The sequence below is a fragment of the Homalodisca vitripennis genome, unplaced genomic scaffold (assembly GCF_021130785.1).
Source record: "Homalodisca vitripennis isolate AUS2020 unplaced genomic scaffold, UT_GWSS_2.1 ScUCBcl_2086;HRSCAF=6485, whole genome shotgun sequence".
Taxonomy (NCBI): domain Eukaryota; kingdom Metazoa; phylum Arthropoda; class Insecta; order Hemiptera; family Cicadellidae; genus Homalodisca; species Homalodisca vitripennis.
Genome location: NW_025778231.1, coordinates 52,387 through 124,475, shown reverse-complemented (window position 1 = coordinate 124,475; position 72,089 = coordinate 52,387). Strand labels below are relative to the sequence as shown.

At 34.9% G+C, this 72,089-nt stretch overlaps 1 long non-coding RNA gene across 1 annotated transcript; it reads right to left on the bottom strand.

The window, feature by feature from the left end:
• Window positions 1-45,966: 45,966 nt before the first annotated feature.
• Window positions 45,967-62,329, bottom strand: LOC124371841. Its single transcript, XR_006923281.1, has 3 exons — window positions 62,189-62,329; window positions 58,264-58,391; window positions 45,967-45,991 (listed from the first exon to the last, which is right to left on the bottom strand). It is a non-coding gene; the product is annotated as an uncharacterized LOC124371841 (long non-coding RNA).
• Between the last annotated feature and the right edge of the window lie 9,760 nt (window positions 62,330-72,089).

Genomic DNA, 72,089 nt, shown 5'->3' with positions numbered 1-72,089 from the left:
CTTAGCTAAAATCCTAGATCAGAATCGGATAAAATTAACTTGCTGACAAAAAAGGTCCAGTCACTTATTCTCGTATCTTTAACGGTTAAGCCGTTAAAACGCCTTTAAAGTAAAAAACTTTAGTTCAATCTTGGACATTTTCTCTGTGCATTTGTGTTCACAGGCCAATTGTGACCGATCTAAAGATTTTAACTCAAATGTAACGTAATATGTGGATTGGTAATTAAGGGGTCTTTAAAAAAGGTCGTTTAGTATTTCCTCGTATCCCTATTTCTCGAACATGAAATCTGGAAACCTCTTGTCCGAATTTAACCAATTGCCAAATCCCTTTATCCCCGAATTTTGTTAACACCTCACTTTACTTACGGGTTAAGAAATAATGTAATCTACAAATTAAGTCCTTTAGATTTTGTCCTATCTTATACTGTTAGGCCACAAAACGTTCTCATACCCGATATTCTATTGAGTTCACGTTAAGATACTGGCATATAATAATTGATATAATTGGCATATAATAATAATAATAATTGATACATTAATACTGGTATGTTTTTTAAACTCTTAGATTAAATCTCCAGATTAATTGTTGTGTCATATGTACAACACTTACATATTATGTAACGTTATACATTATGTATTGTTGTGTGTATTGTACTTGTGGTGGATCTGAAAATAAATATGTTCTATTCTATTCTATTCTATTTATTTTTCCTCACATAAATTTTCTTAATGGTTATACATAACACCTACTCATTAAAATGGACGTTGATAAACTGATCTGGTAATATTCTTCGTCTACAAATTTTTCTGTCCTCAAACAAAAATTAAAATTTTTAATATTTTTAAACATCCTTTAAGTTAACAATTATTAACAAATTTATTGAACTCTCCCTGTAAAATAGGCCTAGTATATGATTTACTAACTGTTTACCTTACTAATTTCTAAAACTTGACTATCTATCACAATGATATACAAAGTTAAAACTTTATAAGTCAATTGGCTAACTACTTACACGTATAATTGTCTTTCGAAACTTGTTTTTGTTTCTAAAGTTTTAGCGCGGCCGGCGAGTGATCTTTTCATCGCTCAGTTCCTTATTTGAATTAGATACAATGCTTTTACTAGATCCATTGAGTTTGCCGCTGCCTTAACCCTTTTACTGCCGACGTGCGCGATTGCGCACGCTGCCGTTTGTGCGAAAATCGCCAACGTGCGCTATAAAAGCCGTCTCGTATTTGTTTTATACTGGTTTTCAATGTTGTCCAAATGCATCGAAATTCAGCTGTGTTATTCATTACTATATGGACAACACACAGAAAACAGGTTTTATAATCTATGGAAGCCATTTTTGTTACTGAACTTCTTTGGTTATAACTCGAGTTTGGTTTGATGAGGTTATGGTCGATCTCATTAGTTGTGAGTTCCACTTGTGTTGTTTCGTGTTTTACACTTTATTTGACATTTATATTTGTAAATCTACATATTTTTACGATTAATAAAATGAGTACTGGAGGGAAGAGGAAGAGAACCAGGACTGTCTGCAAAAACTGTAAAAAAGGTGTTCATCCCACAAGTTTTGGGGAACACAAGTGCTAATCAGCAGGCCTATGAACCTAAAAAATGTATATATATTTTTGTAAATATTGATCAAAGTGTCTTTTAACTTTAATTTTCTATTATGTATTATATTTTCATATCAATGGACAGTGATTTATGTATTATAAAGTGATTTATGTATTATAAAGCGATATAGTGTAAAGTTATGTATCAATAAACGTGTTATCTTGAAATTCGAGGATATTGCACCAATTTCAAAAATTCATCACAGCTTCAGTATTTTTCAAGGTATGTTCCTAAAACTTTTTGGGAATGTTTATATATAATTACTATACAATAAAAAATTATAATTATGGTGGTGGTTTAATATTTAAATATAGTTGTTAAAGTGCAAACTCAAAAAATAATTTTTATTTATTTTAAAATTTTTGTTTCATGACATAATATATATATTTTTTAAGGACAGAAAATGTTTAAATTATTTTTTGTAGCAAATTACAACTTATAAGGAAAAAAACAAGATAAAGTTTATCAATTTATGATAAAAAATAATGAATCCATGATTTTTTAAAAAAATCATTACATTTTAGTCAATTTCAGCCCGGCATTTTTCAACAAACTAAAAAAAAGGTGTCCGGCAGTAAAAGGGTTAAAAGCCCCAGAGATAACAAAGCATACTGCGGCACCTGAAAAGGCGACCCTTGCACACCCTACGCGTGCAGCCCGGCCTACCTGTCATCACTGTGCTGATGACTCACATAGCGGATCTTAGTCTGCAAAACTGATGTTTGCCATCATTGATAGTTAGGTTAATATTTTTATATTTTTTGAAATCTGAAAGTATTTCATGAAAGAAGAGTTCCAACACGAAATGACTACGACATTCCTGACGTATCGTAAAAATAAAGTAGTCAATGATCAATTCAACTGTTATTTGTGTAATATCAGTTACTCATGCTTTATTAAAGTATAATGGTAATAAAGTATAAGATTATATATACCTGTATTATCAGTTACACGCGACTTCGTACGCACTTTTCAAAATCGAAGAAGGTCGCCTTCTTTGTAAAAATATCTATGATAGTAGGCCTATATGATGGTCCCCTAACAGTTTTCAAGTAGAAGTTGGTAAATATCCGTCACTTTTTATTTAAGTGACCAAGGTTGAGTGATCATAGGTTGAATACAATTTTTACCGTTTTAAAGTTGTTCGCGGAGAGGAGCATACATTTTAGGTTCTAATCAACTACATTTCTGACACCACAATAGAGTTTACCTGTATCAATTCCTCGATCAAGAAAATAATATACATATAGACTAACAGTTTCGGAATCCTACTCTAGTCAAAAACTTTTTACCTTCGGCAATTATTATCTACGTCCGGTCTAAGATATCTCCAGTATCATTTTTAGAACTTGGCGTGTCTAAAAAAGAAAATAAATACATACACACATAGGACTAAAAAGCTCTCTGTCCTGTTACATATAAGAATGTAGTCTAGGAAAGAATGTTTCGTTGATGCATTTTTTCCCTTCAAAGACACTAAAAATGCCATACATAACATGAAGGGAACACCCCATTGTTGGAGTCCATCCATTTAAAAATTCACATTTATAGTTTTATTTACCTATAAATAACTGGAAAAGATATTTGGCCTTTCTAGTAACTAATAGTTAAATTTTAATCCTATGCATATTTTTACGTTACTGTTGGTCTAAAAGATGACGTTTTAAATAATGTGTTAATAGCGTACGTCTTCAAAAATAAAATTAAACGCAACCACAAAAGATGCAATGCATGCACGTATGATAACAACGATATTAATACAGAGAACACTATAAGTATTTATGCAACAATAATAGTAGCTAAACCGTCAACAAAGTTATTTTCTTAACCGACTTCTTTCGTTTAATTAATTTTTACTTGATTACATTTAACAAAACTGCACTTAACGTTAACTTGAAACAATTGATATTTGGAATATTAAGTGTGAAAATTCTATAATATGTTAAAATAATACCGTTGTTTTTAATATTGAACAACGAAAGATATGAGCTATCTCTTGTGTATGGCTGATTAGTTTGTGCATTTTTAAAATAAAATATTTTCCACTGATGTTTTATGTACTTTTCTTTTAAAAGGGTGTTTACTCTTTTTATAATATTGTTTATGTATCTTATTATCTATAAAAGACAATATAATTATAAAACTTTGTCATTTATTTATTACAGGTCATAGGATGCTATACTAAACCGAGGTACAATTTAATGTCACCAGTACGTAATAAGAACAAGTATAACATTTTAATTTCAAATTTGTTTTTCTTAAATGACAGTTGAAATATTACCATATTTATATCAATAATCATTAAAAATATTATTACGTACGATTCATTAAAACAATGGCTATAAAATAAATAACGAAGGGAATTTAATCTTTACGCATCCTGTTACGTGGCTAGAAGTAAGTCTTCAACCAGTGCAATCCCGGTAAGTATAACAAGAAACATTGCTAATACAGTTTCCTGCACTCCTGATGCTAGTCTCATTTACAAACGCAAAAGTTCGGTATGGCAGATGTTGGGACAGTTGATCGCCAACATGTGATCTCCAAAGATCTGCTAACAGAACCTCTATCCTTCTCTGCCCTCCTGATACTCAGGTATAAGTGAAACATAGGAAAGGCAGGCCCCGCCCTCGCTGAATTCTATTGGTTTCTTAAATCAATAAAACTCCATTATGGAATGCCAGTTTTTTGTGCGTCGGGATGGCCGCTTCTCGGCCGCTTGGGTGGACCCCGTCTGGGTTTTTACAGGTAACCGCAAACCTCAATCATCGCTTCCGGTATGTTTAACTAAATTCAAAGTATACGAAGCGTGATACGTTTTTGAAAATAGACTATAAATAAGTTAAAGCTCTTTACATCACACTCGGGAGAAAAATTAAAACTTATTACACACCGAATGCAGTACCTATGTATTATTCCGACTGTATTCAGGATGGCAGATATCCCGTGCTGTACTGAAGATGTTATAATAGTTATTAGTTTTAATATTGTTGTAGAGAATGAACTATCAGAGTCCGAGGATGCAGGTAACCGCAAACCGCAAACTGTCCGTTACGAGCAGTGTCATGAGCCGGTGCAATGGGTAAGTCACTGTGGTCGAGATTTCATAAAGTGCTAGTATAGATTATAATATAAACATTAGTATAACGCGGTCTCGAGACGATTGGACTAATACCTCTGTATGCGTCTCTTTATAAATAAATTAAAGTAAGGGAACAGCTAGGAAACCAGAGTGAGGTATGATGGGTCTTTAGATGTCCAAGTATAAGCGACATATATAATTACACACGGTAAAGCTTAAATTGTATGGGGTGGTACTCCGTATTAAGCTACGCTCGCTTGATATTATGAAAATGAGAGCCTGGCCGTTAGAAAGTGATGGTGGATTTAATGTGGTAAAAAGTTGGAGTGCCGTAAAGGGAGGCGTGGGTTAAGTGAAAACAAAATACTTGATTAATATGGAAACTAAATGTCTAAGCAGTAGTTGAAATAAATGTATGGTGCTTTGTTAATAATGAAATACGGTTCTTTTAATTACCGGTTAAGTCTGCTTGAGAGTGGGGTCCCGAGGTGAAGTGATAGACATCCAAGTGAAAGGTAACAGAAATTAGGGTCCCGTGATGGGTTGCGTGGGATAAGAGTATATGAAGTACTTCGTAGACATTAGGTGTCCAGGTATTGAAACATATGCACGGGCATTGATCGGCAAATAGTAGTCGCTCAGAAGGTACGCCTCGTGTTATAAGCTGTTAGCTTGAGACTAGGACCTCGGGATGAGAATATCCTGTTGGGAAAGTACTCGGTAAATATTAGCATTACACTTTCAGGTAATGTATGGATATTTGTCAGTAAAATGAGAGTGCCGTGTTAGGCCTGGTTTTTTTTTAATGGGGACCTCAGTATGTTAGAAATTGAACGAAATGCTAGTTTGAATCCTACGAAGGTAAGGCTAACTAAGATTGTGCGATATGCTCGGTAAATACTCGTATATGGAGATTAATACGGTAAAGGTGTTAACTATATGTGTGGGAACCAGTACAGGGTATTAATGGTGGGAAGACAATTTTCGAATGTGACGCTACGCGTAGTAAACACTTTAGAGTGTGGAGTCGTGGAGTATGTGTAAGGGCTAAGAGACGTGGTGTACGACATATTATATGGATGCCTGTTGGACTTTGTGGATACTAGTCGGTAATGTGTAGGTGTTCTAAAATTGGGTATGGGTGATACCCTTGGGTAAGAGTACGGGAGGCATTTGGAAAGTGTTGTTGTCCCGTCGGTGTGAGGGTGAGGGCCTAAAGACGCTTGGGTACACGAGAGAGGTGGGAGGTTGTAGGCGTATACACGCGTAAAGGTCGGGGAGTTAGAAATCATAGTATGTGCAATATCCGTGGTTAAGAGCCGAGGTATGGGAGACAATAGGAAAGTGTGAAGCCTCTGCAGGATCCGTTAGAAAATTAGGTCTTAGCATGTGCAGGAGACGGACTATTGCAGGCCTATGTGATACATTGGACTGTAAAATGGTAAAAATCCGGGTATGAGCGATACGCTCGGCTATGAGTACTGGAGGCAGTCGAAAAGTGTAGGTTCTCGGCAGGGTACGAATGAGGGCTGAAGACGCTTGGGTACACGAGAGAGGTGAGAGGCTGTAGGCGTATACACACCTAAAGGTCGGGGAGTTAGAAATCATAGTATGTGCAATATCCGTGGTTAAGAGTCGAAGTATGAGAGGTACTAGGATAGTGTGAGGTTTCTGTAACGACCATTAGAAATACAGGTGCAGGTCTTAGCATGTCCAGGAGACGGACTATTGCAGGCCTATGTGATACATTGGACTGTAAAATGGTAAAAATCCGGGTATGAGCGATACGCTCGGCTATGAGTACTGGAGGCAATCGAAAAGTGTAGGGTCTCGGCAGGGTGAAAGCACACGGTTAAAATTTTGTATGTCGACATTCAGGATAAGAGGTAGGCGGTCAGAGTACCGATTTGGGTATAAGTTGGAACCCTGTGAGGAACTGTTCAGGTATGGGTCTGCAAGAGACGGGGGGTTATAGATGGGCGGCTAGGTCCTAGAGTGAATTGTTAGAAATAACAGTGTGGGTAATATATGTGGTTAAGAGCCCTAAGTATTGGAGGCATTTGAAATGTTTGGGCAGGGGCCGTTAGAAATGTGGGTGCGAGTTATCATGCGTTCTGGTACTCGAAAAGATGGGTGACGGAATATGTCGTGCATGGCCGGTAAAGGTTAGGCGGTCAAAATCCGGGTATGGGCGTTACGCCTGGCTCTGAGTACGGGAGTCAGTAGGACAGTGTCGGACTCCGGTAGGAGCCATCAGATACGGGTGCGGGTGTTAAGACTCTCAGGTACTCAAAAAGGTGAGTGTCAGTAAGCGTTGATACGGGACCTGAGGACGTGTGGTTAAGCAGTACAGAAAGTCAGAGGTGTGTGACAAACAGGAAGTCTAGGTTGAGATAAGTCGTCGGAAAACAGGAAGTCTGTGGTTAGGAAACACCGAAATGTATCTCCCATAAGAGACAATGCTAAAATATCGCCATAAGAGCCCATGTTAAAATAACTCCATAAGAGCCCATGTTGGGGCTCATTCTGCGGGAGGTCTACTCACACGTAAAGGTCGGGGAGTGAGAAATCATAGTATGTGCAATATCCGTGGTTAAGAGCTGAGGTATGAGAGGTAATAGGATAGTGTGAGGTTTCTGTGGGGACCATTAGAAATGCAGGTGCATGTCCAGGAGACGGGCTTTTGCAGGTCTATGTGATACATTGGACTGTAAAATGGTAAAAATCCGGGTATGAGCGATACGCTCGGCTATGAGCACTGGAGGCAGTCGAAAAGTGTAGGTTCTCGGCAGGGTACGAATGAGGGCTGAAGACGCTTGGGTACACGAGAGAGGTGAGAGGCTGTAGGCGTATACACACCTAAAGGTCGGGGAGTTAGAAATCATAGTATGTGCAATATCCGTGGTTAAGAGTCGAAGTATGAGAGGTACTAGGATAGTGTGAGGTTTCTGTAACGACCAATAGAAATACAGGTGCAGGTCTTAGCATGTCCAGGAGACGGACTATTGCAGGCCTATGTGATACATTGGACTGTAAAATGGTAAAAATCCGGGTATGAGCGATACGCTCGGCTATGAGTACTGGAGGCAATCGAAAAGTGTAGGGTCTCGGCAGGGTGAAAGCACACGGTTAAAATTTTGTATGTCGACATTCAGGATAAGAGGTAGGCGGTCAGAGTACCGATTTGGGTATAAGTTGGAACCCTGTGAGGAACTGTTCAGGTATGGGTCTGCAAGAGACGGGGGGTTATAGATGGGCGGCTAGGTCCTGGAGTGAATTGTTAGAAATAACAGTGTGGGTAATATATGTGGTTAAGAGCCCTAAGTATTGGAGGCATTTGAAATGTTTGGGCAGGGGCCGTTAGAAATGTGGGTGCGAGTTATCATGCGTTCTGGTACTCGAAAAGATGGGTGACGGAATATGTCGTGCATGGCCGGTAAAGGTTAGGCGGTCAAAATCCGGGTATGGGCGTTACGCCTGGCTCTGAGTACGGGAGGCAGTAGGACAGTGTCGGACTCCGGTAGGAGCCATCAGATACGGGTGCGGGTGTTAAGACTCTCAGGTACTCAAAAAGGTGAGTGTCAGTAAGCGTTGATACGGGACCTGAGGACGTGTGGTTAAGCAGTACAGAAAGTCAGAGGTGTGTGACAAACAGGAAGTCTAGGTTGAGATAAGTCGTCGGAAAACAGGAAGTCTGTGGTTAGGAAACACCGAAATGTATCTCCCATAAGAGACAATGCTAAAATATCGCCATAAGAGCCCATGTTAAAATAACTCCATAAGAGCCCATGTTGGGGCTCATTCTGCGGGAGGTCTACTACTGTGCAACGGAACACATTTGGTGGTAAGTAAATTGATGAACAATTTTATTTACGCCACAATACTCAAAGGAAAATTCAAAGGTGAGGAAGTGGTCATTCCGAGTATCCCGATGATCCCAACCGACATGCCATTTCAATTTAAACGACTTCAATTTCTGATCCGTCTTGCATTCGCCATGACTGTAAATAGTCACAAGGCCAATCGTTAAAAGTTTGTGGTCTTAATCTCGAACATCCATGTTTTTCCCATGGTCCATTATATGTGGCATGTTCACAGGTCGGAAGACCTTCCGCGTTATTTTTTTCGCGCCTAATAAAAAAAACAAAAAATGGTTTATCACAAGGTGCTACAATAAATGGCAAGTAAAGAATCATTGAATAATTATATTTTTTTATTTACAATTATCCTAATTTAAAAAGTACAAAATGTGATCATGTGATATTGCCTTTAAGGCGGAACAAAGTTCGCTGGGTCAGCTAGTCGTGGTATAAAATATAATATACGAGTAAAATATATGTCACAATAGAACAACATTTAATAGAACTATATTATTTCTAAGTGGAAAACTTATCAAACTTATATATCAGGATGGTAAGGCACCTTCTGGGCCCTATCCGTCATTTCACATTCATGCCGTCACCTTCAATGAGGCTCTTCAGAAATCTTTACTAGATTGCTGATAGTAAAGCATTTTGTATCTTACCAAAACAAATCAACGTGAAGTTTTCTCGGAAAATGAAGTAACTATTCGAACAATCACATAATATAAGGGTAATTCAAATTATTGAGGAAAGCAGGAAAGTTTATTACTCCATTGTTAAATTTACTAACCTAAGGTAAAGATTTGATCTTTACCTAAGGTAAAAATGATCTTGAGCTTCGCTCTATAAGAACAACGTTAATCCTCAAACCCTTTTACGCACTAGTATTTCATTCTAGCGTTAGAAAATATGTCTAATTCTTTAAACCTTTTAAATTTTTCAATACCTTTTAATTTCTTGTAAAGTTTATACTTCATTAGCGCTGAACTGATGAAGTACCAACACGTTTGAATTTATATTTTCGAGCCCCAAGGTTCAAGATTGAGAACGTCACTGAGTCAAGGTCCAGTGGGTGTGTCTGTCTGGTGACTGTCTGGCGGGTGTGTGACTGTCCGGTGATTGTCTGGCGAGTGTGACTGTCCGGCGGGTGTGTCTGTCCGGTGATTGTCTGGCGGGTGTGACTGTCCGGCGGGTGTGACTGTCCGGTGACTGTCTGGCGGGTGTGACTGTCCGGCGGGTGTGACTGTCCGGTGATTGTCTGGCGGGTGTGACTGTCCGGTGATTGTCTGGCGGGTGTGACTGTCCGGTGATTGTCTGGCGGGTGTGACTGTCCGGCGGGTGTGACTGTCCGGTGACTGTCTGGCGGGTGTGACTGTCCGGCGGGTGTGACTGTCCGGTGATTGTCTGGCGGGTGTGACTGTCCGGTGACTGTCCGGCGGGTGTGACTGTCCGGCGGGTGTGACTGTCCGGTGACTGTCTGGCGGGTGTGACTGTCCGGCGGGTGTGAAACATACATTTCTTATCTTGATCAAAACATGCACTGAAGAAAATTGTGCCTCTGTTCAATTAGTGTACATTTAGAGACTTTAAAAAATTCTGTTTTTCTCATAGTTCATTTTTTTCTGTTTCCTGAAAGAAGAAATAGCATACAACACTTTTTTACAAAAGCTCTACTGGTGCTGGTGGCCACTATTATCCAAATGGTGTATCTCGCGTCGTTAGATTCTTGAATATCATAAATCAAAACATTTACACTTTCCATTTACATGACCTTAGAGGACATTGGTCTGTTTAATGAGAGAAAGTCCGAAGCCACCTTGGAGGAAGGTGACTGTAATACCATTCTGCTCACTCTCAAACCCGGATGCAACCTCCACCTTCTCTCATGCTCCGCGCGAATCCATTTCGAGACAACCCTAGAGGATTCACACCTTGGAACACCGCAGAATGGTTGAGGGCCCGTCATGATTGTTGCTGAGCCCTGGTTGGCCAGGGCATCAGCTCTTTCATTCCCAAGAATCCCCTCATGACCAGGAACCCAACAAACGGTTACATTGTTGATTCTAGCAAGGGAGGAAACGGTCTGATAGCAATCCCAAACAAGTTTGGATTTGATTGCACAAGAATCCAGCGCCATCAGCGCTGCCTGACTGTCCGTGAAAATGTTAATCGTCTTGCCCCTATATCGCAGACGAAGATTCTCACAAGCACATTCCATAATGGCTGCGACCTCCGCTTGAAAGACTGTCGGATACGGACCCATAGGAACCACCAGCTCCCTACATGGTCTCACTCCCAGAATTCCAGCGCCTGTGCCGCTTTTTGTTTTGGAGCCGTCTGTGTACCATTCGAGCTCCGCTGGTGGGAGAGGTTTCTTCCCCTCTGACCAGTCATCCCTTGAGGGTAAAATAATCCTAAAGGGTTTGTCAAAGGATACTTATACATTAATTTTCATACTCTTTTAGCGTTGAGAACTTATACTCATAACACACGATACTCGCATCAAGTCGGCATTACAGTTTCTATATTAAAAAAAAAAAATCATTCAGCGTAACACATTTGTTTTATATTTCTCAAGTTTTGTACCGTAACGTGTGTTTGAGTTACAACTTCGCTTTTGCGTTGCAATTACCTAATCTTTACTGGTTTAAAAAACACGTGAAGGATGGGTTACTATCGTTAGATGGCGAAGAAGTATATAGACTTATAGTCCCTTGTTATAGCTGAACTCCTAACCCTTCCTCGTTATTTATTGTTATTCGGTCTGTCCTTCACTATAATTACCATAACTAATACTTCATACGACAGTGCAGCAAAACTAGATTTATACTCGGTTACGTATCATTATCAACGTGACTCATCAATTGCCTGCGTGGTCACTGTTGTCATTGCCATCCAGCCGGATTAAAAATAAATTCTAAAACCATTAATAATATCAAAAATTACTAAACTACTATTTTTTACTTATAAAATCATTTGTTCTATTATTAGTTTTGAGTTCCAATATTCACGACCAGAGCCTACGCACAAGTCCTAGGCCCATGTAGGCTCATCCCGGTTTTATACTCTTCTTATTTCAATTTTGAATTTAATTAAATACAATTAATGAAAGGTTTATTATAATAAGAAATAATTAACTACGTATAAGTACCCTTTTTGTTACACTCTGATACATGATTTCAGACATTGTATAATATTAGCTTACATTTGTTGCAAAACGTGTATGTGTTTTATTGTACTATTTTTAAGAAAATAAACCATTTTCATTTCACCTGATTTGGAAAAAAGTATCAAATTTATTCAGTTGCCAGGCCAAATTGAACAAAACTTTCAAAGTGAATGGGTCTTTTGAAACACTCCGATCCGGATCACTCGTTCAACTGACTGACTCGTTCGAATTGAACGGTCCAAGTAAGTAACTGCAGTATAAACAATATGGCGCGAGGGGGCCCCTACTGCGCTGTGCTGCTTAAATATTTGCTTCTGGGCAGGTTTCTTTATTAGCAGTTCACCTATAGTAGTGTGTAATATTGCATAACAGTCTCAATATAAGCCAACCAGCATGCCCACACCATCTAGCAGCAAAACAGTAAACTACAGCTATTTATTTTGCTATTTTAATGCTAGTTAAATCACCACCAACCGAGTCATTGTTGCACAATAGATTAACTCGTCAGCAGCCCTTCTTCCATCATAAGTCGGTGATGAATTAGATCAAATAAAGCTGTTAAGGGGGTTAAAACGTAAAAAAATTAAACATATATAAAATGAAATCTTATCTTAATATTTTGTTTGGAAATTTTGAGGGTCAAGGCTCACATAAATATAACAAAAGTTATTTTCAACATATCAACTTATTTTTATGAAAAAATCCTTAAAAATAAAATTAATATAGTGTTTGTTTTTACAACAAATTTGTGGACCAATTGTCGATTGGTCAGGTCTGTTGTGACATATACTGTTTAACAGGACTGACAAAGAACATTTATTTTTTATGTGAATTGATATAAAATGCGTGTAAAGTTATAAAAGTTTATATTTTTAGTTTCATTTGAAACATCCGGGATTGTTGGGATTTTATGCTTTTTACACATCTGGTACCCAGACTTTGACACTTGAAGGGTTAATACTGTTTATAACTCAAATATTGTGTACAATACTTAATAGTAAATTAGTATTGGAGATTTGAACCCTTATTGTGTTCCCAGTTACCAGAGACGGTTGGGGCTGTCTGTGGGGTGTGCCGTAGGGACACCGGACCTTCTCCCGTCACTTTCGGCGCGCACACGTTCCACACTCCCTGCGCCAACCTGTACCTACACTGTGTCGAGCCTGTTCTTCCTAACATTGCTGCAGCTACCATGCAGTGACCTCGGGATTTGTGATAAGCCCCTCTTTTGTAAACTTAATGTTTTAAACATTCCAGAACTTTATATTGTATAGATTAGAAAATGTCCCTTCGCATGAATCTCCTGCAAGGTGTTATAAAAAAATTAGCTGACACAATTGAAAAACCGTACAAGAAAGAAACAGAATTATTTAGTGGAACCAGAAAATAGTACAAAAGTTCAACAATCTGACCCACTAGTAACTTTTATCTTCCTCTATTTTAAATGACAAGTCAAGTACTGTAAGAAGTTTTTTTTCTTTTTTAATTTAAAATCTGCAAATTGTAACAGTTAGTGTAGATTGTAAAAAGTCTGTATTAGCATTCATATTCATTTTTATTCATCATATTTAAAGAAACAGTACAAGAATTTTTTCACGTTTATACACAATTGGTTTTATTCCAAAAAATTTTATAGTTAATGTTCTTCTGTTTTTATCTTCATGATTTGAAAACTTGATATACCTTTATCCACTATTGTGGTTTTAAAAATTAAATAAACTACTTGTCAACATAAGCATAAATAGTGGTCTCTAAATATAACAATTGTTTACGTTATTTATTTTAGAAACTGCATCATTCTACTAAACATTTAAAATTTGTTAATTGAAAGTGATAATTTTGTTGACAATTTAGGATTTGTAGAACATATACAGTTGATACCATCTTGTACATGTTTATAATATTTACACTAAAAACCGAGTATTTAGTTTCAGATGCCACTTCTGAAACTTGGTCAGCTTAGTGATAGTCTGACTTCCATATCTTGTATCCTATATTTATAAAATACAAATAAAGGTCATGTCTCATTTATTGAAAAGATTTGCCTTTGAAGTTGAAGAAACAAAAAATACCTGATTGTAAAAATTGTAATATACTTGATTCTGAAATTCCATTCGTCTTCAAGATCGTATCAAAATAGTGAACCACAGAGTAATTAAATAGCATGCTCATCCTGATTATAAAGGCATCATAATACAAGATTTTGTCAAAACTAAGCATGATAAGTATCAATTAGCCAGAATAAGGAAGCTTATTTAATTCTTTACCTACAATTTTTTTATTAGTAACATTATTCTGAGCAATAAATAAAAATTGAAACAAAAATAAATAAAAATTTACAATTTTATCACTTATTTGAAACTATTTGCGCCAAGTTACAGAATATACTGACCTTTTAAAATTAAAAATGTTTTTAAATTTGCGAATATACCTAACATGTAGTGTATTAAAATATCATGTAGAAATCAGGGAAAATGATTCCTGAACACTTCATACTTTTTAACACTGGAAACTAAGATGACGGGTCTGACTTCAGTTTTTATATATTCTTCTAACAGTTAGCACCACACCTTCACGTTTGTCCTTGATACATTAGCCCACCAGTCTCCATGCTCCGTGTCCAGGAGGCTAGTGCCTCAAACCACTCAGCTATCTTGAAGTACTCTAGATAAGTTATAGCATGACCGGTGGGATGCGCGTGAGGAGTGGAGGAGTTGAGCGCGTGGGGGCACAATCTAAAGTAGGGGAGTGAATACGGTGCTACTAACCCTACTGAGAGTTTTCGGCTCCCGGCTCATAGTGTGGCGGGAGCCGAATATTGTAGTGTTTGCCAACATTTCTAGACCCTTATGTTCTTACCACGGTGGTCTTTTATGATGAGCAATTTAATATAGGAGACCTTGAGAATATTTGAACATTTCTAGACTCTTTTGAAGTTACGGCGACGGACTTTTATGATGGGGAATTCAATACAGGAAATCTTGGAAATATTGGGACCGGATGTACGTGATCTTAACAATGATTATGTTCTGCCGAAATTGTGTTCATAGCTTCTTAATGAGTTCGCAGTAGAGATACCTGGTTGTAAGAAAGGGTTCTCATAAATTGGGAAAGGGTAGGAATTTATATTATTCTTGATCTCCAACGACGACAACAGTTCAGAATTGTAATTGTTACGCTTTGTTAGCCATTAAAATTCTATCATATACTAACCGTGTAAGCTTCAGGATTTACGATAGTAGATACAATTATACACTACAAAATTTTCAACTGACATAGCCTAGCTGCTAAATTAAAAATTAATATAAAACTGGTTAAACTAATTTGTCAATATACACAGTAGAATAAGAAAAAACTCAGTTTTATCTACCAACTTGTATCAAGTTAATTTAATGATGTATACTTAAAATAACAATAACGCCAACGATCCACACGCAATAGTTAACATAACAAAATCCCGTTGTCGATGAAAATTATTTATTGTTCTTCGAACTACACCCAAATCAAAATTGTCCAGATTACTTTTAGTTTGCGTTTTCTTAAACGTAATGAGCACAACGCAATTAATTCACAAATTGTATTACAACTCGTGAATTGGCACAAGCGAATGTTTTTTGGGCGGCACGTATAGAAGACTGGAGACCGAAGTTCACAAGGCTAAATACGGCAACAGACTGAGCCGCTCCAACCCCCACCACTTTAGTTCCGTCTTTGCCTACGGCGCATCTCGAAGTCACCGGTCATGCTATAAATTCTCTACTATAGATAGTTAAGAACTGTAGAGAATTTTAAATGAATATTTGGCAATCCATGCATGGCACCAGTTATGATTTGTGGTTGTAATATATTACCATTCTATACCCAAAGAGATTAAAGAAATATTTAAAAATTGTACAATCTAAAAATATCTTGCATAGTAATAAATCAAATTAATCAACTGATGGATTTTAAAAGAAGCTAAGAAATTAATGAAAGTACGTGTTTTGAGAATACAAAATTTAAATAATCAGATAAGAGTAAAATGCTTAAAAAACAAATTGTTTACCTTTATATTATTATCTTTGTATTATTATTTTGTTTAATATTTGCTCACACAATTAATTGTCAAATTCCAAATAACTAATATATTACGATTGAAAACTTGTAATGTGGTGCTATTTGGGAATCAATTTCCGAGAACACCAACAAGTTTAAAACAAATTCACTGTACAATATTGGTCAATACTCCTTCTTGGTTGTATTTTTTGTTGTTGTTATTTATGTTATTGTTATACAATGTATGGTTCTATCTAAATAAATGTATTCACACTTCCTAAATATGTTGACATTTTATTTAACTACCCTCTGTCTTTTTTTTGTACTCTATTTATACCAACTACCAAATAATCAATAAATATGTTATATTATGTGTATGGATTTAGTTGTCTATATTACTTTTTCATAAAACAAGGTAAACTTAATAAATGTAATTTTTACCTCTCATTTTTTACAAATTAATCTGTAAACATTAAGAAGTCAAATAAATAATGAAAATGAATGCTTGCTTAAACCTCTAAAATTATGAGAAGTTTTCTTGGTACTAAACTAAATTGTAGTATTCATACTGACAATATTTGTGAAAAACTGACAATTAAAAAGAGTGATATTTCTGCTAAGAAAGCTCAAGTTTTGTGTCAACTTGTATAAACTTTTATGATTTGTTCCATAACCATTAAATTATGGAGTTCATCTTTGGAGAGTCTTTGTTTCGCAAAAAAGGTCATTAGAGTAATTTCTGGACATCTACCCCGTCATCTTGTTGACGTACTTTTGCTACTTTCTAGATTTTGACTCTTGCCTGTGTTTATTTTTTCAAAATGTAGTCTATGTAAGGGAAATGACACTAGATATAATGAGAATCTAATCACAACTTACATTAGACGGGAAATTTTGTGAGTCACAACTACCAGTAGCTCAACTATATAAAAGCTCTGCTGTACTTTAAAGGCTTTGCCAATAAAAAGGTTCAAACAAAAATTGTACGACTGGTTAAAAAAAAAGGAATTTTATTCCACAAAGGAATTCATTACCTGTGAGGATGTTGAATATTAATGTTGTATCATGTTTGTTTTTCCACTATTACTGAGTGTCATATTTCAAGCCTGACTGCACAGTGCTTTGCATCATTAACGAGACCTATAGTAATTGTATGTGTGTCAATAAATTTCTTTTACTTCAGGAAGAGTATCAGGTTGATCGTTGGATGACTATTAGGGTCACATCAGGAATCTTGGATGTTGTAATTAGTATTTTTAATCTAAAATAATATAAGTATACAGCTTTTCCACAAACCTCTGGATCCTAAATGATATTATTGTGTACTGATTTCTTATCAAACTAGATTGTTGCCGGAAAATCCGAATAAGTATTATTTTGTACTTATTCCTCGTATTGATCGTTCATAACCTATTATAATATCATGTTAGTTTGAACCTCTTATATATAAGAATATGTATGAATCTATTAAATAAACTGTACAAGTCTTAGTTTATGCATATTGAGTAAATAATTGTGTCAATTTAGTCAATAGTCAAACTACTTTATTCTGTAATATGTACAAGAATAGCATCAAAGTTGTACAATCATGTATAAAAACAACATTTTATTCAGGTTAAAAGACTAGAATATATATATATAAAAAAAAAACAAAAGACATCATTTAAAACAACTAGACCTGTTGCTATATTCCCAGCCAGCTATACTAGTGTTATAGTGCAACAGTTGGGAAGCAGTTTAATTGTCATTTTCATATTCCCAATTTTATTTTAATACTCTTGCCTAGACAAAGGAAGTCTGTAGTAATAGTGAAATATTATTTTTATTATTATATTTAAGTTTTTACTCTGGGTGGCAGGAACCGATTTACATAGCATAAAAACAACTGAGTTTTTCATGAAATCAATAAATTCTTTCTAAGAAAGAAATTTATTACGAAACCATAAGAATGATATTAAACGAGTTTTGTTTTGTTTGCTGTGCTTGCAATGAAGTGCCATTCCTCTCCACCATCTTGATTTCTATAAATTTGTTATTTAATTTTGGATCAAATTACATCATACAGCACGGAAAGTTAAAAAAGTATTTACAAGAAACAGTTGAAATTCACCTTGTTGGGCTCGTCTCAATGGAATTATTTGTGCATGAAAACTTACAATATAAGGAAAAACACATTTGATAAACAAACATTATTTACAAAATGTTTTGGAAGATATGGCATGAATCTCTTTTGAAGTAATCTTTGACCAATGTTAAAGTGTACTGCACCTGATAAATGTTTTAGGTTTTCTAGGAAAGTTATAACCAGAAGTTTGAAATAGTGGGTACTTTTATTTCATATTGTACTTAACGGTTTTCATTATACCAGGGGGAATCGGTACTGATTCTTAAAATAATTCTGGAAGATTTGGAGGAGAGAATTAGAAAATACCTTAATAAATTAGCAAAGCACATTTGGTTTTGAGAACGAATATTTTGTTAATAAAGTAAATTTGTGCTTGCCTTGATTTAACTTAGAATTTATAACTTAACTTTGTGGCCAACGAAGCACCTTTTACAGTTTCAATATCGCTATGTTGGAGATCAGTACAGTATTGTCACCAAGTAAAGAGAGAGCATAAATATTACAAACTGATAAATTGTGTATAAAATATATAATTAGAATGTACCAATGTTGAGTCTCGAGACAGACCAGCTCATTCAGGTATATTGTATCAATCAGAAAGTAAATGAAAATGAACTTTCACAAGTAATTTGGAAGCCTAATTTTGAACAGTATATAGAAGACCAGCGTTCCAGGACTTCATCAAAATCCTGTGCTACATCCTGAAGTACATATTTTTATTTTTGAAACATTTTACTCAAGTTTCTGATAGCCTTGCAAGTTGCTGAGATGTAAAATGCTTGATGAAAACTAAGTTAATGAGAAATAAAAAATCAAGAAACCTGTATACATTTTTCTGAATAAACTTTTGTCAAACACTGTATATATTAACCCTTTTAGTGCCATAGGTATTTTTCAAGTTGTACTCTACCAATGCCAAGCATTTATTATAAATGTGTACCTGCCAGTGCCAGAGATTTTCTTCCTTTTTGCAATGTGTTGGTAAATAATTTGTATCTATGTTATTTTTTAAACAAATTTAATGATTTTACCTAATTATAGATCAAAATTCAATCTATTGAAATAAAGTACTAAAAATAGCCTGTCTCAAATTAAAATATTTTTATTCAAAAAATAACGTATATGAAAAAGGTTTTGGGTTTTTTTATTGGAACCTTCTTATGGTGATGAAAAAATAGCTGGGCTCTAATCAATAAATTCACTGAAATGTCCACTAAATCACAAACACATTATTGAAAATTAATGGTAAAATGTTTGCAAATTAAAAATTGTGGCATTTTTTAGAAATCTAACAACTGGCACAATTTTCTAAGTGTTAAAACCAGTTAATGATTTTACACAAACTATAAAGTTAATGAAAAACAGATAAAATTAACAAACACACAAGTAAAACTAAACTGTCAGTTATACATTTTTGAAAGTTGTCTAGTGTTTCTAAGTGGAATAACATTTAAAACAAAAAAACAACTTAGCAGTGATGAAAAGTTACACTTGAGATGTAAACCTTTTTGCATTTTCTGCACAAAAATGTTGATTTTTTTCTTTTCCCTCTAGCGTTTGTGCTGGCTACACTACAAATACAGCAGTTCTTTTCCTATCATTAAGGTTTTTTTTAATGCATGTCAGAATTGATCTAGACTTGAAATTGTGCTTGAAGCTTCATTTGAGAAACATTGAGTTCAAAGATGGTGCATGTCATTTCACAGGATTTGACTGAGCACTAGCGAAAATTTGTACATCAAGATGGGAACGAGAAAATAGCAGAATAAATAAAATTGCAAACAAACTAAGTACACCCATAACAGATTCAAACATGTGACTTATTATAAAGCCATAAAAGATATGATATGAAGTTGTAGCCTATTAAGTACCAGTAAGAAGTTGTAAAAGTTGTACAACATTTCATCTGAATATTAGTACTTGTATTATATCTAATTTCTAATCCTCGAGTATACCTAAGGATAAAAACTGAGAATGACAATATCTATTGCAATGTATGTAACATGCTGAAGGATAAATAAAATGTCTTATTATGTTTTATTATTAACACATGTAGGCTAACAATCCCTACACATAAATAGTTTTATGGTGTGTACACTTTTATTATTTAAACACTAATATGAAACCCAATTTAATGAATAAAAATGTGAATGTATGATGTGGTAAAATATGTTGAGTAAGATTTCATAAGTTGACTTAAATTATGCATGAAAGTTAATTTCTACAGGAACAAGTTCTAAGAGGCGTCATTTTCTTGTCAACTTTTCTTATGGTCTTTCTATTTATCTATCCGCAGAACATCTTGAGAATGGAATTAGCTACAGGTTTAAATTTTGCATGCAACCTAAGCGAAGCCTGTTACGACACATGGTGTGCTTAGTTCTACCCTAAGCTCATTTGGGATGTCTTATAATTTATTATGTTCGTGTAAAGGGCATCACTAAAAATTATATGTATATTAAGATCAGGAGTTGTGGGTCAAAAAGTTGCCTCCGAGCAGTCTGCATTTGTATTATTAATGCAGATTAATAATACAATTCTCATACCTAAATTATCAAATAGTGTTAAAAAATACAAAAGAACAATTTTAAACCTAATGTATTTTCATGATCTAACTTTTAGTTGTGGAATTATGAGAGATGTCTTATTTTCAAGATATAGTTAATTAGCATCCAAACACTTTTAGTCTTTTGGATATTTGTATTGGTTACTTTGGAAAAATCACAGTTTTTTGTATATATTTTAAATATTAAAAATGTATAAACTTTATATGAGAAGAAAGAATAAGAAAAAATAGAAAGCGTTTGGATGAGTATTAGATATTCCAAGTGAGTCAACGCCCTTGACGTTACGATCAAGAATAGGGGCCTATTAGTGCATGAGGTTTATTATTGATCTTATGAGGAAAAACCCAAAGTCATATCACTACATCTGGCTCTTAATCTATAAATCTGGAAGCACCACCCCATTTAATACACCATAAATACAAAAGGAACTGCTTGAAAATTAGGTTCAGTTAATTGATCCATGATTCAAGAAGTAGAACTTGCAATACTAAATTCTAACAATGATATTTTCAAATTTATAAACTCTAATAGAAATTATGTCTCCGGTCAAGACACAGCAACTATTCTAGTAATAAAATCAATTGCAAATTTAATTTTCATTTCGATACACCAAATTTAACAAAAAAATCTTTCGATACTGTTTGGAGAAAGCTTAAATTCACAACTCTCTCTAACCATGAATATTTCTTCTCACACATTAATTAAAGTTTATTATAGATGAGCCGCTTTTAAAGCGACCTGCACAAAGATTTCTTGCGCATAGGGGGAGTGGGGAGCAGGATCTCGACCACGCCTACCACCACCCCCTCTTTCATTGGCCGATCTATTTTCCTTACAAGACAAAAGTGGGAATCGAGTGCTTGCTTTGCTTCCATGCGTTGGTGTTTTGGAGCATCACGCTATTTTTTGTTATTCTCGTTGTTATGGAGTAACTATTATTATTGTTTATGTTAAGAATAGTCCATTGCATCTATTTAATATGTTAGTATAATTAAGAAGTATTTTAACACATTTTTATTGTTAACAGCTGTTATTATTACTGGGTATGTAAAACAGCTGTTATGTAACACATACCCTAGAGTGGTAAAGTGGCGACTGAGGAGTGGTTGGTAAGGAATGTGGAGAAGGAAGTCAGTCCATGCTTATCCTTCTCCACATCTCTCTCTCTCACTCCCCTTCCCCCACCACTGTTCACTCATGTAGGACTCTGGCAAGTGACGAAAAACTAGAAGATTTTTTTAACAGCAATATTGAATATTATACTACACTTATAAAATTGAATAATCACAAACTGAGTCCAGCTCCTTCACAGAACACACTTTCCCATAATTTTTTAGAAGCTACCACAATAAAAAAAAAGGAGACAAAAATAGGCAAAAAAATCAAAATAATCCACCAAAACATAGATGGTCTAAAAAACAAAATTGAACGATTGACCCATTTTCTGCACAGTCAAAAACCGGATATTGTCATTGTAACGGAACATGGGACTCAGTAGTGAAATTTTGGAAAATATCAGAATACCAGAATATAAATTCATTGGAGGCTTCTCTAGAACACAACACAGGAAGGGGAGGGGTGGCAATATTCAGGAACATGGAATTCAAATGCAAGGTCAGTATAGTTTCCATTTCCGACTCAGAAACAGAAATGGTATGTGGAATCTATCTTGCTGAAAATAAATCTAAAAAAATGCAACTTATACCTGATGGGAGTCTACAGACCACCACACTCCAACTTGGAAAATACGTTAGACACAATCTCAACAGAATTGGACAACATTCACAATTTGAATAGCCCGATAGTCATAATGGGTGACATAAATGTGGATAGCTTGATTGACAGCCATGAAATATCAAAAAGTAATAGAAGCTCTAGGAGGGTTCAACATAAACAGACTAGAACTACCCCCCACAAGAATTTCACACCACAGCCAGACTTCGATTGACACTATATGCACAAACTTAACTACAGAACAGATAACAAACTGTGTGATAGAAACAGGGCTGTCAGATCATACAGCACAAGTATGTAGTATAATGACAGACATGGAAAACCATACAGCAACGGGGGTCAAAGGAAAGGGTCATAAAATAAACATAATATGGAAGGAGATAAGAGCCCTATTAGCAACACAAAATTGGTCAGATGTCACATCTAAAGAAAACACGGAAAGTGCTTTTTCAGCTCTAGACAGTGTCATAAAAATTACACTAGACTCTGTATGCCCATATAAAACAATAAAGAAAAAAGAAAGCAAAAGCAAAAAGACTATGGGACGCTGAAAGCGAAGATCTAAAAAGATCCTACTTAGAAGCACTAAACAGACAAAACATTACTGGAAATGCAATTGATAAAGAAGTCACAGCTCTTAGAAAGAAAGACTATGATCTTAAGCTAAAAGATCTAAGGAAAAAACACAATGCGGATTTCATAGAGCAAGCACCAAATAAGTCAAAGGCTTTGTGGAGGGTAATAAATCAGGAAAGAAAAGAAAAATGTGGAACGCATATCTTGAGAAAATGAATGTTGAAGGAGCTCTCTGCAAATCACCTGAAAAGATTGCCAATTACCTAAATTGCTTTTTTGCAACAATTGCAGAAAGAACACTTGAACAAAATAAAAATGAAAAACAACGTAAAATAATAAATCTCACAAACAACAACGCAGTTCAAAACTTTCAATTCTCAAATACCACTGAAGAGGAAATAAGCAAAATAATTGACATAATGAAGCCTAAAACATCAGCCGGCATAGATGATATGACCTCTAAACTAATTAAATATTGCAAAAGTGAACTTACCATCCCACTTACGAACCTAATAAAACAAATCCTTAAATGAAGGTATTTTTCCCAGCAGCCTAAAAACAACTAAAGTCTACCCTAACTATAAAAAGGGCCAAATTACAGAGGCAGCCAGCTACCGTCCAATATCACTGGTCTCAAATTTTTCAAAAATCCTTGAACGAGCTGTTTTGAATAGACTCTTAAAACATTTAAGAGATCATAATCTTCTTACCCAAAGGCAACATGGCTTTATTGAGAACAGGTCAACAACAAGTGCAGTCACACAACTTATCGAAAGCATCATAGACAAACTAGAACAAGGACACATAGCTTCGACCATCTTGCTTGACTTCAGTAAAAGCATTTGACACTCTGGATCACAAACTGATAATTGAAAAGCTCAAATCTCTTGGTGTCACTGGGAAAAGAAGCTCAATGGTTTGAAAGCTACCTTGGAAACAGGAAACAACTGGTAGAGATTACTTACAAAGAAAATTATGTCCTACGCAAAATTAAATCTGAAATCCTAACCATTGAAATAGAGGTGTACCACAGGGATCCGTTCTTGGCCCTATCCTCTACATCCTGTTAACAAATGACTTCCCACAATACCTTGAAGAATTTTGTGAAACAGTCATGTTTGCTGACGATACAGCATTGATCACTACAGCCAAAGATAAAGAACAAATGGAAATAAAACTCACATATAGCTTACAACATGGCAAAGCAGTACTGTTATCATAATGACTTAGTTTTAAATGAAGACAAAACCCATCAACTTATTTTCACACCAACTCCAAACCAACACCAAGGATTGCCAGACATTAAAAACGGTAGACTCGAATGCATATTTAGGAATAACATTGGACAACAACCTTTCATGGACAGGTCCATATAAAACAGCTCTGCAAGAAGTTAAATTCCAACCTCTTTGTTATTAGAAGAATGATACAGATTAGTGATAAAAAAAACAGCCCTAACTGCCTATTACTCTTTGTTCGAGTCAAATCTACGATATGGACTATTGCCTGGGGTGGAACAAGTAGTACAAACCTCCAAACAGTACTTGTAATTCAAAAAAGAGCCATAAGAACACTGAATGGACTAGGCTCGCGTGGAAACCTGCAGAGATGCCTTTAAGGAACTCAAGATAATGACAATAGTCTCCCTCTACATACTTGAGGCAATCCTCTACGTAGTGAAATCAGGACAAACCAGGATGGGAGACCAGCATAAACTATAAACACAAGGCATAGACGCAACTTCCTACTTGAAGCACACCACCTCAGTCTCGTTAAGAAGAAGCCCTCATACAGCGGCGCTGCCTTCTACAACCAGTTGCCTGAAGAACTGAGGAGACTGCCAGAAGAAAAATTGAAAGACTTCCCTGAGGAACTGGCTCTTATACAGATCTGTATATTCAATTCAAGAATTCCTGGACTGGGAGAAATCAAAAATCACCAAGATAACAAAGAAACAATATAAAGATGTATTTTTTTTTTTTTCTTCTCATGGTTTTTAATTATTAAATTTAGATGTATTAATTAATAATTGTTGACGCACCACTGTACTCAATGTATATGTGAATAAAGATTGATTGATTGATTGATTGATACAAGTTGCAAAAACTCTATTAATCTAACTAGAATGGACACAATATACAGTGTCTATTGCGGATACAGTATCACTTCTAAATAACTATTGAAGTTAGGCTGGGCTTGCAATACCAGGAGTGTCCTTGGAAAAAAATGGGCAACAATTTGGTTACCAATAATACTGCATGAAGTATTGAGGGTCCAGTACTTTTGGCTGTCTACCTCTTGCATCTCGTAGGAATTCTCAAAAACCCAGAACCTCATATTGTGACGGTTCACTTCTCCATCGCTCCGGATGGTTGCTTCATCACACCATAAATGCGAAAAAATATATTCATCTTTGTGCATTTTATCACGGATTTACAAACAAAAGTTCATTCTTAGAAGGGAGTAATTTCTATGCAGTTCTTGATGTTGTGAAATATGGTATGGGTGCCTTTTATTGTCCTTTAGGATCCTGAGTACTGATCATTGGCTAATTCCTGCATTGGCAGCCACTCTTTTTTAGATTGGTCATGTGGATTGAGCTGAACTGCCCATGTCAGGTACCTTATCATTCCTTAGTGAGCTGTTTCCCTTTGTCCAGTTGTACATGTCGGTCGGACACGACTAGCAAGTCTTTAGAAAACCTTTCGCGAGTTATGTGTATGGTCCAGGTAACTTGGGCATATAGAGCAGCAGCAGCTGTGTAATTCTGTAAACATTTACATAACACTATCAACATCGAGAAAGCTTCATCATTAGTATTTGGCATATTTGACAGACAACAATACATGTCTTCACAGACACGGCACAAAACTAACTGATTAACTGAAAGAAATCAAATGTGATAGGACATGATTATCATTTCTCCCAAACTTGTTCAAAAAAGTTCAGTAGTTTGTGAAGATAAGCTTGTCCAAACTGGTAGGAAGTAACAACATACAAACACGTGTACAGATTAATTAAAAACAGGTTAAAACATAACTGGCATTGTTATTTGGTTTTTGTTAATAAAAAAATTCACCACAAGTCACTAATAGATCGAATGTAATCAATGTTTAAATTTGATAGGAATTCACACTATTGCTATATGGCTCTTCCATTATACAGAGTGTTTTAAAAACAAGTGGTAGACACTTTTGAATATCCTAAGGCAAAGGTAGGAGAACAAAATGGTGTACTAAATGCAACAAATCATCGCATTTTTGGGTTCACATGAAATAATAAAAAAACTCATAGTTTGGCAATTTGTAACCTGATCCATCCACAAGAGGGCAGCACACAAGGAATTTTATAAACATATTTTAAATTAATCCTAGATAAAATTGGTTATCATTTTAAAATTCTTTATTACAAAAACATTGATTTGAGAGAAAATAAATATGAACTTAATAATAATGGTAACAATCATAAGAATATATACATTCCAAGAATCAGAGAAAATTAAGTGCTTTTAGAAGAAAAAATGGAATTTCAATATAGTTTAATTTTACAATTTTTGCTAACTTCAATAAGACACCTGTAGAATTTTGGATCACTCCCTGGTGAATGGAAACTATATTGATCTAAAGCCGCGTTTACACTGGAAACAAAGCATGTTTATAAACAGTGTTTCGGAACAATGTTCCTCAAATCGAAGAATAACTACTTGGAACAATGTTTCGGAACAGAAATTCGGTGTTTCTCCACATGTTTCTTGTTTCCTGTAGAAAGCGGTAAGATCAAAGGGTGTTTATAAACACTGTGGAATGTTTCGGAAACACAAGACGTTTAGATATAGGAACATTGTTGAGAAACATAAATCATCAGGTCTACCAATAATTTTTTATGCGTTCTGTTGGTAGAACAAGTTGTCAGTTTGTTTTGCAGTCTGACCAGTACGGTGTACAGTGTTGTTGAGAATTCTGTAGTCCAATAATATTATTCTATAATATTATTAATCTAATGCTATGGAGTGGAACAGGGAGCAAGAGACTTTACTGATTGATATGTATAGAGGGAAAAGGGAAGTGTGGGATCCTTCGTACGAACGCTATAAAAATAGAAACCAGAAGCATGACGCTTGGCTGGAGATAGCAAACACGCTCGACACCAGTCAGGAGGCTGTCGAAAAGAAAATTAAAAATTTAATTTTCCAATTCAATAGAGAGAAGAAGGCAAAGTCTGGAGCTGGTGCGGATGAAGTTGGTCGGAAATTGAAAAGTGAAAAAGTGAGTGATAGTGCTACATTTTCAAGTACAACAATTTACAGTTTAAAAAGCAGTTCAAAGGTTTGATTTGGTGTTGAACTCTAATGTTAACTAATCATAGAAGTATACTACATACATTGAATAAATAGGTACTACTCTATTTGCTGCAGACAAATTAATATTTAAATTTTCTAAATACTCATTATCTTGCCTGCTAAAACCACATGGTTTGGAGTACAACCTTGAAGCCAGATCCCTATTATAAGAGGCACAGCAACAATATTCTATTTGTTGAAAAACCATTTATTTGTACATATTTGAACAGTTTTCACTATTTAATATACAAACAAAGCCAACATTAAAAGCTGATATTTCTTGTAGCACTGATCACTTATTTGACTGGAGCAGTTTCCTGATGAGAACTGCTGGCCCCCACCACTCATAACAGCTGTTCAAACTCACCAAACTACTTGTTATCAGCTGTTTGTTGTCTGCATTACACATGCTGTACTGTCAAGTATATTAATAAACAGCTGTCTTTTTGCAACTCATATTGTCCTCTTAATGAAAACAATGTATGTAATGAAATAATTATTTCACAGAGGAAATATTTATTTATTTTTGAAGAAGGGGCTGTTGTTGATCTAAAGTTGCTATAACCAAATAAAATATTGAAGCACCAAGATTGCTAAATATTAATTTAAACTGTAGTTGCTTTGCACATTACAATAGATAAGTATATGATGGCAGGAAAACTTTCTCCCAATCCATCTTAATCATTCTTGACCAAAAATTTTAACATTCAACCCTAAAACAAAATGCCAAAATACCCTTGTGGCACATATGGTATAGGGGCTAAGCACTCATCAATAGCTTGCACAGGGCCTTGTAAATATTGGTTTCACGCTAAATGTGCTGGAATATCAGGTGGTGACCTAAAAAAGCTCTGTAAAGTTGGCTATACCGCCTAGAAATGCCAAAAATGTTGTCTGCTCCCAGTTACTAAGCAGAATAATTCTGAAGAAGAAGACCCCACACTTAAACTAGAACACAACCATAATGATGACAGATCTAGTTTAAACATAACACAAAAAATAGAGAATGTACACACAAAAGTAAAAAATTTTCAAGACGAGGATGATTTGGAGACATCTCTCGTTTTAGCAGCAGAGGTAGGAAATGCCCTATTGGCTGAAAACAACCAAATCAAAAATAGCTTGCAAAATATGTCTATTAAATTCTCAACTGACTCGGCAGATTGTTGAACAAGAAAACAATAAAGAAATGAAGTATGAAGCAAAAATAGAGGAATTGGAATGTAAGCTCTAATTCAAAAAAACTCCACTCTAGTTGATACTCTCAATGAGATTGAGCAGCAACTGGCTAACGAAAGGCTGCAGAAAGACAAATTTATCCAAATGTTTGAGGAACATGATCGAGAAAAGAAACAATAATTTCAAACTATGAAAAAGAAATTAAGCACCTACAAGGAATAGTAAACAAATTAAAACTGGACCAAAAGTCTGAGTTGCCAACAGACTCCAAGGCATATACAGAGTCAACAACACAAACATGCGACTCAGGAAAAACAACCCAAAGTCCTTCTCCATCTCATCTGGTAGGTTTGGCTGAGCTAAAAATTCGTCAAGACCAAATTGAACGGTCTATGCAAGCATTGCAAATTCAATTTCAAACCCAGGTCCTCAGTACACAACCTATACCTCAGCCACAAAGCCAATTAAAATCACCCAGAATGAAGCCATCCTGTCTCTCCTTGCACAACTCAAGCAGGAATAAAACATCTGCTAGAAGGAACCATTTTAGCGTGTCACTTCAAATGGCCAAGAACAAGTCCCGGAATGGTAAAATGAAAAATATAACTCCTGATATTGTTCCTCAGGAAACAACCAAATACAAAGATGTAAATGGTCGATCATCTTTTCCCTCTAACTGCAATGGGAAAACTGCTATTTTTAAGCTCTTAGCTGACAAAAAAACTCCTGGAAATGACAAAACTGCGACAGTGCACACTCAGAAACTGATCACAAATCCACCCTCAACTGCTAAGCTTCTAAATCCAGGAGAAACATATGAACACTTTTTTTTGAGCAAAACATAAATAAATACAAAACTATTTACAGTTCATCCAACCCTGACTACGTACAGGATGCTTATTTCTTAGGAATAGAAGGCCAAAAAAGACCAGATACAAGAAAGCATACAAACCCAGAGTATTCCTAAACTCAAGAATGAAATATCAAACACAGTAAATCAGCAATTTAGCATTCTACACCAAAATGTGAGAGGCCTATCAAGAAAAGTAGAAAGACTAAACCACTTCATCGAGTCTGCAAATCCATCAATACTGATTGTAACTGAACATGGCCTTGATCCAGACAAACTGAAACTTATAAACCTAAAGGGCTATAGTCTAATAACTGAATTTAGTAGACATGTCCATAAGCTGGGAGGAGTTGCCATTTATGTTGAGGATACGCAAGACTTGGAAGTGGAACAAATTGACGTAAAGGATTACTGTCAAGAACTTGTATTTGAAGCTGCACTGGCTAAAGTAAGTTCAAAAAAGCAATCATTCCACATTCTTGGCATTTACCGTCCACCATCGAGTAAAACTAAGGAAGCAATAGAGGCCATATCAAACATACTTAACCTTGTAAGAAGTGATGTAAAACCACTAATCTTAATGGGTGACATCAACATAGATTAGACTCTACAAATCCTGGAAACAGCCTACTTGAAAAGGAACTGTCAACCTTTGGAATTAGAAGACTACCACTACCAGCCACCAGAATAACAAGCTTAACCAAAACATCAATTGATTGCATTTGTACAAATCTACTGGAGGACAAATTGTGCTTCGACATTATTCAGGGTGGAATGTCGGATCATACTGGGCAGTTGTGCAGAATCCTAACTACAACAACAAATTACAATAAACAAGGCAGCTCATATAAAAGAAGTTTTAACAAACAAAACCTTGACTACTTAAAAAATGAACTTGCAAAAGAAACCCGGGATGAAGTGTATAATGCTCATGATGTTGAGCTGGCATATAATGCTTTTCACAAGATTGTGATCAATGCCCTAAACCTGGCCTCCCCAAACAAAATAGCTAGGACAAAACCAAAGGGGAAGCAGAAAACCCGGTATGATGATGAGGTGAATAAGTTAAGAGAAGATTTTCTTAAATCATTGCACATGTATGAACTCACAGGAACCACAAGAGATAAAGAAATAATGGCTGAAAAAAGAAAACCTATGACCTCAAACTTCGAGATCTGAGACGTGATGCAGCCTATGAACACCTAATCAAATCAAATAACAAACCTAAAGCACTGTGGAGCATCATAAATGCAGAGAAGCAGGGAAGCCACTCCTCCAATGCTGCACTTCACTTGGAAATAGATGGGAAAACAGAAGAAAACCCGATGCTGATCGCTGAGCATCTTAACAACTACTTTTCGACAGTGGCAGATTTAACTTTGGAGGAAAGCAGGAATCAGTTTCACAATGTGGAAACAACCTTTGAAGGCATTATACATTCACAATGCAACCACACACTAAGCCTGACACTAACTGAGGAGAACGAGGTGTTAGAAACTATTGGATCACGAAGCCAAAGCTCTCCTGTGGCATTGATGAAGTTCCATCAAAGATGGTAAAGCACTGTGCAAATCAGTTAGCTCCACCTATGGTTAGCATAATAAATAAATCATTTAGCAGTGGACAATTTCCCTCACTGTTAAAGGTGGCCAAGGTATACCCCAAGCACAAAAAGGGCCCAGCAACAAGGGCAGAAAACTATCGACCAATATCGCTTGTATCCACTTTCTCAAAAATAATTGAGAAAATTGCACTAAAGAGAATGTTATTACAACTGGAAAGTCAAAACTTGATCACAGACAGCCAACATGGTTTTCTAAAGGGAAGGTCAACTGTCACTGCCATTACAAGTCTAGTAGAGTACATAACAGATCGGCTAGAGGAACAAAAGCATGTCTCGGCTGTGTGTGTGTAAACAAATTGTCAACACTAGGCTTTCAAGACACATCAAAAAAGTGGATAGCAAGTTATCTCCAAGGGCCCAGTCAAATTGTCGAGGTTCAAACGTCAGAGAAAGGCAAGAAATTAACTTTCAGATCTAAGCTATATTTGATGAACAGAGGGGTGCCTCAGGGCTCAGTTTTGGGTCCCTTCCTCTTTGTACTGTTTACAAATGACCTCCCTATATACCTTGGCAACAATAACATAAAAACTATTATGTATGCTGATGACACGACATTGGTTCTGGCAAATGATAATGCACAAGAAATGTACTCACAGATATCATGCTCAACAAACAAAACAATTCAGTACTGCCTTCAGAACAACTTGGCTATAAACCCTTCAAAAACAATGCACATAAATTTTAGTAGGAAGCATGATCCAGTGTTAGAAAGCACAGATACTCTCCAAGAGAAACAAGCAAAGCTACTTGGTCTAACTATCGACTGTGGACTCACTTGGACAGCACACATAAATAATCTGTGTAAAAAGCTCAGCACAGGAATCTTTGTGATCAGAAGGATGAAGTGGATTGCAGGGCCTGAGGCAGCAAGGACAGCCTATTTTGCACTTGTTGAGTCTCATTTGCGGTATGGAGTTGCGGTGTGGGGAGGAACATATGTAAATAATCTGAACAAAATTCTCATCCAACAAAAAAAGGCCATCAGAATTCTAGCAGATCTAAATCCACAAAACAGCTGCAAAGGAGATTTTAAGTCTCTAAAAATACTGACCATTGTAGGTATATATGTCCTCTCAGTGATAACAGATGCAGACTGTATGGCAAATCAAAGAGGTGAGAACTTACACTCACATAACACCAGGAGGGCCACAGACTTCATTCTCCCTCCGCACCGCACTACCAAGTACAGCAAGAAGCCATCATACACAGGATGCAAGATGTACAATGCATTGCCGCAGCATTTGAAAAGGCTCAGTGGGAAAAATCTCAAGAGAAGTCTCCAGAACTGGTTGATGGAACGACCTTTGTACACCATGAAAGAATATTATGAACTTACAAAACCTAATTTGTAAAGCAAGAGACATGAAGATATAATTTTGTAAAATTTTATTGGACGCCATTACATGTCTTAATAATAATGTGAATAAAGGAGATTCTGATTCTAAAAAAAAAAAAAAATGGTTTTGCTACAAACTGTTATTGTTTTTAAAAGACAAAAATGTTTCAATCCGTTCTCAAGAATCCGGCTTGTCTCCATTAGACACTATAGAAGAGGAACATGTACAGGTAACTTTTTTAAATACACAATATTTGGTGTAACATTATTTTAATAAAACACACACAAGGTAATTGAACATACATATTAAGCTTTTATTAATTGCAAAACGTTGAGCTAATACTGTTAATTTTAACATTACTTTAAAATCAACATTACTTATTACTTTAAATTGCTTCAAAATATTAACATTTCTAAAACTGACAGAACATTAGCATTACTTTAATTGTTAACATTTTAAGCTCATACTGTTACCTTTTAATTCATCATCATCCTTTTAATACCTTTTAATTACTTGTGTTTAATTACTCGGGGTGTGCGAGTACAATAAATTACTACAGATATACAGGTCAACCTGAGTCAATGTTAATTTCTATTTACAATAATACTACCGTTAATGCATGACCCTTTCACTATTAGTACAAACTTGGAGCCAATCTTATTAGGATACAAATATTTAAATATTTGTATAGATCCTCATTTTTCTGTCTTTAATATTTGTGCTGCCAAGGAACACTACCCTCTTTAGTTAGAAAAAAGAAACTGACTTCATTGCGAACTGACCTTGCTATTTCACAAGATTTCTTTGGTACTGTTTTCAATTTCAACAACGTGTCGGTAGGGGATCCTAAGAGTCTCCACTCCCCAGGAACAAGTTCACCAGTTACTTCATCCTCTGAGTCAAAAGTCCCGGGAGGAGAGTACCTCGACGAGGTGCATGCATTCCTTCTCAGAAAGTTGTGTAGATGGGCGCAGGCCATAACTACCTATTCTGCTGTTACGGGTTGCAATAGCATTGGCTTACGCAGTACTCGAAAAACAACTAATAAAATACCAAATGAGTTTTCCACAACACGCCTTCCCCTGGAGTGGCGCCCATTAAAAATTCTCTCTCTTGTACCACGGGTGAATGTACCAGCGAATCTTTTCATTATATTTAGCTTCAACGGAAAGGCATCGTCTGCTAAAAACATGTAAGGCACTGGCCAGTTGAAAGTTTCTCGATTTGGTAATACTATATTTTCTAGTAAATCCAAACATTTTTCCTCAAGTCTTGCAGCCAATTCAGTTGCAGCAAACACTCCAACATCTGACAAACGCCCTTGACATCCTGTATTTACATATATAAAATTGTAGTTTGCATTAACTACAGCCATAAACACAATACTAAAGAATCCTTTATAGTTGTAATATTCACTTCCACTACTCACTCCATGGTCACATGCTTCCCATCCATACTACCCAAACAGTGCGGAAACTGCCATTGGTAATTCCACTCATTGGCTGTAGCTAGCCTCTCTTTTTTAGTTTTCGGCATCTGGAAATTGAACATTTTCGTATTAATTATACATGTTTCTATGTATTTACAACACGTAGACCCTATTATAATATTCATGTCTGAGTGACAGGTTTCTTTTCAGGTAGGAGGAGAAGAAAATACCAACATTTCAAATGACGGCCTTGACGATGATATAGCATCTACCACAAAAACAACAGAAGGTACTCCCAAGGAAAAATCTGTTGCACAAGTAAACCGGAAAAGAGTTTTGCAACAGCCAGCTTCTGTGATGCCAGTAAGCAGCGCAAAGAAAATGAGCAAAACTAAAATGGCGGAAAATGCCTGCTCTGTTATTACATCAATACTGAATAAGCCTAAGGATCAGTTTGACATATATGGAGAACACGTAGCATCAGTGATACGACAGTTACAAACTAAAAGAGAACAGGCCATAGTAAAACATGATATAAATAATATTTTGTTTAAAGCTGAAATGTAAGAGTACGCTTATGGAGGTGCGTTTGATTTCCATTACCCACCGCCACGGTCGACTTCAGCAATTTCTAACCAAAGTGGTTGCACTACAAAATCTGTCTCAAACGAGGATAATTCCAACTCTCTTGATGTAATGCCACCTCAAAATGAAAATCATGAAGAAGAACCTGTTTTTTATAACTTTCCTTAGCTTATCAATTAACCTGTTCTAATGGATCATTAATAAAAATTATACTAAATTCAAATTGATTTGTCCAGCTTAATTTATCCAGCACTTACCTTAATGTTTTCTTTCAAGCACTCTATTAAAGCGTCACACACTTCAGGAACTATTATAGAAATTGTACTTTTAGAAACTTTAAACAAGTACTGCAAACTAGCATAGGAATCGCCTGTAGCCAAAAACCTCAAGGTAATAGCAAGTCTTTCTTGGACGGGTATTGGTTTCCTAAAATTACTGTTTTTCCTTCCTTTTTTATGGCCAACACTAGTTATGAGAAACTCAAAATCTTCACTTGTCATTCGACAAAAATTTTTAAAGCTTCCATCACATCTTATTTCCCCACCCAGATCCACGTCGTCTTTTTTAAGGTCTTTCAATAGCTCACTTCCACTATAAACACCTTGTGACGCAAGTGAAGGCCTTACCCAGACCTCCTGGGTTCTCTGTCACATAACAAAACACATGTAGCGACAGCTAGGAGAAGAACATCCTCCTCGTCAGACGACATCTTCAAGAGTGGCTGTCCTAAAATGTTTATGAACATTGCGTGCAAAATATTTCATGATAGTAGCAAAATATAAACAAAGTTTATAAACAATGTTTGTAAACATGTTTTGTTTCCAGTGTAAACGCGGCTTTAAAATGATAATACATTATGCAAAGATTTCCATTCACCAGATCATGGGACAGTGTCATAGTAGTTAGTGGAATTCAACGACCTAGGTAAATACTCCAAAGTGAACGCAGTCGCAATGATGATAGCCTTTACCATGTAGCCTCTACTGCCAGTGCATAAATAGTATTCATCTGTATTATTTATAAATGGCGGAAAGGAAAAATTAAAATTTTTAAATAGAAATTTTAACAATGACACTTTATTGTTTCCATGGTGAAGTAAATTAAAAGTTTATTCAAAATTCAAAATTGAAGTGTAAACATGCTACAATGTTTAGGTCTGATTTTCTTATTCATTTTCAGAACTCCAGCTGTGCCCAAATTGTTTTAAATTGCCCTCCACAATGATTGATAGTCAGTTAAAGAGTTGCACAGAAGAAAATTCTTGTATGGATATCATTTTTCGACGTAGCGCTCTGCTGGTCCCAGGCTCAATGGCTGACAGCACAGAAGAAATTCCTTGTATGGATATCATTCTTCGACGTAGCGCTCTGCTGGTCCCAGGCTCAATGGCTGACAGCACAGAAGAAATTTCTTGTATGGATATCATTTTTCGACGTAGCGCTCTGCTGGTCCCAGGCTCAATGGCTGACAGCACAGAAGAAATTCCATGTATGGATATCATTCTTCGACGTAGCGCTCTGCTGGTCCCAGGCTCAATGGCTGACAGCACAGAAGAAATTTCTTGTATGGATATCATTTTTCGACGTAGCGCTCTGCTGGTCCCAGGCTCAATGGCTGACAGCACAGAAGAAATTCCTTGTATGGATATCATTCTTCGACGTAGCGCTCTGCTGGTCCCAGGCTCAATGGCTGACAGCACAGAAGAAATTCCTTGTATGGATATCATTCTTCGACGTAGCGCTCTGCTGGTCCCAGGCTCAATGGCTGACAGCACAGAAGAAATTCCTTGTATGGATATCATTCTTCGACGTAGCACTCTGCTGGTCCTAGGCTCAATGGCTGACAGCACAGAAGAAATTGCTTGTATGGATATCATTTTTCGACGTAGCGCTCTGCTGGTCCCAGGCTCAATGGCTGACAGCACAGAAGAAATTCCTTGTATGGATATCATTTTTCGACGTAGCGCTCTGCTGGTCCCAGGCTCAATGGCTGACAGCACAGAAGAAATTCCTTGTATGGATATCATTCTTCGACGTAGCGCTCTGCTGGTCCCAGGCTCAATGGCTGACAGCACAGAAGAAATTTCTTGTATGGATATCATTTTTCGACGTAGCGCTCTGCTGGTCCCAGGCTCAATGGCTGACAGCACAGAAGAAATTTCTTGTATGTATATCATTTTTCGACGTAGCGCTCTGCTGGTCCCAGGTTCAATGGCTGACAGCACAGAAGAAATTCCTTGTATGGATATCATTCTTCGACGTAGCGCTCTGCTGGTCCCAGGCTCAATGGCTGACAGCACAGAAGAAATTCCTTGTATGGATATCATTCTTCGACGTAGCGCTCTGCTGGTCCCAGGCTCAATGGCTGACAGCACAGAAGAAATTCCTTGTATGGATATCATTCTTCGACGTAGCACTCTGCTGGTCCTAGGCTCAATGGCTGACAGCACAGAAGAAATTTCTTGTATGGATATCATTCTTCGACGTAGCGCTCTGCTGGTCCCAGGCTCAATGGCTGACAGCACAGAAGAAATTCCTTGTATGGATATCATTCTTCGACGTAGCGCTCTGCTGGTCCCAGGCTCAATGGCTGACAGCACAGAAGAAATTCCTTGTATGGATATCATTCTTCGACGTAGCACTCTGCTGGTCCTAGGCTCAATGGCTGACAGCACAGAAGAAATTTCTTGTATGTATATCATTTTTTGACGTAGCGCTCTGCTGGTCCCAGGCTAAATGGCTGACAGCACAGAAGAAATTTCTTGTATGGATATCATTTTTCGACGTAGGGCTCTGCTGGTCCCAGGCTCAATGGCTGACAGCACAGAAGAAATTCCTTGTATGGATATCATTCTTCGACGTAGCGCTCTGCTGGTCCCAGGCTCAATGGCTGACAGCACAGAAGAAATTCCTTGTGTGGATATCATTCTTTGACGTAGCGCTCTGCTGGTCCCAGGCTCAATGGCTGACAGCACAGAAGAAATTCCTTGTGTGGATATCATTCTTCGACGTAGCGCTCTGCTGGTCCCAGGCTCAATGGCTGACAGCAATGAAGAAATTTCTTGTGAGGACATCGTTCTTCCCAAGGTGCCTGATATCTTCCCGGAAAAAACTGGATTTTGCAGTATACTTCACATATGTGCAGCTGGATCTTTCAAAATTTTGTCAAGGAGTGGTCTCAGTTTTGAAACAAGACTGGGGGGTGGTGGAGGGTTGATGTTCATGTAACTGTTACATTTATGTTGTAATTAAAATTTTTAAAACTAATTCTTGTGTACAGATTAATTAAAAATAGGTTAAAACATAACTAGCATTGTTATTTAGTTTTAAGAGAGCTATCGGTTTATATAATGAAAATCGTACCTTGCTATTTGAATTTGTTAGGTTTTACCAGTTTGAAATAATCTATTTGAACTAATTAAAAAAACTGGAAATGTGCTGAAAAGTTACAACTGTAAATAGCTTAAGAAAAAGCACTTCTTTTGTTAACCTTGGATAAAAATTTGGAATTCTGAACAGCAAAACAAATTGTGTAATGTACAACTTTGACATTTTGGACCAACTTGTATACAAAAAACAAAATAAATTAAATGTATTATGAATAAAGTGAGTAAAAAACAATGTAATTAAAAACATATCACTAATATCACAGGCCAAATATTCATGTAGAGAATAAAATACTTTTTGTTTCAACCAGTTTTCTGTTACTACTTTAAACCTATGTAAAAATATACAGACCAAGCTTTCTCAGGAACTTATCAAAAAGCTTAATTTTCATGAATATGAGGCTGCTTTTACACTTTTCTAGTTTGAGTGAGAATATATCAAACATATGATTTTTCCTGGTGTTATGACTATGAATATCTTGATGGGTTGAAAAATGCCATCATATTTAAATTTATCAATAATTTTCATTGATTTGAGTGCTGACAAACCAACAATGTCTATTAATTGTAAGATCACAATAATTGTAAGCGTGATTAGTCACAAAATATCATCTACAAAAATGTATAGGACCATGTAATAAAGAAAACAAGGATAACACAAACTTTTATTTCAACTCAAAAGTATGATTAGAATGTTACTAATAATCATAAGCAGAAGTAATACTGTGACCCAATTTATTAATGCTATCAGTAATTGTAATACACAATATTTTCTTAATAATGTAAAAGAATAATTATATAAACAGGTAAAGTGATTATATTTTATATATTATGCTTACACTTTGAAATAATCTTGTCTTAACACTGAGGTACAGAAAAATTGTATTGAATGAAGACACACATGAAAATCATTTTGAGATTTCAAATAAAGTTTTATAGTTTAAGGGTTTTAGACTAACATAAATTGAAAAAATCCATTCTCATTTAGGCTACCATGTATTATACAATGTCAACATTGTAACCAAAGATTTAGTATTAGGTGACAGCTTGAATATAACAAAACAAAATTGTTTCTTCCAAATATACTTTCAAATAGAATTAAAGATACTTCAATATAGCACACTACACTTTTAATACTTTAAAATACAATTTGAAAGTTGCAAATTTCTTAAATTCTATTGTCTATCCTGAAGTCAATGAAGACCCAGTTTGTCCCAAATTTCACAATAGAAATCAATGTAATCATAGTTTATATAATTATTTGAAATATTAATTATGTACTTTACATGAGAATTTGTTTAAAACATCAAGCATCTTATGTTCAATAGTTCTTAATACATTTTGACATTTGATACACTTTTATGTAATAAAACTAAACCAAATCAAATTACTTGTTTTTGTATATTTTTACACCAATAATAATAATGTTAATCAGCCATATTCAAAAAATTACAAATAATTCAACTCATTTTAATATTTTGAAAATAACATAAAAAGAAACCACAATTGAACTTTTCTAAAACTTCCTATTTTTGTAAATAAAGACATTTATTTATAACAAGGCAACAAAAAATTAAAAACATAAATCCAATAATTTAATTTTAATGGTACCAGCAGATAACTTAGCCTGAGGTTTTACAGACATACCTGTTTCCTTAAACGTTTTATAATAAAAACCTATTATGATGGCAGTGAATTTGTAATAGAAAAGATAGTAACTTTTGACTAAGACTTACCACTTGCAACCTTTTAAGAAAATTTCATGTTTTTCACTGTGGATGAATTCATTCCATGCACCAGTTAATAATGTTACATTTTGTAGATTAAGGGGCTCATTATTTATGTTTTCTTTTACTGATGTACCTTCAGTCACTGAACAATTTACCTCCTGTCCACTCATATGAACACCATCAATAGCCTTTCCCACTGTATCAGTTGTATTATTCTCTATCTGTTTAGTTTTCAAACTGACCTCTTCAGAGCAGGTAATTTCTTGTATTACTTCAGTCTCTGTGTGTGAAATTTGTCTAATACAATCGTCCATAGCTACTGCTGAAGTTGGCAAAAGGACAACATTTAATTCTTCCATCACAGTTACCATTTTTACTCACAATTTTTAGAGTGCTTGAGAAAATGGTTTCATTGTATAACATGAAGTCATTTTTTGAAAGCCTGTAATCATAAAATACAAAAATCTATTACAGGCAGGTAATAATTATGTTTCTCAGTACAGTATTAAAATGAAATTATATAGTTGCTTAGACTGAATAAATCATACATGTAATAATAAGTTTATATTTAATTTAGCCTTTACACTTTTAACTCAAAAACAAAACAAGTACTATTTTTTGTACAGGGTAATTCAAAAAGAATATCACAACTTTAGAAATTTATAACTCTGCAGAGAATAAAAGGAGAGCTAAGCACTACCTTTTGGAGAATTAAGGAAGCTCTAAAATTTCATTTAGTTGCTCATTTGTTCACTTGAGACGCTGTTGACAAGGCGTCAGCATCAGTTATTGCTAATATGGCAACTGCTAAACAGAAAGCTTTTTGTGTTATTGAGTACGGCAGAAGTGAATCGATAACAGTTGTTCAGCATGCATTTCGAACGAAGTATGTGTTAAACTTCCTGATAGGTGGTGTATCAAACGTTGGTATAAACTGTTTATAGTGAATGGGTGTTTGTGCAAAGGGAAAATTTCTGGACGGGCCGCGCAAGAGTGATGAAAATGTAGCACGCATACAGTAAGCATTTGTTCGCATTTTAGGTAAATCGACTCGAAGAGCTAGCAGAGTGCTGCAACTTCCACAAAAGACTGTATGGAGAGTCCTACAAAAAAAGGTTAGTAATGAAACCTTATCGTCTGAAATTGGTTCAAGCCATCTGCAGCTGATAAGATTAAAAGAATCGATTTCTGTGAGTTTATCCTTGCTCAAATGGAAACAGATGAATCTTTCGTGTTAAAGATTGTGTTTAGTGATGAACACATACGGGAAAGTCAGCTTGCACAATTTCCGTATATGGGGCACTGATAATCCGTAGAAAACAATTGAACATGAACGTGACTCGCTTAAGGTGAACGTTTTCTGTGCAATTTCAGCCAATAAAGTTTTTGGTCCCTTTTTCTTCAAAGCTGCTACTGGACTACAGTATCTGGAGATGTTGGAGAATTGGCTGTTCCCTCAGATCAAACAAGGCTCACAACAATCCATATTTCAACAGGATGGAGCGCCAACACATTGGCACTTATCTGTCCGTGACTACCTAAACGTCAACTACCCGAGGCGATGGATCGGCTGCCAGGCAGCCCGCGAAAGAGCCCTACATCACTGGCCTCCAAGAAGCCCTGACCTTACCCCCTGCAATCTTTTCTTATGGGGGTATGGTGTTTCGGCCTCCAGCCACCATTGATGTTTTTAAACAAGAAATAACACAGCTATCCAAACTGTTACGTCCGATATGCTACTGAGAGTGTGGAATGAGTTTGGGTATCAGGTTTATATTGCTCGAGAGTCTGGAGGGGGTCATATAGAACATCTATGAACTTGTTTTTGAGTGAAAAAAAACTTGTTTTAATACTCATTGTAATGATGAATAACAGAAGGTTCTATTATTTTTCTTCCATTAAATACAAATTTTTTAAGTTGTGGTATTCTTTTTGAATCACCCTGTACTTTAGATCAAAAATAGTTTTACTATAGACAACTCTCAATGTTGTTGAGGTCAAGAGGAAGAAAGGACTTTATAGTTCTAAACTCATCCACCCAAAGATGTTTTCATTACACAGCATAAAAACACTTACTGTAGGTCATTTATTAGATTTTGTATTTTTTAATTATTTTTCTTTTTGAAGATACATTTTCCTGTCATTTGATATGAGCAGGGAAATACATGAGTTGAAATGAAAATAGCAAGCAACTATAAAGCATAGTTAGAAGTAATAACATTAAAATTTAATGTTATTTAATACAGAATTTTTAATGTGAATATATTCTAATCTCACTATCTAATCTGTTTAATAGACTTTACATAATCATCTTATATTAAAGAATGTAGCCGTATTCCACTGAAACCTTCTATACTATAAGTCAGAACAACATTTCCATTTCTCCTATATAGGCAGCGTAGACACACTGGTTTAAAACACCACAGTACATTCAATTATGCACCTGATGAGACAATGAGAGTACCTCTTAGATTATACTATATTTGGTAGTTTGGATGTCTCTGATGTCAAAACAATGTAAATAGTTGATTTTGAATTTTTTATTTGCCAACTTTTTTTGGATCTCTGCAGACGAACATGGCTCTAGATTCCATGAGTCAAGCCTGTGAGTCAGATTCCAGATGCTGCACTAAGAGGGAGGTGAACTGGAGTTAAACTTAACGTTCACATTAAATCAACCCTTTCCACCATACCTACACTATGTGTAGTGGTGGGGCCCATTAAGGATTTGGGGCCATCCACAAGGTTCTTTATGCAACCCCACCTCTAAAAACATATATTACATTGGGACTCTCATACCTGCAGTCCCATTATTGATGCCACAGGTTCTAAGGCCACCAGATCCAGAGCAGCAAGGTACAATTATACCATCGTCAAATCTAACACTTCCAACTCCTAATGTTGTTCCGATGAACCCTACAGGTAGAGTCTGTATGAGGAAATACTTGAAAGACGTATAAATCTAAAAAGAAAATTCAAGGGACAGAACACAGGGCTGAGACACACTTCACATTTTTTATGCACTTAAAATTTTTCTTTCTGTATATGAGTGATGTTATTTGGGAACCTGGTGGCTCAGGATACCATCACACAGTCAAATAATTCATTTCAATCATCAGGAAAATTCTGCAGGAAGTCTAGCTTGCGGAACTGAGAATTCCACTTAAACCAATATGTTTATGCTTTTTCTTCTCAAAAGACACACCTTTTACCTGATCCGGTTTTTGTGATGTTGCAAAAAATGCTATACTATAGTTGCTATACTATACTTTTCGTGCTAAAAATGCCAGCCCTAATTTAGTTAAGTGTAGCCTCTTGTATAAAAATGTCCTATTTTTCATCAGAAAAAAAAATTGTGTATATTTTTGCTGATAAAGTAATTTTAACTATACAAATTTATATCTACATTTTACAAGTAAAAACACATTAGAAAAAAAGTATTTAAACTAAAATTGTATTTACTTTTATTATTTGGAAGCACAATAATGTATCCAAAATTGTAACTGATTCATATATTTTATTTTTTATTATTACATACGAGTATTAAAACATAACATAACATATATCACTGTATTAATATACAGTATGTTACCACACAAAATGTCAAGTACTTACATTAGTTAATACGGAAGTTATAATGACTTTTTAAAATTAGAGTGTGGGCTAAAATTATCACATGCTACACATAGTGTACACTAAGTTACTTTGTACTGAATAAGGGGTACTTTGAAATAAATAATGGGTACTTTGGTATTAACCTGAGGCCACTATTTTTGGAACAGTTTTTCTCACCTGATACCTAAAACACTGCATTATTACAAAAATTCAGACTTTATTTGACTTACTGTGAAAATGACATGACATTATGACAATCGGTCCTTGTTTTCTGCCTCCCAAAAGATAGTGATGTCAGCGAGTTGGCTACTCTGTCCCTATCTAAATCTTATTATTAAGCAAAATAGGTAGGTTTAGATTACATTATCATAAATATTTTATTAACAGTACCAAAGATGAAGAGTACTATCTAGAGGGAAGTTTTCTATTTTCACCAGAAGTACAGAGTGGCACGAAAAGGCGCCATCAAAGCCCACACTGATGGCCAGGGGCAATTACGTTATCAGTTTTTTCCAACCTCAGATCACGTCCTAGATCATCCAACTTCTCCGAGGTCAGATCACATCAAATAGACTCTGTTCTTTCTATTAATGCAGTTTTTTTAGGTCCCGAGTAAGAAAAACTTTAAAAAAAAATAGTGGTCTCTGGATAATACCAAAGAACCAAATAATGATACATAAATAAAATTAAATAACAAATAACCTTTTTCTACCTTCTTTCTTTTACTAATTTTCAATATTAACAAAATAAAAACAACAAAACATAAAAGAAAAATCAGGAATCAACACTCACAGAGAATATCTCATTCATCGCCTTTAAAAATTTTCCAAACAATAGTTACTTCTTATTGTTTATTTTTTTATATTAAACATTATTATGATTTATTAATAAGTTTAATTCTTAATTTAAGTTCAATAAATTGTAATATCGGATAGTTCATTTGATAAGAATAACGGAATAATAGCGGAGGTCCGCTTATTAAATGTCCACCCTAGGTCAGAAAATAATGGATTGAGTAAAATTTCATTCTACCATATGTTGTTGATATTACTTTGAAAGAGAGACTCAACACATCATTGAACGCCAACTAGAAAAAATCTAACCTGCGTGATTGCACATTGCAAAGATATTCTCCCATTTTTTAGACAAGTAATTGATGTGCGAAAAAAGCGTAGCCGGCATTAGAAGGATTAATGACCTATTCTGTATTAATGTAAGTTATTTATAGTTTATAATTTTAAGGAAACTAGTAGTTGTTTCCTAGGATTTTCTGACCCCTCAAATTAAGTTGGGGAATGAAACATCTTTGGTGCGATTTAGAGAAAATGGACACTGAAACATGTTCCAAAAACTTTATAAAAATTAAACAACTAAAGTTTTTAAAATAATGGTATGGTGCCTACGCTTCAAAATAAATGGAGGTGGGGGATAAAATGTACATTTTTATGTGTTGGTGGTAGTAGGGAGGGGTAGGGTATGATAAGCGGATCCGGTTTTTTATATCGAAATTGGTGAATGATATTAATTAATCATAACCATCGATATAATAAATCACTACTATTTAATTATTTTAAACAATTAACTTAAATAATCTGTATCAACAGCTGTAAACACTCAAATAATACTCGTAAGGTAATATTTCAATTTTATATAAGTAACATTTGTTTATTAAAAATGGCAGTAAATTTTAGAAAACTATACGACATTGCTTTGAAAGATGATAGGACGTGTTATTCGTGGCTTCGACATGTTGACTCATACCGAAAAACCCATTTTGTGAAATTTGCTGGAAAGAAAACACTGTAACTGTGAGAGGAGCAATTATGGTCGTCTTCGGTTTTCCTAATCTTGATAATAATAATTTGTTTGATCACTGTAAATATTAAATTCATATTTTAATTTAAAACATGATTGATATTGAGGACTATAGATACTTTTATATCGATTGATAGTCTAGGATTTGAGATGCGAATATTAGGTATCAATGATTACATTCTTCGATATAAAATCCGTGTCCGCTTATCATACCCTACCCGTGGGGAATCACTTTAGAACTACTATAGTTTTGAGTTGAACCATACAATCTTATAGGCTAGCAAGTTTTGTATATACTAGGGCTAAAAATTATATTTAAAAACGTGATTAGATTAGCTGATGGAATCTTTCCTAATTAATAATGCTCATCAGATCTCTGGCAGTCATAGAATGACATTTGATATTTTACTACATGCCTAGTAAAATCGTTTACTTATTTCAGTCAAAGTTTAAATTTCAATTATGGTAACTTAAGAACTAGAACTTTTATTTCAATATTTTGTATTTTTTTAACCTTTGTTGATTATGGATAGTGAACGTTGCCAAATTTTTTTTTTTTTATAATAAAGGCTCGGGCATAATCCCATGCAGCCTCGTGGTTCACTGTGTTGTTAAACCTCTGTGGTAATTTAATTGGGAAGAATTAGTTATTATTATTAGTTTGGGTTTAATGTATTGGACATATATGTTTTGTGTACCTACATTGTTTGTGTTTGTTCATAAATAGCGGGATTACTATGGGATTCTATAGATAGATATTCAGGATTTGGGGAGTCTTCCCGCCAGGGGTCCTTCAGGCATTCCTAATCCGAAATATGGACCACGGATATAAAGGCCAAAACCAGGATACATATATGTATTGTGTTTTGTTGATTTATTATTAAATGTATTTGTTTATGGTCATGAGGAAGTTATTTATTTCTTTATATACTTTTATGTCTTCTAATTTCATTAAATACGTTAAGTTAATATTAGATATTGATGTTAAATTTTTAATTACCTTAAAGCACCGATCTCTTGCATATTCGTAGGCTGGGCATTGTAAAATTACATGGTCTAGTGTTTCGCGTTGAGCTTGAGTGCAGCTTAGACACAATGGTGTGAAATATTTTTTAATATCATATAGTCTAGCGTTTACCTTGGCATGTCCAAACCTTAATCTAATAATATTTACCATTTCCCTTCTGTTGAAGTCTGCAGTACTATACCATCGATTATGAATAGTCGTTGTCTGAATTTGTTTATACCATTGCGCTTTTTGTGATAGTTGGTACTCCTGTTCATTTTCTGCTGCAGATTTTCTCTCCGTTGGTAGGCTTTGAAATCATCTGGTGGAATGTAAATATTTGTTCATTCCCGCTCTGGTTGTTGAAGTGCTCAGATCGTTGACTTGTAATTTTAGGTTAAACCTCTGTGCATACGTCCAGATCAATTACTCTGGTAGTGGTAACTACTTTGTGTATAACTGTTTGTCTAACATCACACTGACCTCTAACTCAAACTAGAAATATTTAATACTTTATATATTTTGTAAATATCTTAACATATAAGCTATTAACTTTGAGCCTGTTCAGGCTGGACCTGTCATGTCGACAGGTTCAGCCTCGCCCATGGAAGCTCATGTCGAGAGCGACATGGAAATACAAAAGGCAGTAAGTACTATTTTGCCCACAGATCATGACTATTCTAACCTAAATCTAAATAACAGGGGAAACAAAAGGGTACAAGAAAATAATGACACAGATTGTTCAGAACAAATTCAATCTACCAATGATTTTTAATCCACCACTTAAAAAGCCTCACATACAACGTCTCTATAAACCTGAAAATTCAGGACCTTTTGAGGTAATCATACAGGATAAAAAAAAGAACAAAATAAACCCATTTACAGTAGGAAAAATACTTAAAAAAAAACATCATATGGACATTGACCACAATTACACGAGCTGGTAAGAATATATCTGTTATTTGTAAAAACTATATAGCAGCCAATAATTTAGTAAATTCACCACATCTGTTAGAATTTAATGTATTTGTACCCTCAATTAGAGTACACACTCTCGGTGTAGTCTATGCAGAGCCCGAGGTAAGTGAATTAGAAATTTTATCTGAGGCATCGTCAATATACCCAATCATTCAGGCTGAAAGGATCAGACGTAGAGTGAATGGTAATGACCAACTCACTAAACACTCATTTTGTTAAAATAACCTTCGAGGCTGAAAAATTACCAGATTTTGTGTACCTTAATTATGTTCGTATGAAGGTAGACCCCTACATGATCAGAGTGAAACAATGTTATCGTTGTTTTGCCTATGGACACGTAGCGAACTCACCTTGTAATAAACCTAGAATATGTAGGGACTGTGCTGGACCCTTCCACACAGATCCTTGTCAGGCTCCCCGCAAGTGTGTTCACTGCGGTGATTCACATAGCAGTAACTCTAAATATTGCCCAGAGTATATAAGGCAAAAAAATATTAAAGATCGGATGAGTCTCATGAAAGAAGGTTATCATGTGGCAGCACAGTATTTTCCTATTACTTATAAAAAACAAGGTAAACCATCTCGATTACTAGGCCTATCTTATTCACAGGTCGCCCAATTAGACTTCACTGATGATGAAATCTACCCAACACTACCAAGCTCACAGGCATCAACACCTATCAGTCAATTAAATGTAAGTAATAGGTATACACCACTGCTTGCAGTCTCAGAACCAAGTTCATCCAGCCAGCAACCGTTTTCTTCACAGTTTAAGGTTAGTAGAACTAGCTATCGTAGGCCCATCAGAAATAGTAGTTTATATAAACCTAAAGAAATAAGTAGGCCTATTGTAGATAAAACCAATCCGCCTACCAAACCAGTTCAGGATGATAGACTTAGTGTTCAGGATAAGTCCCACCTCACATCACTCCTGAAAATAAAAATTGAGGAAATTAGAAATAAATTGAACTCTACAAACATCACCAATCTCAAACAAGTTGATGAAATCTTACTAAGCTATTTAAAGACTGGTACAACAGTTCAACAGAAAATAAATTCACCAAATATCAAAATAAAATCTACTCCTGGAACATCGCCAGGTAACAAACAGTTAGGCCTATCTCAACAAACGAAATTAGTAAATAAGAATGGTAACAAATAAACTTAACATAGTACAGTGGAATGCAAGGTCTCTTAAGCCTAAATGGCCTGAGGTCATGCATTTATTTACAAAAAAGGAGATCCACATAGGTATTATCCAAGAATCTTGGTTACAAAATAATGATAACCTATTAGATAATAATTACATTGTACATAACCTTAACAGACCTGATGGATATGGAGGAACCTCCTTCATTATACATAAGTCAATTTCATATAATGTTGTTACAGAATACAACGATAACTATACACAAAAAACTATATACATGGCTCACCTAAAACAAGAAAATCTGATAACCGAAAAGCAACATGGATTTTTGAAAGGAAAATCAACCAGCTCTGCCATCATCAGCCTTGTTGAACATGTTATTGACCAAATAGACAAAGAACAATACGTATCTGCACTCTTTCTTGACTACAGCAAGGCGTTTGATTGCCTGGGCCACGACATCATCTCAAAGAAATTAACATCATTAGGGATCAGAAACACAGCTAACAAATGGTTTGTAAGTTACCTCACAGGCCGATCTCAAATAGTCGAGCTGCAAACTACCATTTATGGTGTAACTACTTCACATCAATCCAATCCACTACCTGTTACCCGTGGAGTACCGCAAGGATCTGTTTTGGGCCCAGTTCTCTTTGTCTTATTTGTGAATGACTTCCCAGCTTATATACGTGATCACAATACCACTTGTGTGATGTATGCAGACGATACAACATTGTTGATTAAGAATGACTCTGCTGAAGGAGTGTACGAAAAGTGCCACAAGCTCTCTCAGTAAAGCCCTCAATTACTGCAGAAGGAATGATCTAGCCATGAATCCATCGAAGACAGTTCACATCAACTTCAGCAAGAGGAAGGACCATATCCCTAACCCACTTGATGTATCAAGAAAAGACCATATCAAATTCCTTGGCGTAACTATTGACCACAAACTTACGTGGACTGAGCATGTAAACCAGGTTTGCAAAAAAATCAGCACTGGTATATATGTAGTACGCCGAATAAAATGTATCGGCAACTTGGAGGCAGCAAAAACAGCTTACTATGCTTTGGTGGAAACTCATGTGAGGTATGGACTTGCTGTTTGGGGTGGATCCTCTGCAGGAAACCTGAACAGAGTACTACTCCTGCAGAAAAAAAGCTATCCGAACCCTAGCGGAACTCGAACACCAACAAAGCTGCCGACAAGCATTTAAAACCTTGGGAATTATGACAATTACTGCACTCTACATACAAGAAGTAATTTTGCACGTTGACCAACTGCATGTACAAACAGGAAAAAACCCTTCATACACATAACACACACGCCATGCAGGAAATTACACACTACCACTACATCGGACATCACTTTTCGAGGAAAAACCATCCTACATTGGTAGGAAGCTGAGGAACCTCCTGCCACAAGCTGTGAAAAACCTCAAGGGAGCTGCCTTGAAAAGATGTCTTCACAACTTCCTGGTGGACCACCCAATATACACCATCGAAGAATTCACAGAAGTAAACAAGGAAGATTGGAGGCTCTGACATCTTGTATTGATTATTTATTAATATCAATTATGTAATTTGTTAACATTGTGACTCTATTACTGTTCTTGAAGAATATGTTAATAAAGAAATATGACTATGACTATGACTATGACTATGACTATGACAAATGCAAGCAATACAGGTAAATAATTACAAGAGACCTATTATCATTTATAATATTTACTGCACAAATAATAAGATTAGGAATAGTTTTTGGCACGAACTATTTAACCAAGATGAAGGTTATACTTTGTTATGTGGTGATTTTAATGCCCATCACCCTTATTGGAATTCGAGCAAAGCAAATCACAGAGGTAATATAATTTTCAATGAGTATAATGAATCAAAATTCATACTATTAAATAATAAAAACCATACAACATTACCAACCCTTTACCACCAAGCATCTACAATAGATCTGACCTTCGCCACACCCAATCTTCATGCCTTAGTAGACGTATGGGAGGTAGGTAATGATTCGTTAGGCAGCAATCACCTGCCTATATTCATGCAATTTAATATTAATTCCCTATCTAATGACTTCAATGTACATACAAGTTATTTTAATACTAATAATAAATGGAACTTTAACAAGGCAAATTGGTCTCTATATACAGAGACTGTTGAAAAATTGACTAATGAACTGCCAGACATCCCATTGGAAAAACAATGGGATGAAATGTTTAGTATAATTAAATTAGCAGCAGACAAAGCAATACCAAAGTACAATACAGCAATTAATAGGCCTAAATTTACACCAAAACAATGGTGGAATGAAGCTTGCTCTCAAGCTGTTGCCAGCAGAAGGCTTGCATTTAGTAAATTTAAAAACTGTATGACTGCTCTCAACTATCAAAACTATCAAGCTGCACAAATTAAAGCTAGGGAAGTAATTAGAATAGCTAAAAAACAAGGTTGGGAAAATTTATGTCAAAAAATTAATGACAAAAATAACTCCTCATTTGCATGGAAAATAATTAAAAAACTTAAAACTAATAATAAGGCAAATACAATTTCTTCAATCTTTGAAGACAACGATCTTTGTGACAAATTCATGTGCCATATAGTTCCGGATTCAGTTCCCATGGAAAGCGAGATAATTATTCCCAGGTACACCTTCTATGAAAATGCTTCTCCTATAGAAACTAATTTTAGTATTAAAGAACTAAATGTAGCCATAGATTTTAAGAGGAAAGATACAACACCTGGTTTAGATGGAGTATCTTACAGCATGTTAAGGCATCTACCACTCGTTGCTCGATTATATATCCTAAATATATTCAATAATATATGGAATGGAAGTATAGAATTACCAAGTAAGTGGAAACAAAGCAGAATTATAGCTATCTTGAAACCGGAAAAAAATAAACATTTGGAGACTTCATATAGGCCTATATCGTTAATACCCTGCATACTAAAATTATTTAATAGAATTATTAAAAGTAGACTGGAATGGTTTGTTGAAAACTCTAACATTCTACCAAATACCCAATATGGATTTAGGAAAAGAATAGGATGTAATGATTATTTAATTAATTTTGTTTCAGAAATTCAAACTGCACTGACTTACAATGAAACTACTATTGCTGCCTCTTTAGATTTATCAAATGCTTATGATACAGTACACATACCAGAATTAATAGAAAAGCTGAAGTATTATAATATTCCATGTAAATTTATTTCCCATATTAATTCATGGCTAATCAATAGACAATTAATTTTAATTAGCTCTAAGTCAACTATAACTAGGGTCACGAATAAGGGATTACCGCAAGGTAGTGTTCTAAGTCCCTTGTTGTTCGCACTGTACATAGCACACATTAATGATTATATTCCTAATTATGTAAAATCACTTCAATTTGCAGATGACATTGTGTTATACTCCTCTGGAAAACATATCGAGGCAGTCTACACAAAACATGCAACACACCCTCAGCACAGTACAATCAAACTTCAGTCAACTCCATCTAGAATTCAATGCAACCAAAAGTAAGGTAATAATATTCACACGAAAAAAAAACATTAACACCGATAAACTAATTACAATTAATAATCAAATAATACCTGTAGTAAGTTCTATTAAACTATTAGGTATGATTATAGACAATAAGTTAGATTTCAAAATTCATATTAATAAATTGTTTGTAAAATGCCAAAAAGACATTGTTATAATAAAGTCTGTAGTTTGTGGCATTAACGGTGCAACACCTGAGTTTGCACTAATTATATATAAAAGCTTAATAAGAGCAAAATTAGATTATGGAGCATTTCTTTATGGACATGCATGTAGAAAAGAATTAAAAAAACTAGATTCAATCCAAAACCAAGCCATAAGAATATCATTAGGCGCTTTTAAAACAACACCAATTATTGCTCTACAAGCAGAAGCCGGTATTCAATCCTTAAGCAACAGAAGAAAGTTTCTGTGTGATAAATTGATTTATAAAATCATAACTCATGAAAATCATCCAGCATACAGAAGTTTAATGTTTCTTAAAATGTTGACAGACTGTATGCCATACTGGAAGAAAAAAAATCAGCCACTGTACATACAATCTATATCAAAAATTCATTCCTTAGATTTAAATATATTAAAAAAGGAAAGTTACAAAACCTTTTGGGATTTCAACTATCCAATATTAATGATGACCAACAATATTAAATTTAAGCACAACATAGACAATCCACATACTTCAAAAAAGGTAAGCAATAGCACAATTACCAAACAAACCTTTTTGGAACTAATCAATACCAACTATGAACAACATTTGCACTTCTACACTGATGGATCAAAATCCACATTGGGGACAGGTGCAGCTTACTATGTCCCAGAGCTGGACATCATAGGTAAGTTTTCATTAGAAAATCAGGTTTCCAGTTACTCAGCTGAACTACTTGCTATTTTAAAAGCAACACAAACCTTTAACTCAATAGAACAACAAGATATAGTAATATTTACCGATTCACAAGCAGCTATACAAGCACTCGATAAAGTCTATAACAGCTATAAAGGAGAAGGCATACCAGTAAGTATTATCTATGTAGTTATTAAAAGTGGTAAAAATGTAACATTCCAATGGATCCCGGGACACTCAGGTATTTATTGTAATGAATACGTAGATAGCCTAGCCAAAGACTCAATAATAAACGGCAACAAGATAACAAATATTTACATTCCACCAGATGATTTCAAAGCCTACCAACGGAGAAAGTCTGCAGCAGAAAATGAACAGGAGTACCAACTATCACAAAAAGCGCAATGGTATAAGCAAATTCAGACAACGACTATTCATAATCGATGGTATAGTATTGCAGACTTCAACAGAAGAGAAGTGGTAAATATAATAAGATTAAGGTTTGGACATGCTAAGGTAAACGCTAGACTATATAATATTAAAAAATATTTCACACCATTGTGTCTAAGCTGCACTCAAGCTCAACGAGAAACACTAGACCATGTAATTTTACAATGCCCAGCCTACGAATATGCAAGAGATCGGTGCTTTAAGGTAATTAAAAATGTAACATCAATATCTAATATTAACTTAACGTATTTAATGAAATTAGAAGACACAAAAGTATATAAAGAAATAAATAACTTTCTCAGGACCATAAACAAATACATTTAATAACAAAACACAATACATATATGTATCCTGGTTTTGGCCTTTATATCCGTGGTCCATATTTCGGATTAGGAATGCCTGAAGGACCCCTGGCGGGAAGACTCCCCAAATCCAGAATATCCATCTATAGAATCCCATAGTAATCCCGCTATGTATTAACAAACACAAACAGTATAGGTACACAAAACATATATGTCCAATACATTAAACCATAAACTTATAAAAATAACTAATTCTTCCCAATTAAATTACCACAGAGGTTTAACAACACAGTGAACTACGAGGCTGCATGGGAGTATACCCGAGCCTTTATTATAAACAGAATAAAAATAATAAAAAAAAAATATATATATATATTTTGTTATCTTGTTGCCGTTCGTTATTGAGTCTTTGGCTAGGCTATCTACATATTCATTACAATAAATACCTGAGTGTCCCGGGATCCATTGAAATGTTACATTTTTACCACTTATAATAACTTCATAGATAATACTCACTGGAATGCCTTCTCCTTTATAGCTGTTATAGACTTTATCGAGTGCTTGTATAGCTGCTTGTGAATCAGTAAATATTACTATATCTTGTTGTTCTATTGAGTTAAAGGTTTGTGTTGCTTTTAAAATAGCAAGTAGTTCAGCTGAGTAACTAGAAACCTGATTTTCTAATGAAAACTTACCTGTGATGTCCAGCTCTGGTACATAGTAAGCTGCACCTGTCCCCAATGTGGATTTTGATCCATCAGTGTAGAAGTGCAAATGTTGTTTATAGTTGGTATTGATTAGTTCCAAAAAGGTTTGTTTGGTAATTGTACTATTGCTTACCTTTTTTGTAGTATGTGGATAGAATAGAATAGAATAGAATAGAATTTATTTTTGAAAATATTACAATAACACATTATATACATTGGTATACATAATGTAATACATCAATAAAGTAAGTAAACAACCAAATGCATACACAATGTACAAACCTAATGAGCAAACTTAAATAAAAATGTAACATTCTTGTAAATAAAATTAAAACAAAAACACTCGTAAATTAAAAGAAATATTTTCAAAAATAACTAGGGCCTCTAGAGGCAAGTGCCTGTGGAGAGGTTCCTTTTATTACAAAAATATTTTTTAGCTCAAAGAAAATTTCAATAAAACTTTGATTTTTTTATAAGCTCCTAAAAAAATTTATTAAAAGTGTGCTGCTGCAGTTACAAAGCAAATGAAAATCCACTTAAATAAATTCAAACTAAAATTTACTGTTACTTTCTTTAATTAACTAGGAATCTATGCAGAGAAGAAAATCTAATTTATCAAAACCCAATAACCACTTCTTTAATGTTTTTGAAAATAACTTTATATTCTCACAACTAATAATTGAAGAATTTTACTAAACATTTTAGGTCCCAAAAAACAATAACTATTTGAAAAAAATGCTAGGTTAGGCTTTGGAACTGGTATTGGTTCTTGCTTTCTTAATTTGTATTTGTAATTATTTTTTAATTCTGGTAAATTGCCACTTATGACATAAAATATTTTTAAAACTTTATAAACAAACATATATTTAAGGGGAAGAATATTTAAATCAACAAAAAGAGGAAAAGATTTCTCCATTCTTCGTTTTCGTTTAATCAACCTTATGAATTTTCTTTTGTTGAGTTAGAAGTGGCTTTAGATTTGTTTCATAGGCTCCACCCCAACAAAATATTCCATAGTCAAGCCTACTATTGACCAAAGAGAAGTACAGCATTCTTAACACTTCTTCAGTGCAAATGTATTGTAAAAAATAAAAAAATCTTAAAATATTGTTTAGTTTGCGTTTTAAAATTTCAATATGTGTCTTCCAGTTGATTTCTCTATCTAGCATGACTCCTAAATATTTTAAATTTTCGCACTGGGATACTACAGCACAGTTCTGTTGGCACTGACTGTTACTACACAAACAATTGACACATCGATACAAAATTGAATTACTAAAAATTTGCTGATCTGTTTTTAAACTAAAATTGATGTACTTAGTTTTCTCTGGGCTTAATAACATGTTATTTTTTGAAAACCACCACTGCAGTGCTTTAAGGTCTGAATTCATCTCTTGCTCTATATCATCCCAATTATTTTTTACATACGATAAAGCTGTATCGTCTGCAAAAGATGTAATATTTCCATTTAAATTTGAATCACAAAGATCATTTATGTAGATTATAAAAAGTACTGGGCCTAAAACTGACCCTTGAGGTACGCCACATTGTATAAACCCGAAGTCACTAAAAGAATTATTAATTTTGACGCATTGTTTTCTTTTTGTTAAATAGCTAACAAACCAAGAATAAATATTCCCCCGAATACCACATCCGTATAACTTTTGTAAGAGAATTGTGTGATCTACAGTATCAAACGCTTTTTTAATATCTAAAAATAAACCACTAACTTTCTGCCCTGAATTTATTCCTGTATACACATTATCTATGAAGCTTTTTAATGCTGCTTCAGTATTTAAACCTTTCCTAAAACCAAATTGATTGTTGCTGAAAAAATTAGTTTTTTCTAGAAATTTAATTAGCTTTTTCTTCATTAACTTTTCAAACACTTTAGCAAAGGTAGAAAGTAAAGAGATTGGTCTGTAGTTATTACAGTCGGTAATTAGGCCACTCTTATGTAAAGGAATCACTACAGCTGTTTTTAAAATTTCTGGAAAAATACCTTTTTCAAAACTTAAATTTACTAAATACAATAAAACGTTTACTAATTTTGGGTATATTAACTTAATTAAAAAAGAATTGATGTTATCTATTCCTGGTGAAGTACTGTTTTTTAAATCTTTTATTACTGCACTTAAATCTTCAACAAAGACCATGCCCATAAACATAGAGTTGAAAGAGTATTTTGTTTCAAAACAATTTCTATAGCATAAAGAGTCGAAATTTGCAGGTTTGACTCTCTGTATATTTAATTCATTTACTATAGATAGAAAGAATGTATTAAACTCATTACAAATAACTTTAGAATCATGTACTAAATTACCATTTATATTTAGAGTTTGTATGGGAGTTCTTTTAGCCTTCTGTCCTGTCACCTCATTTAAAGCTTTCCATGTAGCTTTGGAATTACCACTGCATTTCCTAAAAATATTTTCGTAATAATAATTTTTTATAATTCTTATTTCCATTTGTAATTTATTTCTGTATTTTTTGAAATGTAATTTCAGCTTTTCATTATTTGGATGATTCTTTACTAATTGATACAGTTTGTTTTTATGTATGATTTTTCTGCAAATGTAGTCGTTCATCCATGGTTTAATTTTAGAATAAATTTTACGATTTTCGGACGTTTGGATTTTACTTTCTGAAATTGATCTTTGAATAATATTATGAAACGTCTCAAAAGCGGTCGATGGGTTTTGGTCATTATAAACCTCCGCCCAGTCGAGTGAATCGAGCCGCGCTAGCAGATTGTCATAGTCTAAGCGGTATGCCGGTGGGGAAGGATTGGCAGAATCAGCTGTTCCATGACTGTCCTCTGCTCCCACACGCACACGCATGTTCACAATAATTAACCTGTGATCCGTTATGTTGGCGTCTATAACCTCAACGTGAGGTAGCGTTCTGTCTTTGTTTGCTAGCCTTGCATAAACATGATCTATACAAGAAGAAGAGTCAGGTGTTGCTCTAGTTGGCTCGTTTTAACAAACACTCGAATCCGTTTGAGGAAAGAATTGAATTATATTGATCTACAGCAGTATTAATTTCAAGCAAATTCAAGTTGACGTCTCCGATAAAAAGGAAATTCTTTTTTGCATTAAAATTATTACTATTGTAAAAATGAGTATTTAATTCGTTCAAGAAAAATTGTTTACTAAAACTATGTAACCTGTAAATGGCATACAAACAAAACGTCAAAGATTTAAACTTAAAATCCAATGCTAATATATCGGCTGATTGAAGTTTAATTGGTTCACAGGAAATTATTTCTATATTCGACTTTACGAATATTGCAACCCCGCCTGCCCTTTGATTGTCATTGAATTTTGCAAAGGTTATGTAGTTTGGTATATAGTAATAATTAAGCTCGTTTTTGTCATTTATCCATATTTCTGACAGTATAATTATTTCAGGAAATAAATCCCTACTGTTTAATTCTGCAATAAAAAAATCAAAGTTTGATCTCATACTACGTATATTTTGATGTAGTATTACTAAATTGAATATTTTATCCTCGTTAGTCAATATTCAAATTTGGAAAAAAAAAATATATATGTATACTGCCTAAAAGATTAATACTTGTATTGTTGAAATATAATTTAGTAGCAAATTGTTAATATTACCTAATATGAAGAATTTAAATTAAATTATACGCCATCATAACCATTTTAAATCGTAAAAAAACAAAAAACAAAAAACAAAACCAAAAGTAACAAAAGTGAACTTGCACATACATTGTTTACAGTTCATTGAAGGTCGTCTTGGCTGGTGATGACTTTTATAGGCGAGTTCTCTTCCTTTCTGAGAAAGATTTTCCCGTTCCTTACCCACAGGAACTTGAAGTCCTTCTCCTTCTGGACCCTTCTCGCCATGGCGTACAACCTCCGTCGGGCAGGGGACAGGGACTCGTTCACTTGGATTATCTATATTGTGCTTAAATTTAATATTGTTGGTCATCATTAATATTGGATTGTTGAAATCCCAAAAGGTTTTGTAACTTTCCTTTTTTAATATATTTAAATCTAAGGAATGAATTTTTGATATAGATTGTATGTACAGTGGCTGATTCTTTTTCTTCCAGTATGACATACAGTCTGTCAACATTTTAAGAAACATTAAATTTCTGTATGCTGGATGATTTTCATGAGTTAAGATTTTATAAAAAAATTTATCACATAGAAACTTCCTTCTGTTGCTTAAGGATTGAATACCGGCTTCTGCTTGTAGAGCAATAATTGGTGTTGTTTTAAAAGCACCTAGTGATATTCTTATGGCTTGGTTTTGGATTGAATCTAGTTTTTTTAATTCTTTTCTACATGCATGTCCATAAAGAAATGCCCCATAATCTAATTTTGCTCTTATTAAGCTTTTATATATAATCATTGCAAACTCAGGTGTTGCACCGTTAGTGCCACAAACTACAGACTTTATTATATCAACGTCTTTTTGGCATTTTACAAACAATTTATTAATATGAGTTTTGAAATCTAACTTATTGTCTATAATCATACCTAATAGTTTAATAGAACTTACTACAGGTATTATTTGATTATTAATTCTAATTTGTTTATCAGTGTTAATGTTTTTTTTCGTGTGAATATTATTACCTTACTTTTGGTTGCATTGAATTCCAGATGGAGTTGACTGAAGTTTGATTGTACTGTGCTGAGAGTGTGTTGCATGTTTGTGTAGACTGTCTCGATATGTTTTCCAGAGGAGTATAAAACAATGTCATCTGCAAATTGAAGTGATTTTACATAATTAGGAATATAATCATTAATGTGAGTTATGTACAGTGCGAACAACAAGGGACTTAGAACACTACCTTGCGGTAATCCCTTATTTGTGACCCTAGTTATAGTTGACTTAGAGCTAATTAAAATTAATTGTCTATTGATTAGCCATGAATTAATATGAGAAATAAACTTCCATGGAATATTATAACACTTCAGCTTTCCTATTAATTCTGGTATGTGTACTGTATCATAAGCATTTGATAAATCTAAAGAGGCAGCAATAGTAGTTTCATTGTAAGTCAGTGCAGTTTGAATTTCTGAAACAAAATTAATTAAATAATCATTACATCCTATTCTTTTCCTAAATCCATATTAACTCAGTAAAATAAGACAAAATAAGGATGCAACCTCGGAATGAAAGATAACAAGCTAAAAAATTTGCATACGTCTTTATTTTGATGGTATAAAACTTACCTCAAAAGTCTCATATAATCACGTGTACGCGTCTTTAGATATTTAAGGTCAAATTTCACGAAAATCAGTTTTTTTGAAAATATCTCGTTTCCCTTACGCTAAATGACTTTGAAGGTGGTTAGAGAAATTGTAGAACGAAAAATTCTCTTCAACTTTTGTCTAAAGTAATTTTATGTACGTTCAACCCTTTTTTGAGATACAGCGCAAAGAGTAGGGGACCGCTTACCTGTATATACGATAATGCGAGGTCAGCGAGTAGAATACAATAAATAAATGAGTTATATTGTTAATTATTCACTTACCATTATTATTATTACTTAATACTATTATGTATTGTTAGCATTATTATTAAATTTTTATTATTATTTATTATTTAATATTCCATATTTATAGATATTAATTATAAATTAAATATTCTCTAAATAATACTTATTTTATTTTTTACCAAACATACAATATTAAAAAAATACTTTTCTTCCATATTCCTATATTACTATGAATATTATACCATATGAATATTATATCATCGATGGTGGATTTTTCTTGCATCGCGTTGTATGGAATAAAGATGATGCTTTCTCTCATATTTCTCTCATATTTTGAATAAATACGTCAAATATTTACAAACACACATTATGGGCCAAGTATTGTTGTTGTATTTGATGGTTACTCAGACTACACTAAGAACATTAAAAGCAATGGAACAATTAAGAAGAACTGCTGGTGTTTCAAAAATCTTATGAACTCCGCTTTGATGAAACAATGGAATGAAAAATATTTATAGACATGCTTATCAACAAAATAAAAACTGTTTAATATCACTACAAAACAAGCCAGAGATGATGGTGATGTTCTCATTGTAGAAACAGCTATTGCAGTCTGAACTTAAAAAAAAAAACTTCTGTCATTGTAGGAGAAATCAATATTGCTAGTTATCTTGATAGCGGACGTGCTCAATTCACATCAACAAGAAATCTTTTTCAAATCAATATCTTCTCCTACAATGACAGAAGTTTTTTTTTAAGTTCAGACTGCAATAGCTGTTTCTACAAAGAGAACATCACCATCATCTCTGGCTTGTTTTGTAGTGATATTAACAGTTTTTTATTTTGTTGATAAGCATGTCTATAAATATTTTTCATTCCATTGTTTCATCAAAGCGGAGTTCATAAGATTTTGAAGCACCAGCAGTTCTTCTTAATTGTTCCATTGCTTTAATGTTCTTAGTGTAGTCTGAGTAACCATCAAATACAACAACAATACTTGACCCATAATGTGTTTGTAAATATTTGACGTATTTATTCAAAATATGAAGAGATAGTATCATCTTTATTCCATACAACGCGATGCAAGAAAAATCCACCATCGATGATATAATATTCATATGGTATAATATTCATAGTAATATAGGAATATGAAAGAAAAGTATTTTTTAATATTGCATGTTTTGGTAAAAATAAAATAAGTATTATTTAGAGAATATTTAATTTATAATTAATATCTATAAATATGGAATATTAAATAATAAATAATAATAAAAAAATTTAATAATAATGCTAACAATAATAATAGTATTAAGTAATAATAATAATGGTAAGTGAATAATTTAACAATATAACTCATTTATTTATTGTATTCTACTCGCTGACCTCGCATTATCGTATATACAGGTAAGCGGTCCCCCTACTCTTTGCGCTGTATCTCAAAATGGGTTGAACGTACATAAAATTACTTTAGACAAAAGTTGAAGAGAATTTTTCGTTCTACAATTTCTCTAACCACCTTCAAAGTCATTTAGCGTAAGGGAAACGAGATATTTTCAAAAAACTGATTTTCGTGAAATTTGACCTTAAATATCTAAAGACGCGTACACGTGATTATATGAGACTTTTGAGGTAAGTTTTATACCATCAAAATAAAGACGTATGCAAATTTTTAGCTTATTATCTTTCATTCCGAGGTTGCATCCTTATTTTACTGGACTATATTGGGTATTTGGTAGAATGTTAGAGTTTTCAACAAACCATTCCAGTCTATTTTTAATAATTCTATTAAATAATTTTAGTATGCAGGGTATTAACGATATAGGCCTATATGAAGTCTCCAAATGTTTATTTTTTTCCGGTTTCAAGATAGCTATAATTCTGCTTTGTTTCCACTTACTTGGTAATTCTATACTTCCATTCCATATATTATTGAATATATTTAGGATATATAATCGAGCAACGAGTGGTAAATGTCTGTAAGATACTCCATCTAAACCAGGTGTTGTATCTTTCCTCTTAAAATCTATGGCTACATTTAGTTCTTTAATACTAAAATTAGTTTCTATAGGAGAAGCATTTTCATAGAAGGTGTACCTGGGAATAATTATCTCGCTTTCCATGGGAACTGAATCCGGAACTATATGGCACATGAATTTGTCACAAAGATCGTTGTCTTCAATGGTTGAAGAAATTGTATTTGCCTTATTATTAGTTTTAAGTTTTTTAATTATTTTCCATGCAAATGAGGAGTTATTTTTGTCATTAATTTTTTGACATAAATTTTCCCAACCTTGTTTTTTAGCTATTCTAATTACTTCCCTAGCTTTAATTTGTGCAGCTTGATAATTTTGATAATTGAGAGCAGTCATACAGTTTTTAAATTTACTAAATGCGAGCCTTCTGCTGGCAACAGCTTGAGAGCAAGCTTCATTCCACCATTGTTTTGGTGTAAATTTAGGCCTATTAATTGCTGTATTGTACTTTGGTATTGCTTTGTCTGCTGCTAATTTAATTATTCTATACATTTCATCCCATTGTTTTTCCAATGGGATGTCTGGCAGTTCATTAGTCAATTTTTCAACAGTCTCTGTATATAGAGACCAATTTGCCTTGTTAAAGTTCCATTTATTATTAAAATAAATTGTATGTACATTGAAGTCATTAGATAGGGAATTAATATTAAATTGCATGAATATAGGCAGGTGATTGCTGCCTAACGAATCATTACCTACCTCCCATACGTCTACTAAGGCATGAAGATTGGGTGTGGCGAAGGCCAGATCTATTGTAGATGCTTGGTGGTAAAGGGTTGGTAATGTTGTATGGTTTTTATTATTTAATAGTATGAATTGTGATTCATTATACTCATTGAAAATTATATTACCTCTGTGATTTGCTTTGCTCGAATTCCAATAAGGGTGATGGGCATTAAAATCACCACATAACAAAGTATAACCTTTATCTTGGCTAAATAGTTCGTGCCAAAAACTATTCCTAATCTTATTATTTGTGCAGTAAATATTATAAATGATAATAGGTCTATTGTAATTATTTACCTGTATTGCTTGCATTTGTGTATAGTTATCGTTATATTCTGTAACAACATTATATGAAATTGACTTATGTATAATAAAGGAGGTTCCTCCATATCCATCAGGTCTGTTAAGGTTATGTACAATGTAATTATTATCTAATAGGTTATCAAACTCAAACTCAAATTTCTTTATTGACAAAACACAATATGGTGTCATACAATGGCGTCATGTACAAAATAGGATTGTTCCATTCAACAAATAAAAAATAATACTAAAGTAGTCATATTTTAAGAACAACAAGATACGGTACATGACCATAACAATAACTTAAACATGATCATAGGTGACCTTTCACCTTAGACTACTACTATCGTTGAGGAAGTCCCTGACTCTGTAGTGGCACTTCACCTCCAACAAGTTCTTTACCCCTTTAGCAAACGATTTCCCGTCACCTTCTGCCTTAAGGGTTTCGGGAAGAGCATTGAACAACCGTATACCACTAAACCGCAATTGCCTTTCAAAGAAACTGGTCTTGTGTGGAGGGATCTGAAGGTTATTGGAATGTCTGAGATGGTAAGTGTTGGAGTTGTGGGATTTTCTGAACAGGAGGGGATTTTTATGGATATAAGTGAGACAACTATGGATGTAAATTGATGGAAATGTGAGGATTTTGTGTTCCTTGAAAAGAGGTCTGCAGGATGATCGGCTAGGTTTGCTGAAGACAGCTCTCAATGCCCTCTTTTGAAGTTTAAAAATAAACCCCGTGCGCGTGCTTTCACCACCCCAAATCCCGACTGCATATGACATGTACGGATAAACTAACCCGTAATATGCAGCCAGTGTCACTCGAGTGTCAGCGATCTTTGAGAGATTCCGTATTACGAAAATAGCCGAACTAAGCTTTCTGCAAACGAACTCAATGTGGTCATGGAATTTGAGCCTGTTGTCAATATGAACGCCGAGGAATTTGCTCACGGCACACGGAGAGATCTCGTCACTCCCCACAGATATTGCAAGCGGCTCGGAACTCACCGAACCACTTATGGAAAATTCCATGAGATTTGTTTTGGAGCCATTCAGTTTGAGCTCATTTTGTTCAAACCAATGCACAATCTCACAAACCTTCTCCGATGTCAAGGTCCGAAGACTTAACTGATTCGGAGCTCTTACCGTGAGTGATGTGTCATCCGCAAACAAGCAAATCCTGGCATTGACACCAGACACAATCCTCGGGAGGTCGTTGATGAAGAGCAAAAAGAGGACAGGACCCAAAACTGAGCCCTGTGGAACGCCCCTAAGAACACCAGCTGAGATTGAGTTGGCTGACCTACGACACCCAAAGACATCCGAGTACCGTATCTGAACAGACTGAGTCCTCCCTGTTAAGTATGATGAGATCCAGGAATGTGGTACTCCTCTTACTCCAAGTCTGTCAAGCTTCTCCATCAGTAAGCCATGATTGACCATGTCAAATGCCTTAGTAAGGTCGAAAAACAAACCTAAGGCCGGATCTCCTGAGTCCATGGCTTGAGCCAGAGATGACACAACAAAGTTCACGGCATCCATCGTGGATTTTCCTCTGATGAAACCAAATTGTTGAGGAGAAAGGACATTATTCTTGTCTATAAAGGACAAGAATCTCTCGAGAAAAATCTTTTCAATTACCTTGGAGAAGGTTGACAAGAGGGAAATCGGGCGATAATTACTGCAATCCTCCCTTTTAACCCTTTTTGTGCAGTGGTCGAATGATAGCATGCTTCAAAACATCCGGGAAAAAACGCCTTCTTGAAAAGATTCATTCACAAGAAAGGCCAGCAGTGGTGATATCAAGTCATGGATCTGTTTCAAGAGTTTAGAAGAAATACCATCAGATCCGCAAGATGGCTTGGATTTCATAGCAAGGATGACGCGTGATATTTCCTCTGCCGACGTTTGTGAAAGGAAGAAGGAGTTCATTATTGTCTGCATACTAGTTGAAGATGAGTGTATAGCAGCAGTGTTACCACAAGTCACATCTGATTGTGTTTGTCCTACAACAGCAAAATATTTATTGAATATATTGGCAACTGTTGTAGGATCTGTAATATGGGTATTATTTTCGTCCAATAATTGAATGTTCAAGTTCTTCTTGGAATTTGAAGACTTTTGGTTGTTTATGATTTCCCACACTGATTTGCTTTTATTAGAGGAGTTGGCAATCTTGGTCAGTACTTGATCTGATTTGATTTTCCGAATAGCCTTCCTGTAATCTCGTCTCTCATTCCTATACAATACTCGTGAGGGATGGGATGAATCGAAATCCTTTGTTATTGAGTGCAAAAACTGCAACCTATCCCGCATATGTAAGATCTCAGGGTTTGTGACAGAGCAACCGGCAGACTTTCTAGGACAAATCCTAGATTTTACCAAAGGGAAACAAACCTCAAAGTAGTGATTGATGACCCTGAAGAACTCCTCAAATTTGTCGTTGACATTCTCTGTGCTAAGCATGTCAGCCCACATTTCATTACTTAAGTAATGTCTAAATGTCTGGACATTCTGTGGCGAGAAACGGCGAGACCACTTATACTGAGAGCTATCGAGGACCACTGGTGACAACCTTACTAAGGCTTCCTGGCCGTGGTGGTCTGACAAGGCAGTGACAACAACTTTGCTGCTTATCCCGTGTGTATCAATGTTAGTAAAAATGTTGTCGATTGCGGTTCTGGAGTTTTTGAACTCTCTTGTGTACGATGAAATTGTACACCTGAGACCGTAGGATCCCATTATATGTATAAAGTTTCTACTTGGAGGCCTTGAACTCAAAACATCTATGTTGAAGTCCCCGAGCACTATGATTTTTTCGAGATTTACTCAGCAGTTTTTCAAGACATTGGCTGATTGAGTTAAAAAAGGCTTCGCAGTCATATCCCGGGCTTCTATATACCGCCAGTACAAAAAGGGGATCCTCATGTTGAAGACGTATTCTTGCTGCGGCCATCTGACAATCGTCCTCAGAGCAAAATCGGGAAACATCGACATGATCACCTTGCAGTTTACTATCCATCAGAATGCAAACTCCTCCCTTCTGCCTGAAATTGCAGCAAAAAGCAGAAACGCTTGTGTAACCTGGCAAGTTAAAAACTTCGAACTGCGCTTGCGTAAGATTGTGTTCGGAAAGACACAAGATATCCGGCGGCTCGCATTCCAGATGAATTTGGAGTAGGTCAATATTGGAACGTATTCCACAAATGTTCTGGTGAAATACATTTAAGAACATTTTTTCCCGACCCTGCCGCCGAGAAAGAGCTGGATGATGGTGCTATCCCCTTGGCTGTCGGACTCGACCCCCGTACAAAAAATGGCTGGCCTCAACTCCCGAGTTGACCCACACCCTCCGCCGGGCAGAACCTTCAGGAGTTTCTCGCGGTGAACTCTCCGCACCGAAAGCGCCCGAGCCAAACCGAGAGTTATACCATATTCTTGTACGGTATACCCGTGGGGGATCATTGAACGGTTTACCACTTCCACGTCTTTTGACTCTCTCCTGGATCTCATGACACAAGGCGTGGGACTTACGGTACTCCGCACGAGACAAGATAGCATCAGAAATTATGGTAGCTATGAGGCTCTTTCCCCGATTGTTAAAGTGCAGCCCCCGTCTCGTGTAGTGGTGTTTTGGAATGGATTCTATAGGCAAGAAGGTGACGTGATCGTCGGATTTGACTAAGTTTTTGATCTCATTGTTTAATTGTCCGATTTTATTATTCAGGGCCCTATTATCATACCTCAGAGGTATACCCAAAACGATAACATTGGTGTTGACTGACTCTTTCAATGATTTACTTAATGATGAAAGAATACCACCACAGTTGTCAGGGACATTGTTAGTGCCAGCAAACAACGCGAGAACGTCACTCTTTGTAAGCTCATTCCGGCCAGGTTTGCTGCCCTCCAGTACATTCTCCATTGTAGCACCAGGCTTAACACTATATTTTACTTTAAGCTTAGGCTCTAGCCTAAACAGGCTCAAAGTTAATAGCTTATATGTTAAGATATTTACAAAATATATAAAGTATTAAATATTTCTAGTTTGAGTTAGAGGTCAGTGTGATGTTAGACAAACAGTTATACATTGATCTGGACGTATGCACAGAGGTTTAACCTAAAATTACAAGTCAACGATCTGAGCACTTCAACAACCAGAGCGGGAATGGTTGCCAAAATTGTATGTATACCTGATTAAAACAGAAATAATTCTCTTAACAAGTATAAAGGTTAAGAAGACATTTTTATAACAGTCTAACCAAGAGTAATGGTGGGAATAACTGAATGAAAATAACTGGTTAGTTCGGTTATTTTATTTTAACCGATTAGTCGGTTATTTTTGCTGCATCCAGTTAAATTAGTCTATAGACTAATTTTTCTACCGACTAATTTTTCTATAAGTTAACTGATTGTGCAGACTTAGTCTGTACTTGAATTAGTCGGTGATTCTGATCGGTTATTTTAAATTAGTCTTTAGATAAGTTTTTCTACCGACTAATTTTTCTATAAGTTAACTGGTTGTGAAGACTTAGTCTATATTTGAATTAATCGTTGATTCTGATCGGTTATTTTAAATTAGTCTTTAGATAAGTATTTCTACCGAATAATTTTTCTATAAGTTAACTGGTTGTGAAGACTTAGTCTATATTTGAATTAATCGTTGATTCTGATCGGTTATTTTAAATTAGTCTTTAGATAAGTTTTTCTACCGACTAATTTTTCTATAAGTTAACTGGTTGTGAAGACTTAGACTATATTTGAATTAATCGTTGATTCTGATCGGTTATTTTTAAATTAGTCTTTAGATAAGTTTTTCTACCGACTAATTTTTCTATAAGTTAACTGGTTGGGAAGACTTAGTCTATATTTGAATTAATAGTTGATTCTGATCGGTTATTTTAATTTAGTCTTTAGATTAGTTTTTCTACCGACTAATTTTTCTATAAGTTAACTGGTTGTGAAGACTTAGTCTATATTTGAATTAATCGTTGATTCTGATCGGTTATTTTAAATTAGTCTTTAGATTAGTTTTTCTACCGAATAATTTTCTGTAAGTTAACTGGTTGTGCAGACAGTCTATACTTGAATTGCTCGTTTATTATAATAAGTTATTTTTATTACTGAAATATCGTTCTTTAGCGATTAACTTTCGGTTAACTTTGATGATTCGTAATTAAAATAAATTATAATTTTGCAATTTGAACGGTAATTATCTTGTAGTGTTATAGATGATATATGATAATATAACATTTTAAAAATGTTATGACTATAACGTATGCACAGAAAAAAGTAATAATACAATTACAGAATTTCGTTTTCAATTGCGGTTCTGCCAGTGCGGGTTTGCTTGGAATTTTTTGATTGTATATTCAGGTCCGAACTCAGACCGGGTTTTCATACAATTTCTTCCGGAGCCAGTCACACGTCTATATGAAGGGACTGTGTCTGGTGGGGGGACACGACGGGGCCCGACCGAATATCTTTACCAGGGCTTGCCAAAGCTAAGTACGGCCGTGAGTAAATTGGCCGCGCCGCGCCGCGTACCTGTCTCAACAGGAATGGTTCATTCCCCCACCACCCCATCCCTTTTACTCTCCATATCTATCAAAGAATATAAATAATCAGTTCAGTTCGCACCTACTTATCTCCAATAGAAGATCTTCTTTTATCAAACTTTGATGTTTGATTTTTTATAAGACATAAATAAAATAATTGTGTAGGTATTATGGTTAAGGTGTTTCGTGAATAATAGTGTTTTGTTTAAATACAAAAATGAAATGCGTTATATTGAGAGTAAGTTAAGCAGAGCATTAGGCTAATTGTTTAGGTGTAATTGTTATCTGTAAATAAACTCTGAAATTGTGTACTAAAATGTGGAATCGGTTATTCATTCGACTAAAATAACCGATTAACGAGAAAAATAACTGACTGGTTAGTCGGTTATAAAATCCATTCGGTTATCCCATCACTAACCAAGAGTTACAAACATGATTTTTCCCGGTTTACTCATAAAAAGAGGGCTTTGACAATGCCATGAAGCCCCAAGATGTACTATGTGGACATGTTGTTTTGATAGAAATAATGTTGGATGATTTACTGACTTATTCTCTTTTCTATTTGCCTAAATCAGGCTATGATTGATGTTCTCCCACTGCTCTCTATCTGTTATACTGTACTTCGTTCTTTATTCTTTGTTTGTGGCTATTATTTTCTCTATACCTGAATCAATACAATACACTAATAAATTAAATTATTTCTGTATTTAAATTTGGATAGTTATATGTGTTGGTTACGACGCAATTGTGTTTATATGCCGTGGATTACTAACAGAGTAGGATGTATCTACGACTCGGAATTGAGCAACAAAACGATTACAGCGGAATAACTAGCAGCTATTGTTTGAACAAGACCTTCTGCCAATATATTGTCTTAATTACAATAATTACTTTAAAATGCAATAAAAAAATATATAACTTATGAAAATAATTATTAAATAGCTTTATATAAGTGAAAATTAAGTTATTTAAATCTGGTGGGGATGAGAAAGAGTGTGTGTAAGAGTGACGGTGGAGAAAACGAGAAGCAGAGAGAGCAATGTAGTAAGAGAGGGATTACGTAGATGGGAGGAAGAGAGATATAGATTCACGCGTTCAAAAACTCTGCACGACTTCACCAAATAATAGAGGCTAACTTTGTTTCTAATGTTTTAATCCCGTCAGAATGGAATAGTCAGAGTAGACTCTCCTCAAAGTATCGTTGCAAATACTAGCTCAACAGATTCCAGTAAATTCCTGCCCGCTCCTAGAACTTACCTGTAGACCTGTTTTGCACATGGAATCTTCTCAGACTTACTGGTGACAGAACTGGACTTATAATTCGTCTGCTACACTAAATTATACAGGACGAATAAAAAGTCAGGACATCTTCTACTATTTTTTTTTCTTAAGCTTATACAAGGAGATATCCTTTAGGTAGTGATGTAATGAGGAAATGAAATTTCATTTGGTGATTTTTAAGATGTTTTGTTTTACCCAAAAATGCAGGAATTTAGAGGCAACTCAAAAGTTTTAAATGAAAATGCCAGTGAAACCCCCTCATTTTGAAAAGCATAGAAATCTTTAAGAATGGTGAAAACCAGAGATCGCTATCTCTTTCCCACACAAAATAACAGATCATGAACATTTTAATTAAGTTGTACCGTTATTATAGTACATATTATTTATAAAGTCTGGAGCTATCTATAAATCAGAACAACTTTATGGAAATGCTTAATTTATTCCGAATTTTAAATTTCACTCAAAATTTAACAAAGTTTTACAAAATCTTGATTTGCTTTTTCTCTCAATTGATCAAATCTAATTTAGAGTCTGATCAAAATTAAAAATGAAACTAAAAAGGTATACTTCACCAAAAAGGTTTAAATTAACAAAATAAAATAAAAAGTTCTCTTCTCAAAATATTCCAATCAAAATTACACATTGCTTGATGTAAACTTTAGGATCAAAATATAACTTACAATACTTCAAAAGTTGAATTAATTATCAGACTCTGTTATATGGCAAAATTTAGAAAATTTAACACAACAGTATAAAACAAAAGATGTTAAATCAAACGCTGGTACGGGACTTACTACTTTGAAGACTATGGAGGCTGAAAAACTATTACACACTAAAGAAAAAAAAGAAACTTAAAACTTTACTTAAAACACACCGGGTAAAAATTAACTCTATATCCCAAATGTATAGGAATAGAGGAAGTACTATGGCTTCTGAACTGCACGTGTAGACGCTCTGCACTCGACTTGAAGTCTACCCTTCCCTCTTCAAACTCATCCGAACTATCTTGCGATGAACCTGTTGGATAATAGTGCGTCAGTTACACGTCTGAAGAGACATTCAATCCTGGACTTACCTCTTAGGTTCTAATTTCAAACTTTCTTGTTTATTTGTGTTAGCTCTATCGCTGGATAGAGTCTAACTCGTGTTAATTTATTATTTTATCTAATTTACTTATTGTTCTAAGAATGTCTGAACAGATTGTAAATAAAATTGTCAAAAAAAAACCAACCGGCTCGGGAACCTATCACCGTTGACATCTCTAACAGCTGGAGAGGTCAAACCAACAAAATAATGTCCACGTACCGCGTCTAGTTAACATAGAGCCTACTTCCTACCGCTATTCAGCAGAATGATTATAACTACGGTACAAAGTCTTCACACTTACTTGTTCAAAAATGTTGCTGTCTGCGTGGAAAGCGGTTTATTGGTCGTTTGTGTTCTGAATCAATTAGGAATGCAATGGATGAACGATCCAATGAAGATCAGAAAGTACACTGATAAGAAGTTTATTTGCAAGGAGTGACTGAGCTATCCCGGTTCGGTGGTGGCTCATAGTGCCTAAGCTCACAGCGCCACAACGTGAATTTGCTCACAGCGCCACAACGTGAATGTGCTCACAGCGCCACAACTCATAGCGCCACAGATTTGGCCGGAGTGCTCACAGCGCCAACACAACCGAATAAATAATCGGGTCCATGCTCACAGCGCCACAGCTCATATCGCCACAGATTTGGTCGAGTGCTCACAGCGCCAACACAACCGAATAAATAATCGGATCCATGCTCACAGCGCCACAGCTCATAGCGCCACAGATTTGAGAGTGGGGGAAACACCCGCTGGAGAGGTAACCCGCCTTCCCTGTACCAAACTCCAAAGTTATAATTCCCGTGATAACCAAGAAACATTGTTTCTATTGTTTGAACCGGTATTTTAAAACCTATTATGTGGTAATCACGCTTGTATTAATTAATTAACCTTTCTGTGTATATCTGTCTTTATAATGTTTAAAAATAGGTTGTTATTGTTAATGAAATAATAGTAGAACAGGTATTAATTATCACGAATTGATTGTAGTTTTTTATTTTCTGTACGCATCAGCTTTATGTCATTGTGAATTTGCATGTTGTATATTGAATTGTAATCGCTTTAAAATTAGTCCTCACACTCGTACATGCATAATTGTTGTTAACATGCTATTTTGAACTACGTGTGGGCTATGTGAATACTTTTTGGTTTTAGTTAAAATAAATTTTATTATGTACCTATACCTTTTTTAAATGATCGGATTGTTTTAAATTCTTCATGAATGACATGCGTATTTGAAAGAGAATACAGTTAGTTATTGTTTAATGGACGTTCAGATACCTATTTAGTGTACTAGACCTGAACTTGTATTAGTACATACTAATATTAACAATACTCATGTAATATTGTACGTATTTAGTAATAACAAAAAATACTATATTCATGGGAAACATATGTGCAGATCACGTCATTGATAGATAAAACAAGTTTATTTAACTAAAAGACAAGACAAAAAACGAGAGAAAAACAACAAAATGTATTAATTCTTATCTCACCCTGCTAGCGGTCTATTCTCAAGCGTAGTAGCCTCGAACATTGCACACACACATACACACACACACACACACACACACACACACACACACACACACACACACACACACACACACACACACACACACACACACACACACACACACACACACTTCCTTAATTTACGGATTCATAGAAAATACTTTTATTACGTTTATAATATTAATTTATGTATTTGAAAACGGTCAAAATATATTTCATTGTGTAGATCCCACAACTAAGAATTCTAAATCGATAAGCACAAGAAAAGAAAAGATACCATAGGCTATGTACCAGATAATTATGTTCTTCAAAATAGAAACACTAAAAACATAATTACAGTATCCAAAGTGTTTATTAGTATAATTGTTATAATCGGTTTCTAATCGGGTACCTTACGATTAATTAGTGAAGACAAAGACATGTATGACATGTTACATAACATATGGTTACATGCTAAC